The sequence below is a fragment of the Adiantum capillus-veneris genome, chromosome 28 (genome assembly GCF_014529385.1).
Source record: "Adiantum capillus-veneris isolate H3 chromosome 28, ASM1452938v2, whole genome shotgun sequence".
NCBI lineage: Eukaryota > Viridiplantae > Streptophyta > Polypodiopsida > Polypodiales > Pteridaceae > Adiantum > Adiantum capillus-veneris.
In genome coordinates, this window is record NC_140958.1 from 73371420 (window position 1) to 73443508 (window position 72089).

Genomic DNA, 72089 nt, shown 5'->3' on the forward strand with positions numbered 1-72089 from the left:
TTAATGTAGTCATGAATAATTCTCTACATTCTAGGCCATTATACACCAAGTGTCATTAATCTTTGAAATGTTTGCATAATTCCATTATACATTTCCATGTTTTGCACATGAGCTGGTGTCAAGTATACGTCTCTTTCAGTTGGCTCTATCCATAGATAGCCTCAACATACCATCATTTCCTTGTTTGTATAGCCTTCCACCTACTAGCTTAAGTGTTTGAGTTTCCTCAATGATTGATGGTTTCCTTTTAAGTTGTAGTGATCCAATGGTTCAAGCAATATAATGAACCATCAAACAATACATCCTGTATTGGAGGTTTTTTTCACCAGACATAAGATGATTTACAAAAAATACAAACTTGTTCGCAAGAAGGTAATGTCTGAACTTCTTTACGGCATAGACCATTCCTAGCCCTTCTCTCTCTCTCTCTCTCTCTCTCTCTCTCTCTCTCTCTCTCTTTGTGGTCACATAATTCTTTTCTGCACTATTCAACTATTATCTTGAGTAACTGATGAGAAAATTCAGGTTGTTCTCTCTAGGTTGCACTAAAATGCATCCTATAGCATAAATTGATGCATCGACAAGGATATGGAAGATCTTTGTTCAATCAGGAGCTTTAAGAATTGGAGCAAAAATCAAATTTTGCTTCAATAATTGGAATGCTTCTTTGCATTCATCGATCCACTCAAATTTTATGATAAGAGTAGAGAGGTTTAGTAATGATTGCATACATATAGATGAATCTTCTATAGTAATCACAATGGCTCATGAAGGCTTATACCTCCCTAAATTTTTTCAGTCTTGGTAGAGAAACAATCACTTGAATCTTCTCAAGATCAGTGGGAATGCTGTTCTTGGACACAATGTGCCCTTGAATTTTTTCTTGTCTTACCATTTCTCTGGGTTCAAGTAGATGCGATAGGTTTTTCATTTCTCAAAGATCTTTAAGTGTTCTATGTGCTGATTTCTCAAGAGAGAATGCACGCATAAGTTGTCCATGTAGATTTATAAGAATTGTCTTAGATATTCCTTAAATGCATGACTCATCAACCTTTGGAATGTGAAAAGCGCATTAGTTAAGACAAATGGCATCACTCTTTAAGCAAATATACCCCATTCTATAACAAAGGCTATTTTATGCTAATCCTCTATCTTTATAGCAAGGTGGTTGTAGCCTAAAAAGCCATCAAGAGAAAGCTATAAGCTTCCTTATTTGCAACTCTCTCTATTACATGATGAGTAATTGGTAAGGCATAGTTGTCTCCGATAGCGGTCTTGTTTACCTGTTTGAGATTCACACATACACGTAATTTCCCGTTCTTCTTGGGCGCTCCCACAATCGGTGAAACCCAATCCGTGTGCTCGAGGCTTTGGATTACCACTTAAAGTAAATGGGAAGAAAGAGTCAGAGACTCAAAATGAAATAGTAGGTCCTATTTGTAGCCTTTGACTAGTATCTTGCTGATTGTGTACTGTCAATTACTGTGGTAACTATCTCTGGATTAGTGCTTCTAGAAGCCTTTGGTGTAGTTACCCACCAAAATCGCCTGCTAAGGGATGTTCCCACCTTCTACAATTATGCTTTGCCCATAGTAGATCTTCAAGGTTAGCACCAAAGCTGGACAATAGATGAAGAGACAAATAAGCTCAACTCCAAAGCTGAGAAATGCGTTTCAAAAACCTCAAGTCATGCAAATATGTACAAGAAATCAACAACTATCGTCATAAATCACAAAGGACCAAATTCAAAAAAGTTTGACATCAGAGGCTCATCTCAATGTCATCTATCATGCTACATCATCAGAATTAGCATAGTTTTTAGAACATGGATCTCGGCCCATGTACCTCCATACACTGGTAGGAGGAAAAGAGGTGAGCAACAACTAGGTCAAGTGATGTTGTATGCTACAACTATGACACCAGAGGCTCATCTCAATGTCATCTATTAGGATATATCATCAAAATTAGAACAATGGTCAGAACATGGATCTCTATCCATGTACGTGCATACAGTGGCAAGAGGAAAAGAGGTTAGCAACTACATGAAGTGATGTTGTATGCAGCTCATAAGTATTTTACTATAAATATCTATGATTGAGGCAATAGCCACAAACCTAAGGGCGAGTGACCATAAACTAGACTGACAAAAATGACCTAACTCCACAACTTGTGGAAGTTTAGTTCCAAAATGTCCAACGTAACATGGTACATGCATGGTATGAACCTAGAAACAAAATACCAAAAACGATGGATCGTGATCCATCATCCGTTGAAAACATGACAAAGTAACCCAAAAACTAGCAGGAAGTGAAAAAACAAGCAAAGGAGATAGAAAAAACTTTGAAGACCATCAAAACACTAACATTGAGCTAACAATTGCTTCAAAGTTGGTGATAACTCAGAGAGCCTAAATCAACAGCAAATGAAGTCAAACTGTAATGGAATTAAACTACTAACTATCTCACAAGGTCATCTACACAAAGAAGCTAGGTGCTCAGAGGAACAAGCATCGCATATAGTCTTTGTCACCTCTAGAAAGGGCCAAGAGAGGAGACATGGCCAAAAAACACAAAGTCATGGTCATAAAGCCAAATTGCAACTGACTTGTGTTCTTTTGATCTATATTTGCATTGAACTTCATTAAAATACAAGTCTCAAACCCAAAATTCAATGATGGATCATGATCCATGTTCCTAAACCATTGCAAAATTTGACCTCACACCACTAATGTAGAGTGTCAAAACAAGCAAACCATATAATCTTTTCATGTTTGGAAGCCAAAACCCTAACCGAAAGTCAATTCTTGACATAAAGCTCTAAAAATTACAAAATATCACCTAAAATCCAAACCAGTGATCCAAATTGCAAAAGGTCTTGCCTAAATGACTTAGTAATCATAAAGATCCAAACCCAGCTTTCAAAAGTTGATCTGACAAAAAATGATGGAGCTAATATTCATGTCCTAGTTTGTCCATTTATTCCTAAAATTAGTCTAACTCAACATTTAGATTAACATCTCTTAATTTAGGTTCAATATTTCTTTATGGTCAAGATACGATCAATGAAGCAAAATGCAAATTTTAGTCACTTGATCTGCAACTAGTTTTATGAGATCTTATAGGATGCCTTGACAACATAAGCTCAGATCACCTAACAATTCATGTGCATCATCAAAGGCATATGAACATCCAACTTATGTGGAGAACATTGAGAATGTCTCGACCAACAATAACACACCAAGGAAAAAGTCACTTAAGGAAGGGATGAAAAAACTCCCTCAAGGAAGGTATGGCAGATCCCAAATCATGTCCTAAAAAGGAGTTTTAAGCTCCTCACCTAAAGATAACCATCTCAAAGACTAGTATGCATATGATTGTGTCAAGGCACGACAAGAGCTAAGAAGGGGAAAGTGTTTGTCCAGCTATGGGTACCTTGTCTAGCTAATTTTCCATTCAAGTTTTCATTTGTAATCATATTTTAACTCTACAAATTGTAGATTCATCTAAGGTATCCTTTTGATGTTGGTGCACCTTTGAGTAATTTAACCAAGAAAGGGGTTGAATTTATTTGGGATCTAGTACAAGAGAGAGCATTTTAGATTTCGAAGAAAATGTTGGTGGTTCCACCTATTCTTCAACCTCCAAATTGGAGTTATCCTTTTGTTAGTAGCTAGCTAACTCACATATCATTTTTTGGAGCTTTCATTGTAAAAACATTTATTATTTTGATGAATCGGGAATATTGTAACTCCTACTTTCCAGATAAACATTGTAATTGATGAGCCAGAGCTACAAGCTTCCAAATTGTATCAACCTGTCTTTAGTTAGAGCTCCCAGATTATTAGTTTTGACCACCAAAAACCTTGGCTAAGGTATAAAAGCCAATTTTTGTAAGTTTTTTGATAAGTTTTGGATAATAGAAACATAGCGGGAGCTAACGACGCTCATTTCTCTCCTTCTCGCGCTTCCCACTCCCTTCTCGGTTGTCACATCGTAGTGCCATCTGTTGCGTTGCAACCGCAGGTAAGAGCTCTACTCATTGACGTAAGCATTTCATGGTAATCCGTAGCTTTTGGCGTCGCCGACATGCGGACTATAATTTCATCATAAGTAGGAATTTAAGCTTGAAATTCATAAACTAAGTATAGGCGGGGTATTGGGACATCATGCTAAGCATTTAGATGCATTCCGGGTCGAAAACGACCAGGTCAAAAACTCACTGCTGTTAATAATTGTGATTTTTGCACTTGACCTAAAGTGAGATTTGAGACTATAAGCATGTGTGCTTAGGTCTTATAAACATGTCTTGGAAGTTTCGTAACGTTTGGATGTCGTTTGATGCTATAACGGTTGTGATTTGTTTGCCGATGAGCGACTAGCTTTTGGTGATTTTTGTCATTTGAGTGTAGCTTGAGTTAGATGTGAGTTGTTTGTTGTTTTCCAAGAGATTGACAACCTCTTGTAGCCTCTATGCACTAGTCGAGTCAGCTTCATCCCATGGATTGACAATTATATCCGTGGTTCTTGCTATGTCTGCAATAAGATAGGAGTGAGGTTAAACACCCGCCCCACATTTGGCGCCGTTGCTGGGGATCGAAGAGACCTAAACTAGGGAAAAACACAAGCGTATTTTGAAGTTATCCTTTAACTTCATCTAAGATCACCTAGAGTCAAAACTTCTTTTTAAAACCGCATAGCTTAAGATTGTCGTCTTTTGCTGTGTAGAGGTGGCTTGGAAGTAGGTTGTACTTGCTAAGTACCTTTTAGGATTATAGGATTAGATTAGGATTTTGAGAATGATTGATGGACGAGACAAGTCTTGAGATCAAGGCTCAAAAAACCATAAAAAACAAGAAAACGAGTGTTTGTGGACACTTTCCACAACCCCATAGGGTAAGTAGAATCCGAGGTGGATTTCAGAACATTGCTCTGTCCAAAAGAATCAATTGGGAGTGCTTATGTGAAGTTGGAGAATTTCAGGTCTACGGCTAGAAATAGCACCAAAAGGCTGTCAACCACTGAATCCGGGGGAGATTATGCTTTAAAAGTTGTATGAACCAGTGGGTAAGCTTGAGGATGGATTGAGGTAAACATTTCAAGAGTTTGTAAAAACTCACATTATTTACTTTTTCTTAACATTTTAGGCTAAATTAAGTTTTGACTTGACTTAGAGGCTTAAAATAGCTCATGAAAAGAATGTCCAGGAAAAAAGTTAAAAAAAGTGCTCATTTTAGGCCTAAAGTAAATAATCGCAATTATTTACTTTCAGCTCAAAAGTGACCAAGATTGATACCAGAGACTCTATGCATGTGTACAAACATCTTTTGTAAAGACCCATAGAATTTGGATCACCAAACTAACCAAAAACTTGGTAGAAACTGAATTCTGTGTACTTGAGTGTAAATTGGGAAATTTTTGTTCAAACAAAGTGAAACTTGACTCATAGTCTTATATTGATGTGATAAACAAGTGTACATGCTCATTTGACCAAAAAGATGCAAACATTTAACAAAACTAAATAATTATAATTATTTACTTTTGTTCGATTTTTGAACTTTTTTGACCAAACCAGCATACCATTAGTTTTACCATGTTATACTAAACCCACAAATCAAATTTGGTAAGATTTGGATCATTGAAGTGAAAATTGTGGCCAAGTTTGCAAAGTTAGTCTGCAGACACAAAACTGTTGGACCATTTGAACATGGATTATCCAAACTTGATGGAACTTGGTTAGGGAGCTTAAGTTAAGCTGCTTAACAGATTTGTATCAAGATTGTGGCAAAAACTTGCATAAAAATAGCAGAAATAAATAAATGCGATTATTTATATCTGCTACAAAATTGGATATTTTTGTACATTTGAGTATACCACAAGGTCAAGCATATCAAGTAAACCACATAAATCAATTTTGGTGAAATTTGGACCACAAAAATGAGACAAAAGTCAGATTCTTGAAAACTGAGTCTACGGACACGAAACAGTTGCTAACTGGAACAAATTTTGTTCAAACTTAGTGAAACTTGTCCACAGACCTTAACAAGTTGTATACTTGGAAAATCAAGCCAAAAAATGCAAAAAATGGATAAAAGTAAATAATCAGAATTTTTTACTACTGATACACAGAGAGAGACATTTTGACTTTTGAACTTGTACAATGTTAGACCAATATAATACAAGGCCACCGGGAAATTTTGGGTTCAATCGGATCCAAATTGGTACATGTTCACTTAGTTTCCAAGTTGCAAATTAGTCTTTGGCTTTTTGCAAAAGTAGAGTCTGAAAGTCTTGTTGGGGTATAAAGCCCAATGTGGTCGCCCAGGTAAGTGGGCGGGCCGCCAGGTATGTACACATATACTTTTGTAAAAACCTAATAAGAACTCACTATGCTCTACACATTACAGTAGAGCGAGTTCACCATATCGTCGTGCTCTTCTTCTCGCACTCTCTCTCGCGTCGCACTTCCGCTCGTACTCCTTCAACTGGTATCAGAGCTCAAATCGAGGCTCGGGGCAGCACTGCAGGAGGCTAGAGTCACCAGCTCAGATTGGAGTGAAATTCGACAGGCAAAGACACGGCCCCAAATCTTGTGGGAATGGCCGTAGGGCTTGGTGTGCTCAGAATTTCATTCTGAGGTCATCTCGGTCACCGTTCGGCTTCGACAAAGTTCTGCGCAGGTCATTTTCGACTACGTGATCTCAACGGGTGCAGATCCGACTCTACAAATTTGGGGTTTTCGGCCTACGACTGCAGGTGCTCAGGATATCGACACTCCCAGAGTGTTGATTTGTGGCTGTCTACACATCGAAGGACGGCTCACAGTTCTTGGAGGCGTGTCACATACGACACAGACGCATCTACACACAGACTGTAGGCGACATCCACTAGTTCATCAGGTAGCTTCTGTTTGCTGCTTGATATTCCAGATTTCATCCTGACATTGCAGGTACTTCCACATGGGATGTATTGTCAGAGATGATGTATGTTTGTTGAGGGTTTGCTGGCTGTGAGTCACGCAGCAAACAACCGCCGCAGCGGTTACAGCATATAGTGGGAAATTTGTGGATGTATGACTTTGTGGGAAGTCTATGTACTGTCAAATTTACTGCAGCCTTTGTTGAGGGTCGAGTGAGGTTTTATTGAGCTGGGGGATTCTCGAATGTTGAGATCCTTTCGGTGATACAGGTCTTGGAGCGATCCCTCGAGCACCCTTAGATAGGCAGCTAGGATGTATTGACTGTGAGTTAGACAGTTGGGATTGCATCTTTGCTTTACTGCCGTTGAGGCATTGTCACAGTCTATGCTTACAAGACAGTGACAGGATAGTGAGAGACAGTACAGGTGCAGGACAGGTTTACCCGCAGCTTACAGTGTCAGAGAGACAGTGTTTTTTTTTTTGAGCTGTTTTTTGGTCTGTTTTTAGTACACCAGAGCCATTTTACAAAGGAGACTCTGCCGAAATTTCTGCAGAATCTGAAGATTTCTTGGTTCATTTGACAAGTTGATATTGGTTCAGAGGTCAGTTTACAAGGGAAACTCTGTCGAATTTTTCCCAGGAAAGTAAACTACTGTGAAGCGTACCTATGGCTGGATCACAGGACACTGCTCTTTACAATATCAAGAAGCTGGATGGAACCAATTTCCCATTGTGGAAGAAGCAGATTTGGCACGTGTTGGTACAAAAGAAGCAGATAAAACCTATAAAGCTCAAGGGGATAAAACCAGAAGATATGGACGAAGATGAATGGAACGAAATGGATGAATTGGCACTTTCTACCATTATGCTGACTTTGGCAGAAAGCGTTTACTTCAATGTAGCAGAGGAGATGTCGGCTTATCAAGCATGGTTAAAGCTGAGTGATCTTTATGAGAAGCAGAGTGCAGCTTCACAGGTATACTGGCTTAAGAAGCTTGTTGACTTGAAGATGAAAGAAGGGACACCTATGTCTAATCATCTGAATGAATTCAACACAATCTATAGTCAGCTGTCAGCTCAAGGTGTCAAGTTTGATGAACCTGTTAGAGCTATGTTCCTGTTGATCACATTGCTGGAAAGTTGGGACACTTTTCGCACAGCTTTGAGTAATTCTGCACCTCCAGATGGTTTGAACATAGCAGGTGTAGAAGGAAGTCTGCTTACTGAAGAAATCAATAGAAAGACAATGGACAAAGGCAAAGGAACAACCTTAGTTGTCAGGGGAAGGACCAAAGAAAAGTACAAAGGTGGAAAGAGGAATCAGTCTCGTAGCAAGTCCCGCAGTGCTAAAGGCAAGAGTGACATAGAATGCTACCATTGTGGCAAGAAGGGTCACATGAAAAGAGACAACAGAGAATGGAAAGCAGAAAAAGGCAAAGAGAAAGCTGAAGACCATGGTGAGAAGAACAAGTCCTCAGTGAAGATTCAAGAAATAAATGTGACAAACACTGTTGCAGACGATGACAGTCTACTGTCAGGAGACATCTACTTCTTGAAGAATACAATGGACTCAGCTCTTCTTACAACATCTGATGGAAATGTACTGAGTGACTGGATTATAGACTCAGGGGCATCACTTCATGTGTCTCCAAACAAGGAGTGGCTTACCTCTTATGTGACCACTAAAGATCATGTTCGGCTAGGCAATGGGCAGACATGTGAGATCTTAGGTGTTGGAGATGTTCAATTGAAGTTTCAGAATGGCTCTTCTTTCACGCTGAAGAATGTGAGACATGTTTCCCGCAATTACAAAGAGCTTGATCAGCACATGTTTACTTGATGATGCTGGCTACGTCACCACTTTTGGACAGAACATGTGGAAGATATCCAAGGGTTCTATGACAATAGCACATGGAGTAAAGTCTGGAGGACTTTACATGATTTATGTATCAAATGTCTCTAAAAATGTAATCAATGTAACCGAGCAGCTGAACGTTTCTTTGTGGCATAGCCGGTTAGGACATATGTCCAAGAAGGTAATGGAAATCTTGTCTCGTTCTGGTTATTTGCCTGGCTTTTCATTTAATGATTTTGAATTCTGTGAACATTGTCTGTATGGTAAGCAAACACAGCAGCCACATAAGCATAGAAGTAGTAGAAGAGATACACAGTTGGCACTTGTTCATAGTGATTTGTGTGGACCTATGCCTAACCTATCTCTAGGGGGAGCTTCTTACTTTATGACATTTATAGATGATTACTCGAGGAAAGTATGGGTTTACTTTCTCAAGCACAAGGATGAAGCGTTTAGTGTTTTCAAAACGTTTGTGACACTTGTGGAGAATCAGAGTGGCAAGAAGCTTAAATGCTTACGCACTGACAATGGTGGAGAGTATGTTTCAAAGGCCTTTCAGGACTTTTGTGAGTCAAAAGGTATAAAACGTGAACTTACTGCTCCTTACAATCCTCCTCAAAATGGTGTTGCTGAGAGGATGAATAGGACCATACAAGAGAAGGTCAGAAGTATGTTGTCTAATGCACAGCTGCCAAATGGGTTTTGGGCTGAAGCTGTATCAACAGCTGTTCATCTTGTAAATAGATCTCCTAGCAAGGTTTTGCAGAAGGATTCAGTGCCAGAGATGGTATGGTCAGGCAAAATGCCCTCATACAAGCATCTCAGAGTCTTTGGCTGTGAGGCAAATACTCACGTTCCAAAGGAATTTAGGAACAAACTTGAGCCAAAGAGTAGAAAGTGCATCTTTCTAGGCTATGGTAATTCTGGTGAGATAGGGTACAGACTTTGGGATCCCGAATCCAGAAAGGTTGTCCGCAGCAATGATGTTCACTTTAATGAATCCAAATATCATTCTAAACTAGAGAGGGTTGAGGAGATTAGAAGAGTTGTCTTCCAAGAAGATGGATCTGCACGTGCAAGACAAATTGTCAGGGCTCAAGAGGAGCAAGGACAGGATAGAGTGGAACCACAGGTTGTGGCTGAGCCTGAGCCACCTATTGTGCGTAGATCTGGACGTGTTACGCGACCTCCTGATAGGTTTGTTCCATCTATGAACTATGTCATGTTGACTGATTGCAATGAGCCTTCATGTTACAAGGAAGCAATGCAAATGAAGAACTCCGGGAATTGGCAATTGGCCATGCAGTCAGAGATGACATCTCTGCATAAAAACAAGACATGGAAGCTAGTTAAATTACCACAGGGCAAAAAGGCTCTACCTTGTAAATGGGTTTACAGGTATAAGATCACCACTCATGATAGTCAGCCAAAGTACAAAGCAAGGCTTGTTGCCAAGGGCTTTAAGCAAGAACAAGGCATTGACTTTGATGAAGTCTTCTCTCCGGTGGTCAAGATGACTACATTGAGATGCTTTCTTGCATTGGTTTCCATATTAGATTTGGTGTTGCACCAAAAGGATGTCAAGACAGTGTTCTTGCATGGTGATTTAGATGTAGAAATTTACATGCAGCATTCATGGCCTTGCTCCCCGCACTTGAAATAGAGGTTATCTTTACGATAAAACTCTAGCTCTTTAGGAGAGAGTTTATTTTTGCCTTTCTTGTTGGCATTGCCTATAGGAGACTTTTAGAAAGTGTCCTTCCCCTTAAGCTCGTTATTACGGTCCTTGTTCTCTGTGGGCTTAAGATTTCTCTTAGCCCCTTGTTGGAAATTGATTCATGAAGCCACCATGGTATGGTGTATGATCGCAGATATGGTGCGTGGCCTTTGGGAGTTAACATACTCCGCCATATCTTCAGTTAGACCCGCACAAAATTGTTGTTTTTGCCCTCCAAAATCCATTTTTTTGCAGATAGTGGCTTTGAGATGTAAGTCCGAAAACTTGTCTACATATTTGTGAATAGATTCTTAGGGAGAGAGCTTCAAGCTTCGCCATTCGGGGAGTACTTTTCCTTTGGCATCGGTAGCTAAAAACTGCTTCACGATGGAAGCTCTTAAAGCTTTCCATGTTCGTGGAGCTTCACCATTTTCCCATAGGCTAGACCACCATTGCCTGATGGACTTTTGAAAATGCATAGCTACATGGCGTAGCTTAGAGGACTCCTGAAGCCCTCATCTCCAAGCACCGCATTGAATTGTTGGATGAAGGTCAAGACTTTGTCCGTAGCACCAAAGGTGCCATCATAGGTAAGGAAAGAGATGCTCTTTCCTCCCTCTTTGAACTTTTTGAGCTTGGACAACCTCTTCCATGTGGCATAGAATTTCCTATGGCCTCTTCTTTTTGGTGGTTCAAAAGCAGTTGCACCATCACTTTCTTCAGAAGAGGAAGAATTTGAGGAGGATGGAGAAGAGGGTGACCTCTTTCTCGCCTTTTTCTTCCCTTGTTCCTCCTTGTCTGCACCATCACTTTATTCATAAGAGGAAGAGGATGAAGAAGATGAAGAAGAGGGTGACCTCTTTCTTGCCTTTTTCTTCTCTTGTTTTTTGTCGTCCGTCTTTGAATTATGGTGTGGAGAAGTGTGCGATGGTCTTCTCTGCTTAGGGGGTGTTGGAGAGCGTTTTGCCCGCTGTCTTCGTGGAGCCATCTCGATCGAGGTGGCAACTCACTTCTTTCTCATTCTTTTGGTGGGGGCTCTACCATTGAAACTTGAGTTCTCCTTTGAGAAGGAGATGCGTCGTCCAGTAGTAGGTTTTTGATCCCTTCGTACGGATCCTCTTCTTCTTTCCCTTATCGAAGAGAGGCCTCCTTTGGAAGTCTCACAAGGAGGCTTCCTAGGTACTCTCTCTTCTTGGTGGGGACTTTGGAGAATCCCATGAGCACGTAGCTGCCGTTGCACTTCACTTTGGAGGGATGGATTGCCCATGGCTTGTTGAAGCCTAGAAACAAGGTAATTAACAAGCATAGAGGCATCATTAGTAGCCTCTTCATTAGCAAAATCAAAGCTATCAACATTAATTCACTCTCTTTACTATTGTCAGCCATTCTAACAACTTTTAAGTGTAAATTTTTCTTAGGTGTACTTTGGCACTTCAAGCCCTAGTTGCTACTCCTCTTAACCCCTTTAGAAAAGCACTCAAGCTCCTGTACTCGTGGCTCGAATATCATTAATTGCAAGGAATAGAAGAGGGGGTCTTTCACCACCAAAACAATACCGGCTCTTGTCAAGCTTCTAATAGCTCAATAGTGGTTAAGCTGTAGGCAAGCCCCATAGGAATTCAATATTAAAACCATAGCTCTCGATGGTCCAGTTATCTGCACGAAGCAGGCGCACTGCAAGGCTGAAAAATCCCTATTCTACTTACTCAATTGCAAATTATAATACCAGCCATTTATAATTAGCTTGAGGACCTTTCTTCTTGAGCAAGAAAAGAGAAACCTTGTGCTCTGATACCAATGTAACTTTTAATGGTCTAGTAACTTGTGTGTAGCGGAAAATAACATAGACATAGTGAGCATTTCATTAAAATAGATTCCTAATGAGCATAGCACGAGTGCTTGGATGGAGAGAGCAACAAAAGCATAACACCTAGTTAGATAGGCATGAAAAATACTTCAAAAAGAGAGAGAAATTAAGCTATTGACAACAGTTGAGGACCGGATTTACATGGACCCGGTCCCCCATCCAAAAGGCTTTGTATTATAGGTTTCCCCCATCAAGGGAGACATTTTACTATACAATACTTTGTGTTCCTTCAATAACTTGTTGGTGCAATGAAGATGGGAGTTTCAAGCACCAAGCTCACAGTTGTAAAACACAACATCAATTCGCTCACGCTCTCAGACCCAAGACCTCACACACCTTCGAAGATGGTGAGAGCTAGCGGGGTACGAGAGTAGATTGAGAGGAAGAAGGAGTATTCTTACGAGAAAGGAGTATGTCTCCTCACATAATCACTCATAATAGCTTAGCATAGCTTAGTAATTAGCATGGTAGAGGAGATGAGCAGGCATTGGAGCTTGGCTCTTGGTTGAATATTGTGAGGTCCCTGTCCCTTTTTGAGAGGAGCGGAGTACCTTTGATAGGTCTCCAATTCTGAAAAAGAAAAACCAACGGACATTGCCTTAGCTACTACGTAGCCACGGGCATGAACCGTTAGTGAAGAATTGGTCCTATCTCGCTATGGCGGAGCGTGACCACCATAACCCTATCTAAAAAATATCTATAATCAATTATACCTAAAAGTATAAATCTTAGAGTGAACAACCTGTGCGCTTTTTTCCCCATATTTCATAAGCACAGCCGCCAAGGTTTGTCTCTTTTAGGATCTATGACTAATAAAAAAAAATTCTAGCGTTGGAAAGTTACCCGACTCATCGGGTCCACCCGTCCATAGAATGATACCGTTGGGGTATCATTCTCCCACTTTCCACACCACACTCACCCTTCTTTTGTTATCTAATTACTACCACACTGTTTAAACATACATGTTCCTTTACTTTATTTATGATACTGGTTCGTTAAAACAACCCTTCAAACAGTATTACAAACAATAGTCAAATAAGATATTGTCCAATTTTAAAACAACAACCCTTGGATTAGGTTCACTTAAGAATCTCTACTGGCGCTATTATGTCCGATCGGTATATACATTATTTATAAAAACCCTTGTCCTCATGAGCGTCCCATACCACTCGACAAGTACTCGTTGTGCTAATCTCAACGTACTCCCACCACAGCAGCAACGGTGCCAATCTGGGCGTCATCCTCATGCCACGGCAAAACAAAACTACAGTATCCAACTGTGCTAATCTAGGTGTACTCCCACCACAGCATCAGCGGTGCCATCCTGGGCGTCATCTCACGCCTCGACAACTGTCACATAATGCCAATGCTAATAAGTAGAGAGACTTGAGAGAAACCATACCGAATGTTTTGGACAAACATTCTTTCCTATGCAACCAGTTTAACCAGATAATCTTTCCTACTTGTAAAACATATGCCGAGTTTCTTGGGGTTAAGCCCCGTGGTTTCGGTCCATGTTTTCTTGTCATAAGGTAAATATTATATTTCTATGGTCTCGCATATACAATGATGCATAACTTGAAACTGCAATACTAACCTGTACCATAGCTCCGATTGATCGGATTGGTGGAGACATAGCATGTTCCGCAGGAGTTCCCCCGTTACTTGTACCGGCTTCATGATCATTAGCGCCTTGGGTTCGAGCAAGCTTTGGAGCCATTTTTTTGTACTACACTTATGTTATACACTTAGAACTTTAAATTGGTCAATTTCCCTAGTAGTCTCCTTGTTTCCAAAGAGAGTCTGTAATTTGAACCCTCGCCAACTCGGATTCACACTTAGTGTTGTTGTTCTACATCTAATTTCTATACATCAAATATTTGCTAATCTTGATTGATGAAAAATTGTGTGTAAACTATGAGTGAAAGTTTAGGAATGCATTTCTTTTATGCTTCACATTTCTAATCCAATTCTAACTTCAATTTCTATACTTCAACTAAATCAATTTTTAGTATTATTCAAAATTCTACTTAATCTAATTGACAATAAAATTGGTGAATGAGAATTTCATCATGTATAATAAGAATATGATGAGTTCTCTTATGTATTAACTTTCAAATAACTATGCATAAGTTAATAGTGAAGATGTATTAACTAGAGAGAGTAGGTGTACTTAGAGAGAATTAGAGTAAGAGAAAACATACACACACATTTTTTCTAAAGTTAATTGAATCTTACTAATCCATTAGAAAGATTAGAGTAAAAGAGAACACACACATCCTTTTCTAAAGCTAATTGAATCTCACCAATCTATTAGAGAGATTAGAGTAAGAGATAGCACACACACACACACATATCCTTCTTAAAACTAATTGAATCTTACTAATCTATTAGAGAAATTAGAGTAAGAGATAGCACACACACACACACACACACACACATATGCTTCTTAAAACTAATTGAATCTTACTAATTTATTAGAGAAATTAGAGTAAGAGATAGCACACACACACACATATCCTTCTTAAAACTAATTGAATCTTACTAATCTATTAGAGAGATTAGAGAAAAAGATAGCACACACACACACATATCCTTCTTAAAACTAATTGAATCTTACTAATCTATTAGAGAGATTAGAGTAAGAGATAGCACACACATACACACATAGCTAATTGAATCTTACTAATCTATTAGAGAGATTAGAGTAAGAGATAGCACACATACATCATTCCTAAAGTTAATTGAATGCTTAATTAATACGTACCTTATTAGTCCACTAGAGTTTTTGCTCTCTTAATGGTTTGTGGACGCCTTCTCCCTAAGAGAAATGGCAGCACTTTGTGAGCGCTATAGAGGCAATCTCTATGTCTAAAGTGTGAGCATGGATGCTCTATTTATAGCAGAAAAGAAAACGTCCAATTTTTTTTCCAAAAAAAATAATAATTTTTTTAATAAAAAATTCTTCAAAAATCATACCCGCGTATTTGATACCCTTGTGGTACCCATCAGCTTGACCACTTTGTCATTATCATCAAAAGATAAGGCTACACAGCCCCCCCTCATTAAGATTAGTGAAGACTAGCCTCTCCTTTTCATGTGAGAGAGTGTCCCACTTTGTCCCTCCTATGTGAGTCCAGGTGAGTCCATGTGCCTTCATTTGTCATCCCTATGTATTCTTTTGTGTTTATAATTATTTTATTTATTTCCTTAATGATAATGTACTTTACATTTTTAAGTTAAACTTTACAGTCTTATATTAACTTTACAGTAGTAAAAGAAAATTCTACAATCAGTTACTAAGTCTTACAATAAGTTAATTAGTGATTCATATAGCTAAACATGTCAAAATTTTGTAGCGTAAATTTTAAATTCTAGGTTTTCTCAGCCTACGATTCATAATTTGAACTCGAATATCTTAAATAATGAGTGATGGTTTAAAGAAATTCAAATGCGTAATAGAACTTGTGTGAAATTTGAAAGTAGAGACCTTACAATCTCCGCAACTTAGAATTTGAGATGCTCTCATCTCAAGAATAGTGAAGGGTAATCCTTAAGAAGGGATGTCTCATTTTCCCAAGTAGCATCTTCTATAGGGAAATCCTTTCATAAGATAAGATGTTCTTTGATAGATCTATTGCTAAGCGTTCTCTCCCGAGTTTTTAGGATAGTATCAGGTTGGAGTTGTAGAACATTTTAGCAGGTAAAATGATTTGCTCATCATCAAAGACATGGTCAGGGTTATATACATAAGGTTTTAACAGACTTACATGAAATACATCATGCACTTTGAGATGACAAGGGAGTTTCAGTCTATAGGCTTGATCACTTACAACCTTGATTATTTCGTAAGGTCCACAGTATCGGTAGCTAAGCTTCTTATACCTTCCGAGAGACAGATTGCTCTTTTTGGGCTTTACTCGTAAGAAAACTTTGTCACCTTCTTTGAAAATCCGATCAAATCTTTTTAAGTCGGCCTACTTCTTTTGTCGATCTTGAGCCGCTTGAATATCCCTTTGAATAGCTTTGGTTTGAGCTTCCATTTCTTCAAGCATTTTCTTTGAGGCTTCTACCCTTATAGTGGGGTCAGAAAAGTTAAGAGGTGATAAACATTCTTGACCATAAAGAGCATTAAAAGGTGTCATTCCAATACTTCTATGAGTAGAGGGATTGTATGCATACTCTACCACAGGTAGGTATTGAATCCACTTGCGAAGTTCTCTATTGCAATAGGCTCTGAGGATGTCTTCAATTACTTGATTAACTCTTTCAGTTTGGCCATCAGTTTGAGGATGATAAGCAGTACTAAAACATAACTGAGTTCCAATAGCTTGAAACAATGATACCCAAAACTTTGAAGTAAACTTGGCATCACGATCGCTGACAATCCTCTTCGGTAAACCATGAATTATGAAAACCTCCTTCACAAACAGATGAGCAATATCTAAAGCTGTAAAGGTTGTCTTGACTGGGATTAAGTGAGCCACTTTAGTAAGCAAGTCGACTATGACCATGATTGAATCATAGCCAGCTTGAACAGAAGGAAATCCGATGATAAAGTCCATGCTAATACATTCCCATTTCATTTGGGGAATATCTAAAGGATGTAATTTACCTGGCATCTTTAGTCTCTCTCCCTTAATCCTTTGACAAGACAAACACTGCTTGACATAGCGAAGGACATCACCCTTCATACCTTGCCAATAGTAACTTATGTGAATTGCATTGATGGTTTTGGCATAACCTGGATGTCCTGAAGTTGGGCCATCATGTGCTTCATATAGGATAGCATTCCTTAGGGTAGAATCCTTAGGTATGCATAGTCGATTCCTATAGTAAATTTTCCCATCTTCTAAGGTGTAATGTAGAGGTTTAGGTTGATTTGATGATACCCTCTCTTCACGTAGGATACTAGCAAGCATCTGGTAATCTGCATCTCTGACAACAGCATCTGAGACCTTGTCTAAAATAGGGTTGTTAGCCATGGAAATTGCCCCTAGAAAAGCTTTACGGCTTAGGGCATCTGCCACAACATTATCCTTACCTGGTCTAAATTTAATATCAAAATCATATTCGTGCATGAGATCTATCCATCTCCTCTGTCTCATATTAAGGTTAGGTTGCGTAAAATTCCACTTAAGGCTCTTGTGATCTGTTACCAACTGGAATTTTCGTCCCAATAGATAATATCTCCATAGCTTGAGAGCGTGAATAACTGCTAGCAATTCTAAATCATGTGTAGCATAATTCACTTCATGAATCCTAAGCTTCCGAGAAGGTAAAGATATAGGCCTTCCTTCTTGAGTAAGGACTCCTCCTAATGCAAGGTTACTAGCATCTGTGATCACCTCGAATTCTTGGGTGAAGTCTGGAAGTTTTAAGAGAGGTTCTGAATCAAGATACTCCTTAAGCTGTTTGAAGCAAGATTCATGTTTTTCTTCCCAAAGTATCGTAGCTCTTTTCTTTAGCAAGTCGGTTAGTGGTGCAACTTTAAGAGCATAGTCCTTTACAAAGATCCTGTACCACCCTGTGATACCTAAGAACCCTATGACTTTGGTTTGTGAAGTGGGTTGAGGCCATTCCACAATATCCTTGACTTTGTCAGGGTCAACAGAGACTCCTTCTGGTGAAATGATAAACCCTAATTAACAGACCTTAGGGGTAAAGAAGGCACATTTGCTTTTCTTTGCATATAGCTTATTTCGGCGTAAAAGCTCTAACACTTTCCTAACATGTCCTTCATGCTCTTCCTCTGATTTGGAATAAATTAAGATATCGTCAAAGAATACTAGGACAAAATCGTCCAAGAATTCTCTAAAGATATCGTGCATCAAACGATTGAAAGTTGCAGGAGCATTCGTAAGTCCGAAAGCCATCACTGTAAATTCGTAATGACCATAACGAGTGTTAAAAGCTGTTTTGGAGATATTAGCCTCCTGGATTCGAATTTGATGATAGCCAGATCGAAGATCAATCTTTGTGAATATTTTGGCTCCATGTAATTTGTCCAGCATCTCATCAATACGAGGAATTGGATATTTATTCTTGATGGTAACCTGATTTAAGCCCCTATAATCTATGCGAAGTCGAAGAGAGCCATCCTTTTTCTTTTGGAAGAGAACATGTGCACCCCATGGAGATATACTAGGTCGGATAAACCCTTGCTCAATCAACTGCTTGAGCTGCTCCTTGAGTTCTATAGCCTCTGGAAGTGACATCTTGTACGGCGCTCTTGAGACTGGTTCACTACCTGGAAAAATTTTGATTTGATGGTCTACCTCCCTAGGGGGTGGTAGTTCAGAAAGTTCAGTAGGGAAAACATCCAAAAATTCTTCTAGCCACATTGGTTCAGGGTTGGAAGAAGATTTTTCTACTTTGTTTAGCTTGACTACAAAAATATGTTGACCCTTGCGTAACCCTTTCAAAAGACGATTAGCTTTGACCAAGTAAGCTTTTGGTCGTCCATTCTGGCCTTGAATAGTGACTTCTTGACCTTGGTTGTCCATAAAAGTAACACTTCCTTGGGCACAATGGATATTGGCATTATGACTGGCTAACCAATCCATTCCAAGAATTCCGTCATAGATTCCTATGGGTAAGGTTCGAAAAGTAGCAGAAGTAGAGTATTCTCCCAACTTGAAATCTATTTTTCCCACAATGTACTGAGATAACACCTCCTTTCCATTGGCTAATTCAACTCTCATCTTTCTTGCAGGGTGTTGATTAAGTCCTAACCTCCTTAAACATTTAGGTGACAAGAAAGAATGAGTACTGCCACAATCAATAAGAAGCTCAAATTTTTCACCTTGGTGATTTGCAGGTGTTTGAATGACAACATATTGTTTTCTTGCTCTTGGGTTATCAATTGCAGCATGTAGAGTTGCTCTTTCCTCTTGTTCTTCTCCCAATGTTGGTTCTCCTATGATAGCATTGACTCTGGCAGCCATTCCGCGCCCTCGACCTCGTCCTCCATTTCTTCCTCCACGATTTATTATTTGGTCTCGTCCTCTAGCTCGATTAGGTGTATTTGTTGCGGAGACTCGCCTATGACATACATTCCTGAAATGTCCTAGCTCGTTGCATTCATAGCATCTAAGATCTGCATTTTGAGCTCCATTTGCTGAAGCTGCAACTATTGGATGAGTTTGGTGAACTAGGTGAACTTGCCTTTGGTTCCACATCATAGGCCGTTTCTCTTCTTCCAACATTCCTTGTATTTCCATTTCGTACCCTTTGAGAGTTTGACATCTCTTTAGCTAAGGGTTTAGCTCTTAAAAGAGCATCTTGCAAATTTACAGGTCTCATGGCTTCTAGACGTGTATTTAAAGGAGCATTTAGCCCTTGGCAGAAACGGGCTACTTGTTGATCTGCGGTCATTGGCAGAGCATAGTGCCTAAGAGTTACAAATTTGGAGTAGTATTCTTCCATTGTAAGATGAAACTGACGTAAGTTGAAGAATTCATTCATCTTAAGGGATTCGTGTGCAGGTGGAAGATAACGTCCTTTGACAGCATACTTAATGTCTTCCCAAGTTTGAGTGTTTTGAGCTACTTGATTATCTTTGCAGTGTTGTTTCCACCAAAGCTTTGCATCCCCCGTGAGACGAAACATAGCCAACATTGCTTGGTTATCGGTAGTAGTACCAGCAGCAGCAAAATAATCCTCTATCTCTTCGAGCCACACTTCTGCATTGCGCTCAACTAGGGCTCCTTCCCCTTTGAAAGAGGGAAGTTTAGCTTGCTTGAGAAGTAGCTTTTTCTCTTGAAGAGATGTGTACACCGCACTCTGTGCAATATAGATTAAGTGAAACTTTATTGGATACTCTAACTTTAATCCACTTTAAGGCAATACTTGATCAGACAATAATACAAACAAAAGGTAATATTAATCCAAACTTTATTTATATACACATTATTTGCTACCAAGGTTGGTAGTCTTTAGATACAAGGATTGTAATGTCTCTATATTTTGAGTTTAGTGACTACAAAAGGATAGGCTAAAGGATCAAAATAAAAAGTTTCCTTTGACCCTTGAAAGCTACGAGATACACATATGGGTCGAATCTTACCACCATGGATAACTTTTGTAACTTGGTTATAGACCCATTGAGTCTGAGATATCTTTTCTCCTCCCAAGGTAATGGTAGCATCCGGATTCTTAGTACCAATGAAAAGATAAACTTCGATGACTTTTAAATCCTCTGTCCATTGAAGTTTCTTGAGGTTGGTATCCATGCACCATATCTTGTCAGCATCGATGGTATAGATTCCTCCAGATGGACTCCAATTGATGCCCCATCCTCTATGCACCCTTGGGATAGGTGGTGCAAACACCCTATCCAAAATCATCATCACCCTTTTTCGAAACTGATAATTTGGTGATTGGCATGCATTTTCAAACATGATGGTGAACACCTGGAATTTCTGGTAGGCTGAATGAACATTTTTCTGTACCAGGAAAGTTCAGTCTTCAATACCATATAAAAACTCAAAACAATTTTTCTAGGTTCTTCTATTATTTCAAACATTCGCATCCTTCAATATCCAAACATCAATCTAAAAATCTCCCCAAGCTTTAACCTAGGCTCTGATACCAGTGTGAGGTTCCTGCCCCTTTTTGAGAGGAGCGGAGTACCTTTGATAGGTCTCCAATCCTGAAAAAGAAAAACCAATGGACATTGCCTTAGCTACTACGTAGCCACGGGCATGAACCGTTAGTGAAGGATAACTCTATCTAAAAACTATCTATAATCAGTTATACCTAAAAGTATAAATCTTAGAGTGACCAACCTATGCGCTTTTTTCTCCATGTTTCAGAAGCACAACCGCCAAGGTTTGTCTCTTTTAAGATTTATAACTAATAAAAAAAACTTCTAGCGTTGAAAAGTTACCCGACTCATCGGGTCCACCCGTCCATAGAATGATATCGTCGGGGTATCATTCTCCCACTTTTCACACCACACTCACCCTTCTTTTGTTATCTAATTACTACCACACTGTTTAAACATACATGTTCTTTTACTTTATTTATGATACTGGTTCGTTAAAACAGCCCTTCAAACAGTATTACAAACAATAGTCAAACAAGAAGTCGTCCAATTTTAAACCAACAACCCTTGGATTAGGTTCACTTAAGTATCTCTACTGGCGCTATTATGTCCGATCGGTATATACATTATTTATAAAAACCCTTGTCCTCATGAGCGTCCCATACCGCTCGACAAGTACTCATTGTGCTAATCTGGACGTACTCCTGCCACAGCAACAACGGTGCCAATATGGGCGTCATCCTCACGCCACGACAAAACAAAACTACAGTATCCAACTGTGCTAATCTAGGTGTACTCCCACCACAGCATCAGCGGTGCCATCCTGGGCGTCATCTCACGCCTCGACAACTGTCACATAATGCCAATGCTAATAAGTAGAGAGACTTGAGAGAAACCATACCGAATGTTTTGGACAAACATTCTTTCCTATGCAACCAGTTTAACCAGATAATCTTTCCTACTTGTAAAACATATGCCGAGTTTCTTGGGGTTAAGCCCCGTGGTTTCGGTCCATGTTTTCTTGTCATAAGGTAAATATTATATTTCTATGGTCTCGCATATACAATGATGCATAACTTGAAACTGCAATACTAACCTGTACCATAGCTCCGATTGATCTGATTGGTGGAGACATAGCATGTTCCGCAGGAGTTCCCCCGTTACTTGTACCGGCTTCATGATCATTAGCGCCTTGGGTTCGAGCAAGCTTTGGAGCCATTTTTTTGTACTACACTTATGTTATACACTTAGAACTTTAAATTGGTCAATTTCCCTAGTAGTCTCCTTGTTTCCAAAGAGAGTCTGTAATTTGAACCCTCGCCAACTCGGATTCACACTTAGTGTTGTTGTTCTACATTTAATTTCTATACATCAAATATTTACTAATCATGATTAATAAAAAATTAAGTGTGTAAACTATGAGTGAAAGTTTAGGAATGCATTACTTTTATGCTTCACATTTCTAATCCAATTCTAACTTCAATTTCTATACTTCAACTAAATCAATTTTTAGTATTATTCAAAATTCTACTTAATCTAATTGACAATAAAATTGGTGAATGAGAATTTCATCATGTATAATAAGAATATGATGAGTTCTCTTATGTATTAACTTTCAAATAACTATGCATAAGTTAATAGTGAAGATGTACTAACTAGAGAGAGTAGGTGTACTTAGAGAGAATTAGAGTAAGAGAAAACATACACACACATTTTTTCTAAAGTTGATTGAATTTTACTAATCCATTAGAAAGATTAGAGTAAAAGAGAACACACACACATCTTTTTCTAAAGCTAATTGAATCTCACCAATCTATTAGAGAGATTAGAGTAAGAGATAGCACACACACACACACTCACATATCCTTCTTAAAACTAATTGAATCTTACTAATCTATTAGAGAAATTAGAGTAAGAGATAAGCACACACACACACACACACATATCCTTCTTAAAACTAATTGAATCTTACTAATCTATTAGAGAAATTAGAGTAAGAGATAGCACACACACACACACACACACACACACACATATCCTTCTTAAAACTAATTGAATCTTACTAATCTATTAGAGAGATTATAGTAAAAGATAGCACACACACACACACACACACACACATATCCTTCTTAAAACTAATTGAATCTTATTAATCTATTAGAGAGATTAGAGTAAGAGATAGCACACACACACACACATAGCTAATTGAATCTTACTAATCTATTAGAGAGATTAGAGTAAGAGATAGCACACATACATCATTCCTAAAGTTAATTGAATGCTTAATTAATACGCACCTTATTAGTCCACTAGAGTTTTTGCTCTCTTAGTGGTTTGTGGACGCCTTCTCTCTAAGAGAAGTGGCAGCACTTCGTGAGCGCTATAGAGGCAATCTCTATGTTTAAAGTGTGAGCATGGATGCTCTATTTATAGAAGAAAAGAAAACGTCTATTTTTTTAAAAATATAAAATTTTTAATTTTTTTAATAAAAAAATAATTTTTTAATTTTTTTTTCTCAAAAATCATACCCACGTTTTTGATACCCTTGTGGTACCCATCAGCTTGACCACTTGTCATTATCACAAAAGATAAGGCCACACCGCCCTCCCTCATTAAGATTAGTCAAGACTAGCCTCTCCTTTTCATGTGAGAGAGTGTCCCACTTTGTCCCCTCCTATGTGAGTCCAGGTGAGTCCATGTGCCTTCATTTGTCATCCCTGTGTATTCTTTTGTCTTTATAATTTAGTTTATTTATTTTCTTAATGATAATTTACTTTACATTTTTAAGTTAAACTTTACAGTCTTATATTAACTTTACAGTAGTAAAACAAAATTTATAATCAGTAACTAAGTCTTACAATAAGTTAATTAGTGATTCATATAGCTAAACATGTCAAATTTTGTAGCGTAAATTTTAAATTCTAGGTTTTCTCAGCCTACGATTCATAATTTGAATTCGAATATCTTAAATAATGAGTGATGGTTAAAAAAAATTCAAATGTGTAATAGAACTTGTGTGAAATTTAAAAGTAGAAACCTTACAGATTTGCATCAGAAAGCCAAGAGTTGTTGGTGTAGGCCTCCCTTCTCACAAGCTTGGATTAGATGATGAGCTTTCCATTAAAGCTTGAGAAGGAGAGATAGTCTTCTTTGCTTCACACATGAGCTTGTGTGAGTGTGTGTGTGATAATGCTTTGCAAAAAACAGCCCCCTCTCTCTCTTGGTTGACCCCTCTTGCTAAGTGTACATGCTGGCATCCTATTGCAAAGCTTAGCCAATGATAATTAAGAAGCATAAGTGATAGCTATGTGACATGTGTCCCCCTTTCCCCTTTTGTGAGAGCTTTATGTATTTAAATAATGCAATTAAACTCTCATTGGACCTCTTTGTCTTCTGACCAATAGGAACCCAAGCAAGCCATTGGGCTGCTGAATGCTCATTGGACCCCTTGGGAGACTTTCCAATAGTCTTCTAGAGAGCTTAATTTCTATTGGTTATTTTATCAAGTGTTTTTAAATGAATTAAACTAAATTTACTCTAGCCTAATTCTCATTGGTCCACCTCTATGGCCATCCAATAGGATTTGAATGCACCTTGGGGGCAACTGGGCTAGGGAGCTGACATGTGTCCACTATGCCCTTTGTGTAAAGGGAGATTGCAAGAGTGTGTGTGTGTGTTTCTCTCTCATCCCCTACATAAAAGGCTTGCCCCCTCCTAAATAGGGATGTGGGAAGACTTTTGAGTCTTCCCACAAGCATCCAATTTACCCTAAGCTTGACCATTGGACATAACCTTTGAATTTTGGAACCTTAGCATTTTGGAAATCTTAATGGGCTGAACCTTAGGGTCTTTGAAGCCCATTGATGCACATTGCTCTTTTGCATATGGGACCCCCCTTTGAATCCCTATTTTCCCTCCTTTGGATCCCTACTGTGACCGGTTTGCCAGCCTAACCAATATTCTAGTTTTTTCTCCCCTGGTACTTCCCCATATTAAATGATCAATTTAACATGAGAAAATCATTTAAGAGAATTAGATATTAGTTATTATGACAGAGAGGGTGCAACAACGAGGAATCAACTAAGGTCACTCACTTGCACTTGGAGTGGAATCGATGATCCACACACACACACACACACACACACACACACACACACAATGTGTCGCCATATACTTAGGCTGGATTCACATCAGGCGGCGGAAGGAAAGCTGAAATGCCGCGCACGAATGAGCTCATGCCAAATGGACAAGGTTGTTCACATTAGGCGGAGGCAAGCTCACTTTTCATTGCCACATAGTGTAAGAAATTGGCTCCCCCCCCCCGCCCCCGCTCGCCCGCCCTCCCTCCCTCCTTTCTTTCACCCATGCCCTCTTCCACCCTCCACATCAGCACGAAAATATCACTTTCCTATATCATGTGATATTTTTCAAATAAATAGAAAGTTTATTTTTGTCCTTTACTTGCACTTCTGCCTTTCCACTATGTTCACATCAGACGGCGGAAGAAAACTCCGATTCCCTCTTCCAACCTCTTCTGTGTGAACAAATGGATGGTGGAAGAGTGCAAACCACCTCTCCTCCACCCGGAAGTTGGCATTTTACTTCCTTTCTTCTGCCTCCCCACTGCGAACCCAGCCTTAGAGGTAAGTAGCAAAAACATATTGCAAATAGTCGGATATAGATATATAGCTCACATGGTGAGAGCCGCCTCTGCCCGCCCGAGCCAATGTTGAGGTAGCCTATGGGCTCGCGTGTGAAATGACATTTCACAAGTTTAGAACGTTGGAGGAGATTTAAAATGAAGAAGAAAGAGATGCTGTCTGCTCCTCCATTGTTGCTGCGTTCTGATCCTCAGCTCGGGGCCCCGTCATCGTCTGCATCTTCTTTCCTGCGCGCAGCGGATGCCTCAGAGAGCGGCATGGAAGACGTGGAAGTCGGCATCCACAACAATGTTTTCGCTTCGTTGATGCCCAATCTCTTCAACCGCTTGAAGCACTGTGACGACACCTTCAGCGAACAAGAGTTTCAAGAAATTCATCGCCTTCTTAACCTAGCTGTAAGCTGATTCTAATCCTAAATCTCTTGCATTCCGTCATGACACCCCCCCTCTCTCAAAATCTGTCAAGAATTTCTCTATTTGTGCTGCACATCTCTGAGGTTAGAGTGTTCAGCTTTGCCAAAATGAGTTGAGTCGCAATGAATAGAAATCAATGGTTCTTTCGATATGGGGTGCATTTCATATACAGAATTCTCTTAAGCAAGCCCTACGACTAGGTTTGACTTTCACGTTCAACACCTGTCTTACATTTGCAGAGATCAGAAGATGACGTGATCAAAGGGAATTCACTCATCAGCCAGACTTCTGATAAGAAACCACAGGAAGAGCTGAACCATAGGCCAGTCCATTCGCAAGGGGATGACAAAGCAAATGAAGGGATGAAAAAGACTCCTTCCTTGCGGATCCAAGCGGATCATGCTAACGAAAAGGAAAATGTTTCCCCAAATAACCCTCCACAAAGAAAGAAACTGTCAAGACGTGAACGAAGCTCCAGAGTTACTACGCATCGGAAACCTTTTGTGGTGGATCTAAGGTGAAAAAAGATGTTGAAGCTGAATATTTATGTTTTGGGACAGCCACTTGAGTCTTCAGAAATTCCAAATTCTTAGGTAATAATTAATGTCAATTACATAACATCTTCTTATGATGCTGAACTGCTACTTTATTTGCAGAAGCTTCGGATCAATACTCAACAACAATGCACTTGGGAAATGTGAGAAGCCACAAGATGTGCATGCATTTTGGGAAGCTGCTGATGAGCGAGATGGTAAACGTCCTTTCTTACTGATTGACATCTTTAGTTACAAAAACATGCTGCAATGAGACACTTTCTTTAGTGAGTCGGAGTTCCTTCACAAGGTGCATTTTGAGTAAACACACGTAGAATTTTCTAGTAAGGTAAAGGGGCCTTTAGGTGGACAGGACAAGGATTCTTTAATTAGCTCTTATTAATGTAGAAGTAAAAGGGGTAACAAGGACGATCTTTAATTAGCTCTACATTATTTTCAAAATGTTGAGGATTCATGATGGGGTAAGCATTGGATATGTTCAAAGTTTGGTAAGTGTTTTCTTTTCATGTCAATTTCATCAAAATCATTACTTGTTATGAAAGATTGGAGCACTAAGAGTTGAATTTTCTTCTATTGGCCCCTACATTTTAAGTGTCTCTATGTTGGCCCTCTACCCTACACATGGCTTGTTTGAATATCTTATTGATGCTTGTGCTTTTCGCAAATAGCTGAATTTTCATTTTATCACTACAGCTTCGGAAGCTATTATGAATAAACTGAGGGGAAGATGTGAGCAGAAGGAAGGAAGTGGCACTACAAGCTTGCGAAGGCTAGGGGTGAGGCGCAAAAATAGTCAAAGGTGAGTAAAAGGATATCCGTGGATTTGCTTGTTCTGGTTAAGTTTCTTAGCACAGTGTTGTGACACGTGCAGGACAACAACTCGTTTAAAGCGCTTTGCTGTGGAGCTTCCATCATGTGCTGAGCAGGTTCAGTCACTGGATCAAGAGCGACTTGAAGAAGAAGACGATGCAACAGAAGAGTCTTCCTTCACATTTCTTTCTAACCCAGAGTTCAGGATACTGAATGAAACAATTAAGCAGAAAGATGAAAAAGCGCAAACCCATGGATCTCAACTGTCAAGTTGTATAAATGCAACTGCAAAAGACATGGAAATTACCCACCTGGATCAAGTGAGAGATCAGCTCGACGATCTTGACATTCTGTCAGATGGAAAATCTCCAGCATTAAATGTAACTGAGAATGGCCAATTTGATGATGGTGCGCCAGATAGTACTGCTTTGAAAGGGGAGGTGCCTGAATGCAATCAAGCTTCTGAAATGGTGGACATTGATAAACCTAAAATTGTTTCAGATTTTGTGAATAATCTGGCATCTCTTAATCTGGATAGAGTGGTGGTAGAAAACAATGATGTTGCAAGTGTGTCTGAGATGAAGGCAACACCATACAACAGAAACTTGGCAATGAAAAGGACCCCCTTTACCTCCCCAACCCCACCATCAAATCCGCTTGCAGCATTTGGGTTGAAAAAGGAAACTGTAGTGGAAGATATGAGCAAACGGAGACTTGATTTTGATGACTCCATTGATCTTGCAGCTTTAGATGTGGATTTGCCTGCTCACTTGACTCAGAATACAACTTCAGCTGAGGTGATTTTGATTGCACATCGTGCTTGTGCATGTCTATCTGCAAAACCTTGGGCCAGTTACCACAAGAGGAGACCAGTCTCTTGTCAACTAATTCTGAGGGAATGTAGTGAGTTTATTTCTTGCTTTGGTTTGCACTTACTGGGCATTTTTGGTGACAGGGAGAAAACGTAGAGCCAGCAAAAGAATTACTTTCAGAACCACCAGTTTTCTCAGAGGTGATTTTGATTGCACATTGTGCTTGTGCATGTCTTTCTGCTAGACCTTGGGTCCAATTACCACAAGAGGACACCAGTTTCTTGTCAGCTAATTCTGAGGGAATGTAGTGATTTCATTTCTTGCTTTGGTTTGCACTTACTGGGCAGTTTTGGTGATAGGGAGAAAATGTAGAGTCAACAAAAGCAATACTTTCAGAACCACCAGTTTTTTCAGAGGCAACGAACTGCTTTGAACAGATTGCAGTGAAGCCTCCTAAGGTCACTACGAAGAGGAAAATGCATGTCGACATTCGAAGAAACAGCCTTGAAGGTTGGATGATTTCTTGATCTGATGCTTGGTGTCTACTGTTGCTGGCAACATAAGCGGAGTATGCCATGAAGTTTTTCTTGTGTAACCTTTTCTATCAGTACTAGTGCTGGGTTTACGAGTATTAACATCTGCTTTCAGTCTCACTTTCAGTTTTTTTGTTACATGGTACATTTATTGAACTTCCTACCAATCTGAAGGTTTACAAAGTACTAAAGGTTCGTGTTATAACATGTCTCACTGAGTTGATAGGTGCTGGTACCACTTGGGAGGAAGGACATAGGCGTAGCACCAGAATAAGATCAAGGCCACTTCAATGGTGGAGGGGTGAACGCTTCTTAAAGGGGCGTGTGCATAAGAGTATGCTTTCTGTTCTTGTTTGTTTTTCCACTTCAATTTTAGTTTTCCTCAGTATGCTGTACAATCAGCGCTTTCTTTTTCCATTAAGTCCTAGTGGGTAGCCAGTTATGGATTATTAAGTCCTAGTGGGTAGCCAGTTATGGATTGTACTCCTGGAATGTTTAGGGTAACATGTGGCGATACATATGATTTCGTCTCGAAGGATTGTCAACCTGCTAGTGTGTTTCAAGTTTCTCTTCTTCTGTATCAGAACACGCCACTTGTCACATCAACTGTTCTTGGTTGCTACCTGTTAAAAATGGTGATGAGGAGGTAGCAGTTTGACAGTAATATGCAACGAAGTATAGTTTTCTGTGTTTGTTGATTCGACAACAGATGAGATGATTAAAACAGTCAACCAAATTTAGCTAAGCCCATGCTCAGATAAGACATGGGGACCACTTATTTAGCCTTGGGAAGGGGCTCTGGTGCATTACGCAACCTTAAAATACCATTAGTTATCATTTAGAAGTCTCTGGCTAATTATCTTACTACTCATCAACAACCTCCAGGCAAAGTTAAATTGGCAAAAGAAATGTTTTGTTATTGTGACCTGGAAAAAATGCGACGGCATCTAGCACCTTGTCTGCCCTTTTTTGCCTATACAACAATCTTTTCAGGTCTGGGAACGTTATAACCCAGCTAATTTCAGTGTTTTGAGCCAGTAATTGAAAGAGGCCTATAGGTGACTGTACATGCTACATGTGATTTTTTACAAAGAAAGTGCTGTAGTAGCTTCTGAAACTTTCTATTTGAAATATCGTGGCAAGCTTTGAAGTCTAAGCTAAGCCGATTCCCATTGAGCCAAGTCCTTTTCTTTTGTCGATGCAGGCTTAGCAACAGTGATTGGTATCAAATATTTAGCATCAACTCCATACGGGCCCAAGCGTGGCACAAGATCACCCAAGTTCAAAGTGGAGTCCTATGTTTCGGAAGAGTATGCAAAGAAAGTACAGTTTGCGGCTCTCTATTGAATGGCAGCTCCTCCATCCTCCTCCTACCTCCCGAGGTGGTGTTGTTCTTTGTGTACAAACCTTTCGATGGACTTTGAATTTGAAAATGATGACGCTCTTGAAAATGTCCAATTGACATATTCACGATCCCAGTCTCGTTTCCAAACATTCAAACGTTGTTTCAAGAAACAGTACAAAGAAGGTTTTTGATGGGGTTTAATTAAGCGAGAACTTGTTAGCATATGAAGTTCAAAAGGTCTGGTTTGTGGTTGTGCCAATTTCTGGAGTTACTATTGAAGGAACTCTCTGTAATTCTCTCTCTCTCTCTCTCTCTCTCTTTCTTTTACGACATTAAAATTCTCTTCTTCTTCTTCTTCTTCTTCTTCTTCTTCTTCTCTCTCTTCTCGTCTGATAGACCTTTAAGTAAGGATGGCCTTGCAAAGACAACTTCAACCCTTGATTTATTTTCTCAATATTTTTTAATCAACTCGTACTATGTGTTGAGCGTATTTCTATGAGAGGTTTTTTTTTGTTTAGATAGCTATTGAATTATTTTTTACAAAGGCCTCTTAAAGCCACAAATGTGGTTGTTGTTTTATAGGACTATAGGACTAGTGCAAAGGTCTCATGTTTCTTCTCTCTCTCTCTCTCTCTCTCTCTCTCATAGTGCCTCCCTCGCACTGCCCCTGCAGCCTTGCCCTCCCTCGCGCTTCCCTTGTAGCCTCGCTCCCCATGTGCGTGTTGCCCTCTTGTTGAAGAAGCTGCGTGTTGACTCGCTACTGTACTTGCATGCAACCCTCCTGTGATAACTGCACGTTGTCCACATAGACAACCCTCTCCCCCACTTGCGTTGCCCCCTGTAGCCCTCCCCCTCGGCCCTTGCCTTGTGCTGAACCCTCTTGCAGCCCTGCTCTCCTCCCCACCCTTCCACCAGCAGCAACAGACAGTCCAGCAACAACAAACAGTCCGCCAAAAATTAGAAATCGCAGGCCTTCGAAATTTTGTCTTTTTTTCAAAAAATTACAGAATTTAGGAAATTCAGTACCTGCAAAAATTCAAAAATTGCAGTATTGGTAGAAAATTGTAGAAATTACATAAAACGGGTCGTATTTTGCAGAAATTGTAAGAAATGTGCCATGTATGCTTAGTGTGGAACATGTATGCATAATGTGGAAGCACTTGTGTGTGTCATTTTTTTCTCGTTTTTGGCATCGTCAAACATGAGGAAGCAAAATGATAAGGCAGACCTCTTAGAAGATGCAGTTCAAAAGTGCAAAGAAGAAATGACTGAAACCATTAACAAGATCATTAACAAGATCAACCGCCATCTATTAGGGACAATAAAAATGATCGAAGATCGTGTTTGAGTCCAAGAAAGCAAGATCGCGGCGGCAATGGGAGATCGGATGACAGCCCAAGACGAAGAGATTGCGTCACTCAAGAAGGAGCTCGTTGAGGCACGATCGCAAAACACACTTGAAGAGGGAGAATTGCAACCAAAAGACCAACTCTTAAGAAGACGGGCATCCTTCTTGGGGATGACCTTACCCTCTCACATGTTGCCCACATGCAGGAAGTAATGCCAGAGATTAGAGCGGCAAGGGAAAAAGGTAAGATCGTTTTTTACCGAGATGGAAGAGTGGTGATATTGGAGCCACGCCCCACATGACAGTGTGAGGCCTATGGGACCACACTCAAAGTTGCTACCTGGAATTGTAATGGATCTATGCGTCTTGATGTGGGTGCTTTTGAGGAGAGTTTTACCGAGAGAGACATCATTTTCTACTCTGAGACGCATCACGCTCCTTGGCAGTCTATGCCTCCTCACATTAGTGGTTACAGATGGGAGACCGTTTGTAGACAGGAGACACGATTAGAGCACAGAGGGCAGCGCTCAGGACGAGTGGCAGTGTTATTCAAAGAGGAGTTACAGCCATTGATACATATAGCTCGTAGGGACGAACAAGCTAGGTGAGATTGAGAGCAGAGACTGTTAGGTTTAATGGCCATGTGGCCGACCGCCCATTACTAACTGCCACTAACCCTAAGTGTATAGCTATACACTTGTGTGAGCCACTAACATTAAGCACAATGTATATTGTGCCTTAGTGCATAAGATAAGAGAAGAAAGAAAGGGGGCATACAGTACGTTGGCTCTTCCCTTTCAACCTGTGTGTGGCTATGGTGGTGTGTGTGTGAGTGTGTGCGTGCGTATTCTTCTTCCGTTGTGCTCCTAGCTCCTCCCCATTATCTGGTATCAGAGCGGTTTCATTCTCGAAATCGTTTCCGCACGAGCACGCACTTTCAAGAGTGCAAACAGGGTTTCGATTTTGCCATTGGCAAGTTCAGCTTCCCGAGAGCGTTTCCAACAGGTGTCCTGCAGTTTTACCCTTCTTTCGGAGCCATTCGAGCCACCAGAAACCCCATTTGAGCTATGGTTCATGAGCTTAACTTTTCAGCCCTCTTGTGGTAGTTTGTGCTGCAGTGCTTCCATAGCCAGTTTTACAGGTACCATTGTTGCAGTCTCTTCCATCTACGAGAGCCCACGGCTCATTCGGGAGTGTGTAGCCTCTTTCGGGGTGGCCTCATACACACAGGTACAGGTACAAGTACAGGCTACAGGTTTCAGTGCTTGCGATATTATGGTTCCAGTGGGAGCAGTTGTTTATGCGTACATGCATATGTCGACACTTTTGACAGTGTTTGAGCTCTTTTGAGAGCGGATTGACTCTCCGCAGGGATGTTTAGTTGTAGGCACATGCTTTTGACGCCTGTTTGAGCGTCTTGACAGACTTGTACGTCTTTGTGGATACTACCATTGTATGCTTTTGTGGAGCCATCTTTTGTCTAGTGCTTCAAAGGGTAGATCAAAGTTTCCTGGCCGTCACAATGTTCAATGCCATTATTGTGATAAGTTTGGTCACATAAAGAAGGATTGTTATGCTTGGAAGCGTGACAAAGGTAAAGGCAAAGACAAAGACAATGATGATAAAGAGGAGAAACCAAAGAATTCGGTTAAGATTGAAGAACTGAACATAGTGCAAGATGATTGTGATGCACAAGACATCAATATGTTGACCGAAAATAATGATGCATTTTATGATGCACAAGAAACTCTATCTTTGCAGAGTTCTATGCCAACAGAGCTACTTGTTAGTGGTGAAGTGTCCCATACATGGATTCTTGATTCGGGCGCTTCGTTGCATGTCACACCTCATAGGCATTGGTTTACTACATATGAGGAAACCATTGGCACTGTTACACTAGGTGACAACTACTCTTGTGACATTGTGGGCATAGGTGATATTGCTATGGTTATGGCAAATGGGGTGAGGTTTACCATACATAATGTGCGTCGTGTTCCAGCTTTGACACAAAATTTGATTTCGGTTGGACGTCTTGATGACTCGGGTTACAAAGTCACTTCTCATCAACAGTCTTTGCGTATTGCGAAAGGTCATCTTATTTTAGCCCATGGTTCTAAAGTTGATACACTTTATCCTCTTTATGTATCTGACAAGAACAGTGTTCTTTCTGTAACCAAGCTGCCAACTGTTGCTTTGTGGCATAGCCGGTTAGGTCATATGCCAAAGAAGGGAATGGAAACTCTTTCTCGTTTGGGCTACTTACCGTCTTTATCATTTTTCGATTTTCCCTTTTGTGAACACTGTGAATATGGTAAGCAAACACGAACACATTGTACACAGTCTTTTGACAAAGAAAGAAAGCCCTTAGAGCTTGTGCATAGTGATTTATGTGGGCCTATGCTTTATAAATCCCATGGTGGCGTGTCTTATTATGTTACGTTCATTGACGATGCAACACGACATGTTTGGGTTTATGCCATGAAGTCTAAAGATGAGACTTTTTCTTGTTTCAAAAAGTTCTTATATAGTGTGGAAACTCAGTCTGAACATAAGTTGAAAGCTTTATGCTCAGACAATGGTGGAGAATATGTCTCCAAAGAGTTTGCAGACTTCTGTTCAAGTAGGGGAATTAAGCGCGCGTTTACAGCTCCTTATACCCCTGCACAAAATGGTGTTGCCGAACGAATGAATAGGACCATCCAAGAGAGAATTATGTCTATGCTATCACAAGCTAATTTACTGCAAGCGTTTTGGGTTGAAGCATTATACACTGCTGTGTATTTGATCAATAGATCACCACATGCTTCATTACAGTTTCGTGTACCTTTGGAGTTATGGTCAGGACATAAGTTGTCTTATGAAAAACTCCGTACATTTGGCTGCTAAGCTTGACCCTAAGTCCAGGAAATGCATATTTATTGGCTATGGTGTAGGTGGTCAATTTGGCTATCGTTTATGGGATCCGGAAAGTCGATCAGTAACCCGTAGTAGCAGTGATGTTGTCTTCAATGAGACCAAGATGCATAGGCAGCCAACGAAAGAGGTTGAATTTTGAAAAGTGACGTTTTCCGATGTATCACCTGCTGCACAGATAACTCCTGAGCCAATTACTACACAGGCTAGTACAAGCTCTGATCAACCGAGGAAATCTCAAAGAGTCTCACATCTGCCAGAACGGTTTGTTCCAGGCATGGACTTTGTGTTGCTGCCACATAGTGGTGAGCCTTCTTGTTACAAAGAGGCTATGCTAGCCAATGATAAGGTTCATTGGGAAAATGCTATGAAGAGGGAGCTATCCAGTATTGTAAAGAACAAAACATGGGAACTTGTTCCACTGCCAAAATGTAGGAAAGCTTTGCCTTGTAAATGGGTTCACAAGAAGAAGATTGCATCCAATGTTGAGAATTACAAAGCTCGTTTAGTGGCCAAAGGTTTCAAGCAAGAATATGGTGTAGATTTCCAGGAAATCTTTTCTCCAGTGGTCAAGATGACGACACTAAGAATGTTGCTTGCTTTGGTTGCCACTGAAGATATGGAGCTTGATCAAATGGATGTCATTACAGCTTTCTTACATGGTGATCTTAAGGAAGAGATTTATATGCAGCAACCTGAAGGGTTTGTGCTCAAGGGCAAGGAACATTTGGTCTGTAAGCTTCTGAAGAGTCTCTATGGCTTGAAGCAATCGTCCAGACAATGGTATCAAAAGTTTGATGCATTTATGCGTTTCCTAGGGTATAAGCGCAGTAATGAGGATCCATGTCTTTACATGAAAAGACAACCAAATGGACAACTTATTATGCTTATCCTTTATGTAGATGACATGCTTATTGCTGGTCATTCTAAGAAGGACATTGCTGACTTGAAAACCAAGTTGAAAAGTCAATTCGACATGAAAGATTTGGGTGAAGCCAATCACATTTTGGGTATGCACATTACTCGTGATCGTAAGAAGAGGTTGTTGTACCTTTCTCAAAAAGAGTATGTGCACAAGGTTCTTGATTGTTTCAACATGCAGAAGGGGAAGGCCTTGAATACTCCATTGCCTGCATATTTGAAACTTAGCAAGAAGGATTGTCCCAAATCTGATGAGAAAAAAGCTGCGATGGCTAAAATTCCTTATGCTTCAGCTTGTGGTAGTCTCATGTATGCCATGGTGGCTACAAGACCTGACATTGCACATACAGTGGGAGTTGTCAGCAGATTTATGTCTAACCCTGGTAAAAAGCATTGGGATGCTGTCAAGTCGATTCTCAGATACTTGAGTGGCACTGCAGATAGACAGTTATGCTATGGTCGTGGAGAGTCATCCATTCAGGGATTTGTAGACAGTGACTATGCTGGCTATGTTGACAGTCGTAAATCAACAATAGGTTGGATTTACACAATTGATGGTTCTGCTATTTCTTGGAGGAGGCAGAGTATGTTGCATTGAGTGAAGCATACAAAGAAGCTATTTGGCTTGCTCGCCTAGTGAAAGATCTTGGATTGGAGCAGTGTACACCAGTTTTTCATTGTGACAGTCAAAGTGCTATTGCCTTGGCTAACAATCCACTGTTTCACTCCAGAACGAAACACATTGATGTGCGCTATCACTTCAGTCGTGAATGCCTGGCAAACAAGAGCCTTGATTTAGTGAAGATTCCTACGTCAGAGAACATAGCGGATGCACTCACTAAGAGTCTCTCCAGCCATCAGTTTCAACACTGTCGTGAGTTGATGGGCATTGTGTGATGTTAGCAGCGGCTAACGGCTACACCAATTATGCACCAAGCTGTGGATGTGCCATAGTGCACAATATTTACTTTTCATTGTATAGGGCTTGGGCTCATTTTGGAGTTCCAAAGTTGTATGAGTCTAGGCTAGAGAGCTCACTTTATCCCATAGTTGAAGGGTTTGAGGCCCAAAGCTATAAAAGAGCCCTATGCTTAATAAGAGGTCATTCTTGAGTGGTCCTTTTGAGAACTCTCTCCCTAGAGGAGGTCTTGATGGCCTAGCTTTTGAGCTTAATGCCCATGCTTAGAAGGCTAGTGCTAATCACATGTAATTAATGTTATCCTCTCTTAATTACTCTAGTCTTCATTATGTTGTCAATCATGTTTCTCTACTTTCCTTCATTGTTTTGAAGTGTTGATCTTCTCTAATCTAACTCTTACTTATGCTAAGCTACTCCGATTAGTGTCCTTGTCTAACTCTCTCGATTAAGCGGAGTGGGCGTACTCGTGAATTGAGGGATTAGAGTTGTCCTCTAATGGTGTGCTTGTGTGTGTGTAGGTTTAGGAAGCCTTGAGCTTAATTTGATTATGTGTGAGTTGATTTGGACACCATGATTGACATGGTTGGGGTGGCCGATTTGAATGTGATCTTGTGTTCTTAATCGTCAATGCATGTAATTAGGGTTGTGCTTGAGAGACTCCAAGATTAGTGTGTTTCACTTCGTTGCTTGATGTGTGTAGATGATTGCTTGAATTGATGCTTGATGTGCGATTAGCATTAGTTGTTTGGGGATGATTTCTATTTGCATTGGAGGATGCACCCTCTTGAATCCTCTCAATCTTTGCATCCGATGACACTCTCGCACATTCTTTGTGTGATGCCTCCAAGCCCTAGCCGGGTCATGCTCTCTCTCTCTCTCTCTCTCCGGATTGATAGATTTTGTGGGAGATTGCCTATGCTATGGCGAGCCTCCAACATTGTGGTGGCTTCGCCCGGGCATGTATATTGCTTAATTGATTGTAAGATGAAATGAGAAATGAAACACAAAGGGGATTGACTTCGACAATGTTTGCATAAAGTATAATTATCGTAAGATTTTTTTGTTAATTGGTGCATCCCCAAATCATCTCCTGTCTTTACCTCCACTACAATATCATGCAAATATCCTTTCTCACACACTTGTTGACCATGGTTGTTTGCAAAACCCTCAAAAACTTTTTCTAATGGGACCATGCCCTTAAGCAAATTTTCAAAAACACTATAATTTCAAATGTTATTATTTGCTGGCTGACGACCCTGACCCTTCATTGTGTTGATAAGGCCAAAACTCACACACTCACACACACCCTTTTTCCACAAGAAGCCAAGCAAAGGCTTGCTACCCAGTGGCGCATCAAGCCTCACACACACACACACACACACACACACACACACACACACACACACACACACACACACACACACACACACACACACACACACACACACACACACACACACACACACGTCGCAACTCGGCCTGATCTGCTGCCGATATTTTCTCCAGAACTCTCTCTCTCTCTCTCACTAACACACACGCAAGGTCAGGTTGCAAACACACACACACTCCCAATTCCAAACCCGCTGCATGGATTTGCGCTGTAGACTTGCTCGCTACCCCGCCTTGGCCTGCCTGGCTTGGCCCACACCATCACACACACTCCTACCTTTTCGGGCCTGCAAACTACAACACACACACACACACACACACTCGTTTTTGCCAATATCTGGCTGCGCACAAACAGTGGAATTCCCCTGGGCACTTCGCCTCTTTTGCTAGCATGAGACTCCACCTACCCAATGGCCAGTGTCCCCACCCACAAACTGAGCTTGAATCCGCAGCTCTTGCTGAGTTCCCGCCACAGATGGCGCAACACACACACACACCTCATTGGATCTATTAAACGCACGGCTATACCAGCCGTTGTTGACGTTCTTGTTGACCCCCCTGCCCATGCCCTGCCTGCTCGGAATTTGTGCCCACGTGCCCTGCCAACGCGCTGCTGCTAACTTAGATCCGACCCCACCAATGTGCTGGCCACAGTACACGACAACACACACTATCAGACACACACAATGCTTGTGGGCTCGCAGCTTTGCACAGAGCACAGCGCGCGCACACACACACTCGTACACACACAAACACACACACACACACTCCTCTCTCCCACACTCTCCCTGTCGACCCCGCGTAGCTGCAGCCATCGCTCACTGAGTTTTTTTAAAACGTTTTTTTAAATGTAAAAATTAAAAATTAAAAGAATAATGTGTTCCCACCCCCACTCTCACCTTAAGTTCGTGGGTAGCTCCGAGAGCTTGTTTCAAATTGAAGCATTCTTTTGTGACAACATTCATGGGTTGTAGGAACAATATTGCATTAATGACATTAAAAAATGGAGACTCGTGAATTGCTTTGATGCTTGAGGTTTGACGACGATGATATCGAAATTCACTAGGCATACGAGACATTCCCGTTGCTATAGATTGCAAAATTTGGCTATTCAAGAGTCGTGCATTTTCTTCATGTATGCTCTAATTGTGTTAGCACTTCTATGCACATATGAACTTTCATCGCACCAAAATTTTGTCTTGTGCATGGTAGTGCTTGAATTGAGTGAAGTTATCATTGCACTAAATGAAAAAAATTCCTTGTGACATGCATGGGGCTTGGGAGCTACATTGGATAAAAAACTGATGCTTGGTCAAAGAGTGTGCATTCAACTTGGGCTTGGCACTGCTCGATACTCTTTTAGTGCTTAAATTGAATAAAAAATCATTTCATAGCACTAATTGGGCTTCTTGAATGACCATGAGAGGGCAGTAAAACTTTTGGGCTTGTGATTGAATATGACATTTTTAGTGCTCGTGTTAAATAATCATATGATTGCAAAGCACTAACATTTGAGTTGTTTTGAAGGGTTGTGTGGCAGGTGTGTGATTTCAAATGATCCAAGAATGGGTTATCAATGCAATATTGCAAAATTTGGCTAATTAGAGCCATTCCAAATGTGTGGATTAAAGTTGTAATGCTAGCTCATAGCTTGGTCTATTCATTTGAGCTAGTGTTTAGCCAACTTTTTGAGCTTTTAAAGTACAAATGTGGCTATCGAGAGCCACTCACTTTCATTTCATCAAGTTGCAGTCATCTCTAGCTCATAGCGTGTGCTCTAAAATTGTAAAATTTATTGAGCTAGTTGTTAGCCAGCTTTTTGAAAAGCTTAAATTGTAAAATTTGGCTATTGAGGGCCACTTCACTTCATTCAAAAGTTGCATTAGTTTCAGCTCTTGTCTTGTTTAAATTCCATATCTCATTGAGCTAGAAATTAATCGACTTTTGAATCATGCATGAGAGATGGTAAAAATTGCAAAATTTGCTTATGTGGAAGCATTTTATCTCTCTCATGGTTGTTATGTATGCATAAATTTGCTACATTAGAGCATCATGTGCATAACCAAAGGCATTTTTTTTCCCTTGGGTTTTTCCCTCTTTTGTAGCTTGTGTTTACACTTAGCTTCAAATCAGCTTCTTCCTTTGCAAATAAAAAGATCAAGAGGCTTCTCTACACAAAGGATGCTTGCTCACGGATGCTCAAAGAGCATGAATAGGTGTAATCCTTCCATGAGTTGGCTCTTTGTTCATCTCTCCATTCTCTTGCTTGGTTTAAGTGAAATTTTGCTTCTAAGCTATGGTTTTTTCATGTTAGAAAGACTAAGCAGTTTAAAGTTTCAACACTGTGCTTTGTGAAAATTAAACTCATAAAAAAATAAGGTTTTATGTATGTTAATCATAGGTAATTGGCCTTGACCTTAGGTTAATGTAGGTTCATTTCTTGCTAGTTCTAGATTCATAGTGATAAGTCTTAATATTCCATTCATTTTTGTCATGACCTAGGGCTATGATTAGGCTTTAATCTTTTTTAGTCCAATTGCCATAAACATCTCATAAAAGAAGCAATAAAAATGTGCTAAAAAATGAACCATGAAGCAAAGAAGTGTCCAAAAAGGTAGCAAAAATGCTACTAAGGCACACGAAAATAAAAATTCTATGTTATGATGTGTCTTTGTGAGGCCTAGTGCCTTATTGGCACTTGGCAGGCAAGGGGAATCACCTTGGCTAGCTTGGTCAAGGCCCTAAACCGATGCCCTGGGCTGATAGGGGTTAGCCGTCGCCTTGGTAAGCTAGTAGGCTTTTGGAACACCTTCTTGAGGGTTCAATGAGCTGAGAGTCGCACCTAGACTTGCCTTGGGGTGGTAGCCTTGTGATTGTGCTTTAATTTTTCAATGAATGACTAAATCAAAACTTCCATGAGCTTCAAAAACTTTGACAATGTACTAATAGATTAGGAGCTTTTTTATAGCCTGTAGACATGATAGACTTGAATGATTTATTAAGATTGTTCACATAGTTTTTAGGCTAGTAGGTTTATGAACTTGCATTAGCCTAGGGTCATAATTGATTGCTTGTGTTTCATGCATAAAATTGAAATTTCAAGTGGTTTAATCTTCACAATAGTTTGAGTATTTTTTTGCTTTATGTTGTCTAGTTTTTGACTATGATTGACCCATCTTTTAGAAGCAAAAAATCACTTTGCATGATTGTTCATTTATGCTTCATCTTTTATTCATTTTTGGTGGCCTTTGATGCTCATTACTTGTTCTTATGTTTTGCAGCTCAACATTTCTTCCTTGGACTTTCTTTCTAACATGTCACCGTGTCTTGCTTCACCGGCACACGAGGACGTGCGCCAAATTAGGAAGGGGGGAGAGTTAGCAGCGGCTAACGGCTACACCAATTATGCACCAAGCTGTGGATGTGCTATAGTGCACAATATTTACTTTTCATTGTATAGGGCTTGGGCTCATTTTGGAGTTCCAAAGTTGTATGAGTCTAGGCTAGAGAGCTCACTTTATCCCATAGTTGAAGGGTTTGAGGCCCAAAGCTATAAAAGAGCCCTATGTTTAATGAGAGGTCATTCTTGAGTGATCCTTTTGAGAACTCTCTCCCTAGAGGAGGTCTTGATGGCCTAGCCTTTGAGATTAATGCCCATGCTTAGAAGGCTAGTGCTAATCATATGTAATTAGTGTAATCCTCTCTTAATTACTCTAGTCTTCATTATGTTGTCAATCATGTTTCTCTACTTTCCTTCATTGTTTTGAAGTGTTGATCTTCTCTAATCTAACTCTTACTTATGCTAAGCTACTCCGATTAGTGTCCTTATCTAACTCTCTCGATTAAACGGAGTGGGCGTACTCGTGATTGAGGGATTAGAGTTGTCCTCTAATGGTATGCTTGTGTGTGTGTAGGTTTAGGAAGCCTTGATTTGGCCTTGATTTGGACACCATGATTGGCATGGTTGGGGTGGCCGACTTGAATGTGATCTTGTGTGCTTAATCGTCAATGCATGTAATTAGGGTTGTGCTTGAGAGACTCCAAGATTAGTGTGTTTCACTTCGTTGCTTGATGTGTGTAAATGATTGCTTGAATTGATGCTTTATGTGCGATTAGCATTAGTTGTTTGGGGATGATTTCTATTTGCATTGGAGGATGCACACTCTTGAATCCTCTCAACCTTTGCATCCGATGACGCTCTCGCACATTCTTTGTGTGATGCCTCCAAGCCCTAGCCGGGTCATGCTCTCTCTCTCCGGATTAGATTTTGTGGGAGATTGCCTATGCTATGGCGAGCCTCCAATAGGTGAAGAGTGGTGCTCTTCCATTTTTATAGTCTCCCACATTGGCCATCAAGTGGGAGAATGTTAGGTTTAATGGCCATGTGGCCGACCGCCCATTACTAACTGCCACTAACCCTAAGTGTACAGTTATACACTTGTGTGAGCCACTAACACTAAGTAGAATGTATATTGTGCCTTAGTGCATAAGATAAGAGAAGAAAGAAAGGGGGCATACAGTACGTTGGCTCTCTCCCTTCAACCTGTGTGTGGCTATGGTGGTGTGTGTGTGAGTGTGTGCGTGCGTATTCTTCTTCCCTTGTGCTCCCAACTCCTCCCCATCAGAGACTGGGAGACCCAGAGGACAATCCCCCTTCTCTATTTTGGATACTAACATATGGGAATTCTCTAGAGATAGCGACATTATCATTCTAGGGGACTTCAATGCTAGGATTGCCCATCATTAGACGATATTTTATAATACCTCAGAGGAGATGGTGAGAGAGCTGGATATTGCAGAGATGGGCCTTTCCAGAATATCAGAGGATGGGGAACATACTGAGTATGGACGACACATGGATTGGCCATCTTGAATGGCGTACAAAGATTTCCCGCTGTGGGAGGCTTCACATGCTTTGCACACAGACATGGAGCCAACACGGTGGATTATCATGGCACAGTCGAGCGTCATATCTAGTATACATGATCTCACAGTTGGGCCTAGACCTGTTGGGGTGGCAGTGGATCATGCTATTGTGTCGCCGACCATCTCTTTCCAATTCAATGTAGCACACATTCCACGGGTAGCAGCCCCTACTCGCTACACCTTCACGCGGGTTACATATTCTGTATACATAGACGGGATGTATAGACCCCTATCCACTGAGGAGCCGAAGCGAACTTTGGAGGAGCTTTCTACTATACTGACACAGACATTACACGATGCTGTAGTAGAGGCATACCCACACACACAGCCTGAGCAGAGATGTCGTTCTGGGAGCATGACTTAGAAAAGCTGGTATAATGAGGAATGCCGTCAGACTAGAGCTAGACTTCAGAGGGAAGTGCTTTTAGGGGACATCACTCACAGACAGTCACATATTGACTTTCGACGCTAGTGCGGTGGAAGAAGAGGGCATTTTGGCTTGACTAGAGCAGGATCTATACCAGCTATTCTTGAGTTAGGACTCACGTGAGGCATGGCGGCTCTTTCATGAGAAGTGTCCCCCCCCCCCGCCATTACCTCTACAGAGACCTGGGGTTAGTACGCATCATCTTTGTACATAGTTTCTAGACAGCACACCCTTCCCGACCCCCCCGATCCATGCCCACACACATGTGCTTTTTTCACCGCCCGCTGAGATGGTGAAGAAGGCCATTGAACAGGATGAGGAGTGGGAGAGCATATGATCATGATGGCTTAGTGGCTGAGCATTTCATGCATGCCAGAGATCTACTAGCAGAGCTTCTAGCAGTTATGTTTAACCGTGCCATGTGTGAGGGCTTGCCTGATACTTGGAGCCTATCTATGATTGTACCTATCTTCAAGTCGGGAGACCCTATGGAGCCTGGGAATTATTGCACTATCATAATTGGACACACATTGTCACGGTTGTTCGCATCCATTCTTGATCAACAACTGAGTAGATGGGCAGAGAGGGAGCATGCGTGCTGTTGGGCAGGCGGGAGAGGTTTTTCTATTCTTGACCATATCTTGACACTCAGGGCCATCATCGAGGAGGGCAGATCCCATGGGAGACGGATCTATTGTAGCTTTGTGGACTTTCGCAAAGCATTTAACACAATACCCAAAGCTAGATTGATGCGCAGATTATAGGAGATGGGATCCTGGCCATATGTGAATGCGGGCACTGACCTCCTGATCCACTATGGGGTGGTATTAAATACCATGACCTTGGTTTTACCAAGGTTGACAGACAAGCCACTTTCATGGGCAAACATATGCAAAGCATCCAAGTGATGTTGCATCCCCTCCGGAGAGTCGGTGATCCACACAATATCATCAGCATATAACAATAGCGGAATCCATGTCCCTGCCAGTGGTGCACCTCTATCACCATCTCTCTCAATGAAGTCAGAAACCTCGTTCACATTCATACCAAATAGAGCAGGAGAGAGCGGACAACCCTGCTTCACTCCAATAGTGGAGTGAACCGGTGTAGATAGACCCTCTGAGGTGCGTGCATACCCTACCACTGATCTGTACAATGCCATGATCCCCCAAATGAGCTCTGTGGAATATACAGATGCTTACACTTACCTTGGACTTTTTTTTAGTGGACCAGCATTTTCTTTGAGGAGAGCAGCAGAGACTAGAGACCAGAGCCCATTCAGCATTGGGGAGACTGGAGAGGATGTCGTCACAGGTTCAGTTTCAGGAGCCTTGGACGAAGCTCTGGCTCTTTGACACTTTGGTGGCTTCTGTATTGCTCTATGGAGCTGAGATATGGGGCCCTTCATTGGATCATCACGAGAGAACATGTCGCACTGATCGATGGGGGGACATGGAGAAGCCTCTGGTCTCTATGATCTCGCGGCTCATTAGAGCCAAGGCTTCATTACCACGTGCCATTATCCGAGCAGAGCTAGTTGCCCCTCCACTAGTAGTTGAGGATCTGTTTCCTTCATACACCGCTTTTGGGAACTTCCCAAAGACAGATACGCCCACCTTGCACTTGAGTCCTCTCGATAGTTAGTCAGGCAGGGAGACACAACATGTTGGTATGGGGAGATGATGTCATGGTTCTAGAAACATGGGTTTAGTATAGACAGATTGCACCCCTTCCAATACTCACTGGATGCACCCTCTTTGACTCTTACACAGTCCGAGACCACCAGGCTCATCCGCCAGAACCTGACTCAGCTAGACACCAAGAGAACATGGGTACAACCAACACATGAGCTGGACACGAAGATGGCTTTCTACAGAGAGCATCTTCGCTAGCTTACGGCGGACGGTTTTGTGACGAGGCCTAGATACATGGACACCCACTTGTCTCATGGGATACGGTGTGCTATTGACCAGATACGCACATCTTCACACTAGCTGTGGATCGAGACTGGGAGATACAATGGAGTGCCAACAGAGGCCATGATATGCACCTTGTGTGACATTGAGCCTGAGACAGAGTTACACTACACATACCATTGCCCCGTCTACTATGAGATACGAGGCTGCTTCCACTGCTTGTTCAGAGAGGCTTTGGACGACTCTCCAGATTCATGAGGTACGAGGATTGGAGATGCCTGGGTTTGTTTCTTCTCGAGCTACGCAGACACAGAGAGAGCTTGAGGAGAGGAGAGGCTAGCTAGTCTCAGAGACACATCACAGACTTCCTTAGAGCAGACACTGGACACCTAGAGGAGCTACTACCACAACAGAACTTGTCGCCTCACAAAAGAGGCACACTGATCGATCGAGCGGCGGAGCTGGGGAGATCCAGACGCCCATGACTGCGAAGGACTACACATCACCGACGGAGGCTACATCAGAGGATTCAGATCACTTTGGCTCGACCTGCACGACGCCCGGTCAGACTACTATCCATGGAGGAGATTGATGAGATCCGCCAACGACCGATGCTGGATTTCTTGTGACTTGTGATTTAGCTATCACAGCTAGCTGCTTAGTTCACACCTATCAGTTTAAGATGCCAAAGTACTTTTATTTTATCATTTTGTTATGCTGACTTTGTATCAGATTCACCAGATTGTAACGCTGTGGTCTCATAGGTCATTTTGCCCTTTTGAAGACGTTAACATTTCATTTCATTTCTCTATCCTCTATCCTCGGAGGAGCGCCAATGAGGCCTCCAAAGCCGCTTTTCTCTCTCTCTCTCTCTCTCTCTCTCTCTCTCTCTCTCTGTGCAGGCCGGAGCACGCAAACCCCCTGTCTCGCTCCCTCTCTCTGTGCGCAGGGTGTGTTTGAAAGGGCAGTCCCTTTTGTAAACCACTTTCGATTAGCTGCCACAATCGTACGACCAACTCTTTTCGTTGCCTAGCTTTTCAGATCTCTGCTGTTATAATCGCTTTTCAGAGCCAGATGCCTGCAAATTTGCAATCGTATTTTTTATAGCCTGCATGCAAAGACAACAATAATGAATGCTCCTGCCATGCCAAATTTGGTCATCTCAACAAGCACAAAGAGTGGATGAAGAGCTGCTTGTCAAGGACGTCGTCTCTTGGATTGGATTGATTATGGAACATGAACAGGGGCAAGCCTAGAAAGCTGTTTTCAGCATATAGGGTCTTTGCTTGCGTGCGACACTACACAAGATGCTTATAAGGGCAATAAAATTTAGGATGGTATTGGTAGGTAGTGGTGGTTGAAAAAGAAAATTGTGCTTGGCATTGCCTTGGTCTACATTTATGCTAAATATGGTCTACTTCAGCAAGCACAAAGAGTGCTTTACGAGGAGTCTTACCATATGCCGAGCGAACTTTACCGAGCGATTGGTAAAACCGAGCGAGACCCACCATAAAGACATGACACTTGAAGCAATTGAACACTAATTTTAGATGAGATATACTCCCTTCTATCCATGTTGAGGGTCTGGACCCATGGTTGTAACACATTATATGCCTTAGAGGTGCCTGATAGGTGCATTATTATAATTAGATGACTTTTGTTCAAACTCTATCATATGAGCTGACAATAGGTCACTCTAAATGGAGGTGGAAATCTTGCTAGCCCAAGTGTAAGCACACCCTTGATCACCACTCTCTCTTCTTGATTTTTTGTGGAGCTGTGATGGTCAGAATAGTGAGAAACATCACATACATTCCCTATGACTCTCCTACAAGGCTCAACTGCCTAATGAGACAATCCCATATCTATACAAAGGCTCAAAATGCACTCTATACCACATGAAGACTATCATGCAACTTGTTTAGATGTATCTACCACTATTGGATACTAGAAATTTTCGAAAAAATAATCTTTAAGATATTATCACTAGCTTAAAACTAGAAAACCAAACTAGATTGAAGAAGAAAATCCGCTTAAAAAATGGATTAAATTAAAATTACACTCTCTTTCTCGATAACTAAAAAGTAGTCACACTACATGGTTGTGTACCAACCTAATGAGGCTTCCCCCTCTCTCTTCAAGGTTTCACAAATATGCCTACCTTTGGTGAATTTCTGAGGAGTCTATGTCATATTTCAAACTTGTCTTGACAAAAGAACTTGATAGAATTTTACGCAATAATGAAAATTAAAGATTCCTTCAAAATTTCGGTACAAGATGGATAAAATCTTGTTTGGGCTGCTGTCTACCAAAGTTTGTACATTTTTTGCGGGGCACTAGTCTCCAATTTTGTTTTATTTCTTATTAGGAGGAATAAACATGTATTCCACTGCCCACAAAATCTTTTAAAAATCTTTAACTTTTACTTTGTTGGAGACTAACAATTAGGATAGTTTTTACCATATTCAATCTAGGCCTATCATATGAAGACTAACAATTAGGATAGTTTTTACCATATTTAGTCTAGGCCTATCATATTCACTCTATACCACATGAAGACTATCATGCAACTTGTTTCGATGTATCTACCACTATTGGATACTAGAAATTTTTGAAAAAATAATCTTTAAGATATTATCACTAGCTTAAAACTAGAAAACCAAACTAGATTGAAGAAGAAAATCCGCTTAAAAAATGGATGAAATTAAAATTACACTCTCTTTCTCGAGAACTAAAAAGTAGTCACACTACATGGTTGTGTACCAACCCAATGAGGCTTCCCCCTCTCTCTTCAAGGTCTCACAAAAATGCCTACCTTTGGTGAATTTCTGAGGAGTCTATGTCATATTTCAAACTTGTCTTGACAAAAGAACTTGATAGAATTTTACGCAATAATGAAAATTAAAGATTCCTTCAAAATTTCGGTACAAGATGGATAAAATCTTGTTTGGGCTGCTGTCTACCAAAGTTTGTACATTTTTTGCGGGGCACTAGTCTCCAAATTTGTTTTATTCCTTATTAGGAGGAATAAACATGTATTCCACTGCCCACAAAATCTTTTAAAAATCTTTAACTTTTACTTTGTTGGAGACTAACAATTAGGATAGTTTTTACCATATTCAATCTAGGCCTATCATATGAAGACTAACAATTAGGATAGTTTTTACCATATTTAGTCTAGGCCTATCATATTCACTCTATACCACATGAAGACTATCATGCAACTTGTTTCGATGTATCTACCACTATTGGATACTAGAAATTTTTGAAAAAATAATCTTTAAGATATTATCACTAGCTTAAAACTAGAAAACCAAACTAGATTGAAGAAGAAAATCCGCTTAAAAAATGGATGAAATTAAAATTACACTCTCTTTCTCGATAACTAAAAAGTAGTCACACTACATGGTTGTGTACCAACCCAATGAGGCTTCCCCCTCTCTCTTCAAGGTCTCACAAAAATGCCTACCTTTGGTGAATTTCTGAGGAATCTATGTCATATTTCAAACTTGTCTTGACAAAAGAACTTGATAGAATTTTACGCAGTAATGAAAATTAAAGATTCCTTCAAAATTTCGGTACAAGATGGATAAAATCTTGTTTAGGCTGCTATCTACCAAAGTTTGTACATTTTTTGCTAGTCTCCAATTTTTTTAAATTCCTTATTAGGAGGAATAAACATGTATTCCACTGCCCACAAAATCTTTTAAAAATCTTTAACTTTTACTTTGTTGGAGACTAACAATTAGGATAGTTTTTACCATATTCAGTCTAGGCCTGTCAGACTGCAAGGAAGCAACCGAGAGGCGTCATCTCTCTCTCTCTCTCTCTCTCTCTCTCTCTCTCTCTCTCTCTCTCTCTCTCAGCCTTCATGCAACTTCATGAGTTGTTGGGCACAAGCGCAAGTAGTGAAAGCTGACGATTTGAAATCCCATGCGACACAAGCCTATGAAATCCAATTAGATTCATTATAAGGAATCTTGTGGAATTCCAAAGTTTGGCTATTAACCTAGCAACTTCCATAGAAAGGAATCCCATCATTAATAGAGACTTTTAGTAAAGAAAAATAGAATTACGTGCCTACAATTCTTGAATATAAATCATTGAAGAGAATTCGTAGAAATATCTCGCGATAACTTAAGGGAATATCGCAAATGGTGGGTGACGAGACAATGAGCGAATAGAGGAAGGTGAGAGTTGGTGGGGCAGGCAACTTGTCAAGGAGAAACACAATTCACGAGAGCGAATAGGCTAGTGCAAAACACGACGCCTGAGAGGGAGCAATAGTGTTGCTTGGAGCTGGGGGGGGAACAAGTTTTTTTAAGAGATGAAGTTTTCTCTTCAAGCACGAGTTGCTTGTGTGCAAGTTGGCTAGAGCAGAGTCTTTAAATCTCTCATGCGGGCTGAGGAGTTCAAAACTTGTGAGACATTCAAAGTTTTACCCAAGCAAGCAAGTAGAGGAATCTCCACTATAGCTATTAGAAATCTATGGAGATTATGGGCAATACAAGTTGAAAGTTATGTATGGGGTGCTTTAGAGAAGATTTGCACGCAGACCATGGCAGCCTAGTGTCATAATAATCAATATCTAATTCTCCTAAATGATTTTCTCATATTAAACTGATCATTTAATGTGGGGAAGTGCCAAGGGAGAAAAAGCTAGAATATTGGTTAAGTTAGCAGACCGGCCACAGTAGGGATCCAAAGGAGGGAAAATAGGGATCCAAAGGGGGGGGCCATCTGCAAAAGAGCCATGTGAAACAACGGGCTAAAAAGACCCTAAGGTTCAGCCCATTAAGACTTCCAAAATGCTAAGGTTCCAAAATTCAAAGGTTGTGTCCAAAGGTCAACCTTAGGGAAAATTGGATGCTTAGTGTGTGTGCCCAAAAAGTCTTTCTGCATCCCTACATGGGAGGGGGCGAGCCCCAAAGCTAGGGGATGAGAGAGAAAACCACACACACACACACATGCTCCCTTTACACAAAGGGAATGAGGGACACATGTCAGCTCCCTAGGCCAGATGCCCACAAGGTGTGCCCAATTCCTATTGGAAGACCCTTGAAGTGGACCAATGAGAATTAAGCTAGAGTAAATCTAGTTTAATTAATTTAAAAACATTTAATAAAAGAAACCAATAAGAATTAAGTGTCCTAGAAGACTATTGGGCAGTCTCCCAAGGGGTCCAATGAGCATTCAGGAGCCCCATGGCTTGCCTGATTCCTATTGGCCAGGAGGCAAAGGGGTCCAATGAGAGTTTAGTTTAATTATTTAATTACCTAAAGCTCTCACAAAAGGGGAAAGGGGGACACATGTCAGAAGGCTATCACTTATGCTGCTTAATCCCTATTGGCTTGACCTGGGGAGGTCCAATGAGGCAAAAGCCAGCCTAACTTAGCAGCTAGGGCTCGCCCAAGAGAGAGAGGGGGCTGATTTTTGCTTGGCATTCACACACACACTCTCACACTTGACCATGTGTGAAGGAAAAACACTCTATCTCCTCCCAAGCTTTAATGGAGAGCTCATCACCTACTCCAAGCTTGTGAGATAGAAGCCTACATCAACACTCTCTTGGCATGTGGATGCAAATCCAACCAAGAGCCAAGCTTCAATGCATGCTCATCTTCTCTACCAAGCTAATTACTAAGCTAAGCTATGCTAATATGAGTGATTATGTGAGGAGATGTACTTCTTTCTCGTAAGATACTTCTTTTTCCTCTCAATCTACTCTCATACCCTGCTAGCTCTCACCATCTTCGAAGGTGTGTGAGGTCTTGGGTCTGAGAACGGGGATAATTCAAGTTGTGTTTGATTAAGTGTTTTGCTTGGTGTATGAAGCTTCCATCTTCATTGCACTAGCTAGTCTTGAAGGAACACAAAGAATTGTATTGTACAATGTCTCTCTTGATGGGAGAAACCATAATACAAAGCCTTTTGGAGGGGGGACCGGCTCCATGCAAATCCGGTCCTCAACTGTTGTCAATAGTTTAATTGCTCTCTCTTTTGAAAGTATTGTCGATGCTATCTAACTAGGTGTTATGCTTTTTGTTGCTCTCTCCACCCAAGCACTCTTGTAATTATCATTAGGAATCTATTCTAATGAAATGCCCACTATGTTCATGCTAATTTCCGCTACAAATAAGATTTTAGACCATTAAATGTTACATTGGTATCAGAGCTCAAGGTTTCTCTTTTCTTGCTCAAGAAGGGAGGTCCTCAAGCTAGCTACAAATGGTTGGTATTATTAATTGCCTGTGAGTAAGTAGAATAGGGATTTTTCAGCCTTGCAGTGCGCCTGCCTTTGTGCAGTTAACGGGGCATCACCGTCGAGAGCTATGGTCTTAATAGTGGAGTCCTACGGGGCTTGCCTACGGCTTAACCACTATTGAGCTATTAGAAGCTTGACAGGAGCCGGTGCTGTTTTGGTGTCGAAAGACCCTCTCTTCTATTCCTTGCAATTAATGGTATTCGAGCCGCGGGTACAGTAGCTTGAGTGCTTTTTCTAAAGGGGTAAAGAGGAGTAGCAACTAGGGCTTGAAGTGCCAAAGTACACCTATAAAGTTTACACCTAAAAGTTGTTAGAATGGCTGACAATATTAAAGAGAGTGAAATTAATGTTGATAACTTTGATTTTGCTCATGAGCAAGCTACTAATGATGCTTCAATGCTTGTTAATTATCTTGTTTCTAGGCTTCAACAAGCCATGGGCAATCCATCTCTCCAAAGTGAAGTGCAACGGCAGCTCCGTGCTCACGGGATTCTCCAAGTTCATCACCATGACGAGAGAACACCTAGGAAGCCTCCTTGTGAGACTACCAAAAGAGGTCTCTCTCCGATTCGGGAAGAAGAAGAGAATCCATATGAAGGGCTCAAGAACTTACTTCTTGATGATGCATCTCCTTCCCAAAGGAGAACTCAAGAGCCTCCACCGAAGGAACGAGAAAGAAGCGAGTCTCCCGCCACCTCGGCGGAGATGGCTCCACGAAGACGGCGGGCTAAACGCTCTCCATCACCACCAAAGCGGAGAAGACCATCACACTCTTCTCCACGCCATAATTCAAAGAGGGATGATAAAAAGCAAGAGAAGAAAAAGGCGAGAAAGAGGACACCCTCTTCTCCATCTTCTTCATCCTCTTCCTCTTATGAAAGCTATGGTGAAGATGACAAAGATCAAGACAAGAAAAAGGCGAGAAAGAGGTCACCCTCTTCTCCATCTTCTTCAAATTCTTCATCTTCTGAAGAAAGTGATGGTGCAACTTTTGAACCATCAAAAAGAAGAGGCCATAGGAAATCCTATGCCGCATGGAAGAGGTCGTCCAAGCTGAAGAAATTCAAAGAGGGAGGGAAGAGCATCTCTTTCCTTACCTATGATGGCACCTTCGGTGCTACAGACAAAGTTTTGGCCTTTATCCAGCAATTCGATGCGGCGTTTGGAGATGAGGGCTTCACGGAGTCCTCTAAGCTACGCCATGTAGCTATGCACTTTCAAAAGTCCGCCAGACAATGGTGGTCTAGCCTACGAGCCAACGGTGAAGCTCCACGAACATGGAAGGCTTTAAGAGCTTCCATTATGAAGCAGTTTTTGGCCACCGATGCCAAAGACAAAGTACTCACCGAATGGCGAAGCTTAAAGCTCTCTCCCAATGAATCCATCCACAAATATGTAGACAAGTTTTGGGACCTACAACTCAAAGCCACTGTCTTCAAAAAGTTGGATTTTGGAGAGCAAAAGCAACAATTTTGTGCGGGCTTAACCGAAGAAATGGCGGAGTATGTCAACTCCCAAAGGCCACGTACCATATCGGCGGTAATACACCATACTATGGTGGCCTCGCGAATCAATTTCCAAACGGGGGGTAAAAGAAATAATAAGCCCCCGGAAAACAAGGGTTCCAATGAGCCTAAGGGGAAGGACAATGTCCAAAAGTCTCCTAAGGGCAATTCCAACAAAGCTAAAGAGAAGGGAGTTTACAAAGGAAAGAATAAACTCTCTCCTGAAGAGCTTGAGCGTTATCGTAAAGATAACCGGTGTTTCAAGTGCGGCGAACAAGGGCATGCATACCGCGCTTGTCCCCAAAAGAACAACCGCCAAGATCCTCCTAGAGCTTCTTTGGTTGAAATCCAAGAGGAGGAGATTCACCAAACTCATCACAAAGGATCTCCTCTATGCCATGCTTGGGGAAAGGTAAGAGAACATGATGCTTTTATTCTCTTTGACCCTGGTTCTACTCACAATTTCATATCTATGGAGTTAGCCACCAAGCTAGGCATACAATCCTACGAGATGGGAGATATCCTACCCGCAGACAGTGCCTTCAAGGGGCAAGAAGCTTCAGTCACTCCCTTAATCGGGAAATTGAGGCTTCATGTCCAAGGCTATGTGGACAAAGAGGATTTCTTTATCTCTCCTCTCAAGCATGAGGATGTAATCCTAGGGGCACCATGGTTTGACCGTCTGGCTGCCCATGTTAAATTTCCTGAAAGGAGAATCTCCTTTAAGTTCAGGGAAAAGGACATGTATATAGATGCTAGGGAGATGGGTAACACCATCCCCATTGTACATACACCAGCTTTCAACAAGTCAATAAAGAGCTCTATTTCCGTGTACATGATTTTTGTTAAAGATTCTCAAAATGAACCTAATGCTTTAGCAAAAGAAAATAAAAGCAACCAAAAGGAATTAGAGTTATCCAATTTTCTCAAGGGGTTTCAAGATGTCTTTATTGACGACATCCCTTGTGAGCTACCTCCTAAACGAGGTAATGACGACCATGCAATTGAACTTCTTCCAGGAAGTTCACCGCCTAACAAACCTCCTTATAGAGTTTCTCAAGCTCAACAAGAGGAGATTATGCGGCAAGTGCATGAGTTAATTGAGAAGGGCATGGTTAGGCCTAGCTCATCTCCATTTTGCTCACCTGTGCTATTAGTGCAAAAGAAAGACGGCACATATCGTATGTGTGTCGACTATAGAGCACTAAATAGGATCACTATCAAGAATAGGTTTCCCGTTCCACGGGTAGAAGACCTATTTGATAAGCTACAAGGATCGACCTACTTCAGTAGGATTGACCTAAAAAGTGGCTATCATCAAATAAGGATAGTTGATCAAGACATTGTAAAGACCGCATTTCGTACTACATTTGGTCTTTACGAATACATTGTCATGCCTTTTGGCTTGACTAATGCACCAGCCACATTTAACCGCTTGATGGAGAAGCTGTTCAGACCTCATCGAACCTTCACTGGAGTGTTCTTTGATGATATTATCATCTACTCTAATTCATTAGAGGAACACAAGCAACACCTCCAGGTAATATTTCAAGTTTTAAGAGAGAATAAACTTTATGTTAATCGAAAGAAAAGTGAATTTTTCTTGCAAGAGATTCAATATTTAGGTCACATTATCTCTCAAGATGGAATCCAAATGGATCCATCCAAGTTAGAGGTAATAAAAGGATGGCCTAAACCAAGGAATCTTCATGAACTAAGAAGCTTTATAGGTATGTGTGCATACTATAGACGCTTCATAGAAAAGTTCTCACAAATTGCGGGACCATTACATGACCTAACAAAGAAAAATGTTAGGTATACGTGGTCTGCTAAGGAGAACAATGCTTTCGAAAAGCTTAAAGAAAAGCTTATCTCTCAACCTGTGCTTACACTACCGGATCTCTCAAAACCATTTGAGGTCCAATGTGATGCTTGTGGTGATTGCCTTGGGGCTGTTTTGCTCCAAGAAGGGCACGCCATAGGCTATGAGAGTCGAAGGCTCGACCCTGTTGAGCAAGCTCTAGGCATATACGAAAAAGAACTCCTTGCAGTTCTACATGCCTTAGACTCATGGAAGCACTATTTATTGGGGACTCCTTTCATTCTGCGAACGGATCACCAAAGTCTTAAGTACTTCATGACGCAGACCAAGCTCTCCGACAAACAAATGAGGTGGGCAAATTTCCTTTCGCAATTTCATTTTCATATTGCTCACATTGCTGGCAAGCATAATCAAGTAGCCGATGCACTCTCAAGAAGACCGAGAGTGAATGCGGTTTCCATAGCAACTCACAATGATCTATCTTCAATGATAGATGAGTATGCTATTGATCCCGATTTTAGAGATGTGATTTCAGCCCTTGCATTAGGGAAGAAAGAAGAACCATTTACTTTACAAGATGGTTATCTTCTCTATGGCAATAGACTATGCGTTACTAACTCACTACGTGAGAAAGTAATGTATGAATCTCATGCTCCTCCATATGCGGGGCATAGAGGGATTCAGTCTACCCTAAAGGGAATTGAAACATATTTCTATTGGCCTACCATGAAAGTGAACATACATGAGTATGTTTCCAAATGTGTGGTATGTCAAAAGACAAAATTTGATAGAGGGAAGCAACTTGGATTGCTTCAACCCTTGCCAATCCCTAATTCACCGTGGGAGAGCATATCCATGGATTTTATCTTTGGATTGCCTAAGTCTATCCATGGGAATACGGGAATATGGACGATAGTAGACAGGTTTAGTAAACAAGCTCATTTTATACCTGTCAAAAAGACTATCAAAGCCCATCAAATGGCAACCCTCTTCATTTCACAAATTTTTAAGTACCATGGCTTGCCAATGTCCATAGTGTCGGATAGAGATCCTAGAATGACCAGTAATTTCTGGAAGGGTCTCTTTGAGAATTTAGGAACAAGGCTAAACTTCTCTTCGGCCTATCATCCACAAACTGATGGCCAAAGTGAAATAGCTAACCTAACTATTCTCGATCTACTAAAAGCCTATGTAACGGAAGTAGATCAAAGATCCCAATGGGAGAAGTACTTACCCTTAGTAGAGTATGCTTACAATAACACTGTACATACTTCTACAGGAAAAGCACCTTTCGAGGTAATTGAGGGAAGATCAAAAAGTCCCTTGCTACTTAAGGTACATGGGAAGATCTTCGCTGCAGATGAGTATAGCCGAGACCTACAAGAATCTTTCCAAAAGATTAAGGATGCTATCTCTATCTCACAGCAAAGGCAAAAGGCTGCTGCTGACAAGCAGAGAAGAGCCCAAGCCTTTAAAGAAAACGATTGGGTCTTGTTAAAGTTTCCCAAGGCTCGATTAAGGCACACGACGGGCAAGAATCCTACGGGCCACCAAAAGTACTATGCTAAACTAGCAAAAAGGTACTATGGTCCCTTCCAGATTCTTAGGCCAATCAATGAGATGGCCTATCAACTTAAGTTGCCCAATCATTGGCTCATACACAATGCTTTTCATGTGAGCCTTTTAAAGCCTTACAAAGGAGAGCCACCTCAAGAACCAACTATTGAAGACCCACCGGAAATCGAGGACCACGAGGAGGTGCTGCAGCCCGAGTCCATTCTCCGACATGAAGACAAGGTATTAAGAGGCGGTAAGACTATCAGACGATATCTTATTAAGTTTAAGAATTATCCTTTTGAAGATGCTAGATGGATGCAAGGCATACAATTAAAGGATAACCTAAACCTTGTCAATGCTTACAATGCTTCCCAAGAGTAAGCAAATGTACAAAATGTTAAAAATGAACAAAAATTTTTGTCTTATAAGACTCTCTTTTTCTTGATTTGTGCACAAAAATGAAGTAGTATGCATGCTTAGATCAAGTTTGTGGGGACGACGTCTCCCAAACACCAAGTAGAGCTTGTCACTCTACTATGGAAGACTGATAGGACTAATGTGCAGACATGCTTGCGGCAGCCTCAGGCTCTCAAGCGCCAAATGGACTAGTCATCCATTATGGAATGATGTCGTAGGGTAACATAGGGATCCTCTACCCGCTAAGAAAAGGACTCATGCATATGCTTTATCTTCTCTATACCATAGTCGAGGACGACTATGATTTCAAGAGAGAGGTAATGTCATAATAATCAATATCTAATTCTCCTAAATGATTTTCTCATATTAAACTGATCATTTAATGTGGGGAAGTGCCAAGGGAGAAAAAGCTAGAATATTGGTTAAGTTAGCAGACCGGCCACAGTAGGGATCCAAAGGAGGGAAAATAGGGATCCAAAGGGGGGGCCATCTGCAAAAGAGCCATGTGAAACAACGGGCTAAAAAGACCCTAAGGTTCAGCCCATTAAGACTTCCAAAATGCTAAGGTTCCAAAATTCAAAGGTTGTGTCCAAAGGTCAACCTTAGGGAAAATTGGATGCTTAGTGTGTGTGCCCAAAAAGTCTTTCTGCATCCCTACATGGGAGGGGGCGAGCCCCAAAGCTAGGGGATGAGAGAGAAAACCACACACACACACACAGGCTCCCTTTACACAAAGGGAATGAGGGACACATGTCAGCTCCCTAGGCCAGATGCCCACAAGGTGTGCCCAATTCCTATTGGAAGACCCTTGAAGTGGACCAATGAGAATTAAGCTAGAGTAAATCTAGTTTAATTAATTTAAAAACATTTAATAAAAGAAACCAATAAGAATTAAGTGTCCTAGAAGACTATTGGGCAGTCTCCCAAGGGGTCCAATGAGCATTCAGGAGCCCCATGGCTTGCCTGATTCCTATTGGCCAGGAGGCAAAGGGGTCCAATGAGAGTTTAGTTTAATTATTTAATTACCTAAAGCTCTCACAAAAGGGGAAAGGGGGACACATGTCAGAAGGCTATCACTTATGCTGCTTAATCCCTATTGGCTTGACCTGGGGAGGTCCAATGAGGCAAAAGCCAGCCTAACTTAGCAGCTAGGGCTCGCCCAAGAGAGAGAGGGGGCTGATTTTTGCTTGGCATTCACACACACACTCTCACACTTGACCATGTGTGAAGGAAAAACACTCTATCTCCTCCCAAGCTTTAATGGAGAGCTCATCACCTACTCCAAGCTTGTGAGATAGAAGCCTACATCAACACTCTCTTGGCATGTGGATGCAAATCCAACCAAGAGCCAAGCTTCAATGCATGCTCATCTTCTCTACCAAGCTAATTACTAAGCTAAGCTATGCTAATATGAGTGATTATGTGAGGAGATGTACTTCTTTCTCGTAAGATACTTCTTTTTCCTCTCAATCTACTCTCATACCCTGCTAGCTCTCACCATCTTCGAAGGTGTGTGAGGTCTTGGGTCTGAGAACGGGGATAATTCAAGTTGTGTTTGATTAAGTGTTTTGCTTGGTGTATGAAGCTTCCATCTTCATTGCACTAGCTAGTCTTGAAGGAACACAAAGAATTGTATTGTACAATGTCTCTCTTGATGGGAGAAACCATAATACAAAGCCTTTTGGAGGGGGGACCGGCTCCATGCAAATCCGGTCCTCAACTGTTGTCAATAGTTTAATTGCTCTCTCTTTTGAAAGTATTGTCGATGCTATCTAACTAGGTGTTATGCTTTTTGTTGCTCTCTCCACCCAAGCACTCTTGTAATTATCATTAGGAATCTATTCTAATGAAATGCCCACTATGTTCATGCTAATTTCCGCTACAAATAAGATTTTAGACCATTAAATGTTACACCTAGTAAGAACATTGCACGCAAGAGTTCAACTCTACCAAGTTTGGCAGAGTTTGTAAAACTATGCCCCTCTCCTCTCCCTACCTTCTCTCATCTTCCACGATGGAGTGAAGAAGAATAAGACAATGCAAAGACAACATTCGCAACAAAATCAATGGGAACACAACAAAACTGCGTGCATCAACAAAGCTATGTTGCCTTAGCATGGGAATACACTCCTATTCAACGGCATCTACATTCGAAGTGAAAGGGTAATCAAAAACATAAAAATAAAAGGAAAATTACCCGAATACCCTTTTAATTTGTGAAAATTCCCAAAATACTGCTCACATTGTATAAACTCCCAAACTACCCCCGGTTGTGAGACTAAATTTCTCCAAAAATAAAAAAATTTGTTGCTTTTCATAAGAAGATTGATTGTCTATCATACAATATGCTAAAACTAGAATTCGAGTTGGTTATGTAGGCTTTGGAGTTGAATTCCTTCATTAGTTTTAGACATAATTGCCTTTTTTGCTAGGTAATTTGTGACAAATTACATGCCAAGGACTAAAAAACGCATCTCAACTGTCGAAAAGAAATAAAGATGATAAAATCTTCAACAATCCAACCAAAATAGATAAAGGTATTTTGGGAATTTCCACGAATTAGAGCCTTTTAGAGGGGTATTTGCGAAGCGAGAGACGACAGTGGGCAACTGGTAAATAGCAAGCGAGGAGAGAAGCAAGAAAGGTTGGCGCTAGGCAAACGGTGGAGCCGTGCAGCATGCAAGGAAGAGGCGGGCCAAATGGAGACCAACGAAACGGCACAGAGAGCAGCATGCTTTTTTAGATATGGCAAGGGCTTGGAGAGGGGGTAGCCAGCAACATGCGATGAACAAGTCAGCTGAGTACAATCTTGGGAGAGATCAATATCCGACGCTATAGCCAAACAATGTCTCTCTCTCTCTCTCTCTCTCTCTCTCTCTCTCTCTCTCTCTCTCTCTGTATTGTGCACGCGTGCGCGCGCGTTTGGGCTTGAGGGAATGATCTGTCCGCACACAGGCTTGTTTTCGAACTTTCTCAGGCTAAGGTCTGGTTAGCAAGAGGAGGGATGACGGATAACAAAGCCGATGTTTTGCTTTTAGAGCCAGTATATAAGCATTTCAAAACTTCTCAAAATAGTCTGCAGCGCCGCGGACTGTTTTCACTAGTTTTTAGACCTTGAGTATGTATGTTTGCTTATAAGTTATAAGCATTTCAAAACTCCTAAAAAACAGTCCGCGGCGCCGCGTGCTGTTTTCAGGATCTCTCTGTGTGAGTGAGAGAGAGAGAGAGAGAGAGCGAGCGAGCGAGCCAATATGCCCGTGTGGGAGCTCGGAACGCGATGTAGCTGTTGCCATGCTCCGCTTGAAATTCGCTGAGAGTTGCATTAGGCTCAGTCAGCAGGTAGCCGTCATGGCGACTTTGAACCGCCTCCGTGTTTCTTCATCTTCTTGCTCATCCTATTCATCGTCTTCACTGGTTGAACCTCGTTTCTTTTCACGTAGAAGGCTCATTTTGCTAACATCCCAGTTACCACTTGTCAACTTGAACAGTACGAGGGTGTCACACCACCCCGTCGCCAACAGCTGTCACTAATGACGAAGAGTGGGACCTTCGAGATATCTCCTCAGACTCAACGTTTCAATCAGGTTCAGAGAACTTCGGGACTGCTGCTTTGGAGAAAGATGAAGGCGTAAGTCCATTGCCCAATCCTGATGAAGAGTGGTATAAGACTCAGGCTGAAGATGAGGAGTGGTTTCGGAGAGAGGAGGAGTTTTATGAAGCAAGGATCTCAGAGCAAGAAGACTGGAGCAAGCGACGTGGTGCTCGCCCAGCTGAGGCCCATGCTGATTACCTTGCACTTTCGGAGAGCTCTCTTTTCTTGCGTGTCCCATGGACACGTTTCAAGCTTCTGGCCCTGGTGGTCAGCACCGAAACAAAACTGACAGTGGAGTCCGCCTTACCCATCTTCCAACGGGCATAGTAGCTCTCAGGCTGTGGATAATCGCTCACATCATAAAAATCGAGTTGTTGCTATGAGTCGCCTACGGCTACTTATTGCTGCCAACGTTAGATGGCCTGTGAAGATTCAAGGCTACCAGGCTCCTCCAGGGCTCTTACATGGAGGAAAAGTAGTGGAGATAAAATTGGGGTTAATCATCCAGATTTTGCAAAGGGGATTCAGGCATTGTTAGACTTGTTATCTGCATTTTGTATGCGGCAGCAGTGCTTAGAGTGAATCCTAATGTACTCTCAAAAATTCTTACTATGGACAAGACCTGTTGCAAGCAACGAACGAGCTGTTGATTTCCAAGGGTCAAAAGCCTTTTAAATGAGGCACTTTGTCTTTTTGCTTTCAAGGTAGCTTAATCTCCATTAATACCGCTATACTGGCCTCACCACTCCATATGTTTCTCTCACATTTTGTTGCTCCGAAGGGTAGTACTCACTTTGGTTGCTATACCACATTGTAGATGGTACTGGCGTTGGTTTATTTGATGCTTCCATCATTGGCATGCATCTCATGTCTACCTGCATTCTAGCACCTTGCACCGGAGGTTGTTGTCCTAAGTTGTCCTAAGACAAGATGTGGCCTTAAAACTCCTACTGGTCCTGGCGCATTCCTCGTAATGTATCTAGGTGGAGTAGGTGCTTCTGGAACAGGTTGTGCATACCTCTCCCTAGCATTTTCCATGCTATAACAACACTCTTCCCCTGTATGGTTCTTCCATTTTCTCTCAATTTCACACCATTTCGGCTCTCCCGAATCAGACCTTACAAGAGGAATCAACCTCTTGACCAAGTCGTCGATAAGCTTTTCTTGATCAATAGGTGCCGTTGGCTTGGCAATGGACTCACTTACCTGTGAAACACTGTGCTGAGAGGATGTGTCATCTCCTTGACTCTTTAAGTCCGTTTATTTGTATGCCTCACAATTATCCACTAGATAAAGAGCTTTTTTGATCAACTCGTTTAGCGTCATCCTCCTTATCATATGCAGATCCTTCTGAAGGCCCTCATCTCTCATTCCCTGGATAAAGATCAGCATCAGTCGTGCTTGTGTAGAAAATTCCGCTCTCAGACAGAGCTTAACATATCTCTTGAGCCGTAATGATGCTTTGCGTACTGATTCATTCTCTTTCTGTTTGAATCTATGGATTTGCGAGACCGTGTTGTGAGCAATTCCTTTTGGCGAGAATTCTTCAATAAACTCCTCAAACAGCTCATCTATGGTCTCAAAATCTCATTTTTCCACCGAGTCGAACCATGTAGCTGCATCATCTTCTAGAGTCAATCCAAATCCCGCAAACTGTGTCGCAAAATCTGAAACTTCCTCTGCTCTAATCACTCTTCTAAAAGCCGCTACGTGATCTCTCGGATCTTTATCTCCGGAGTATTTTCTGTTTACCCATTTCTGGACTTGGGATGGTCTAACTTGTCGATTGTCTACAAGTCTAACCAGAGACTCTCCCAATCTTTCTCTCGTTATCGCTCTTGAAGGGAATCCTGGTGGATCTCTTCTTGGAATTCCTATAGAAAATCTTGTGTTTGGTGGAGGCATTTGTGGTCCTTCATTGACCAAATATCCACCTCTTTTTAGTACAGTCTGTGGATTTGTGTTTTCTACAACTCTGTATTCTGGTCCATACTTGTCGACAACTATAGATCTCCATTGACAGTCGACTCTGTATGTGTAGACATATAAGAGCTTGTAATCCGTTATCTCTTCTAGGTATGGATCTGAGCACCTATAAAGATTGACCTCATTGTCGTCAATGTATCTATATAGTCCTTCACCCTCATGAACAATCATCCAAACTCTCTCAACAAGATGGATCTTTCTCAATTGCAAGTTTGGAAGATCCATTATGGGAGGATATTCCTCTATCGTCGGGATCTCCAAGCTTGTGTAAGCTGCATTTGAATTTAGGATAGACATAATTTCTGGGCTTAAGAGCTTTTGCTTGGTTCAAGTAAACTTAGTCCACTGTGTTCAAGTGCTTTGGTTAGGGAAAAGTCGAAACTATGTCCAAAAGCGCAACCGTTTTGTCACAATTCTCATAAATTGTCTCTTTTAGACACCCCTGACTTCCGGATGAATTTTGAATTTTGAGTCTAAGATCTGTAGAGCCGCTCTCAGGCTACGTTTTGATATAAAAACTTTTCCGATCCGATACCGTTTGTGAAAGTTATGGCCAAAATAGTGAAATGCAGTTTAGACTGGTCAAAATGAGTCCAAATTCAATTTTGAAAAAAGATTTGGGATCTCTGTGACACTGTGAACACTTCTGTATGGTCAAAATTACAGTTGGACCCTAAAACTGGCCTAGAGATATCCTACACGTAGGATGTCTATATACTCAGTATTTAACAAAATTTGGTCTAGAGACTCCCCTTAAGTCTAGCAACACAATGGTATGCTCAGAATTTCATTTGGACCTAAAAATGGCCTTGAGACATCCTACACGTAGGATGTCTTTTTGCTCAGAATGACTTGAAATTTTCACCCCAGCTTCTCCTTGATGTGCTTATCACAGTGGTGTGCTTATAGGTTGGTTTGGAGTCCTAAATCAAGCTAAAGACATCCTACGCGTAGGATGTCTTTTTGCTCCGTTTCAGCTTAAACTTGCACTGTAGCTTCCCCTTGACGTGCTTAACTCACAGCTATTTTTACTTTTTGATTCTGACACCTATAGGTTGGTCAAATGATCAAGAATCTGTTCCAAAAGCTTGATGTCTGTTCTGATGAATTCCTAAGTCAAATCAACTCCAAATTGGACCAAATTTGACTAGGAGGCTTACCTAAGGCTATACAACACCCTGCTATGTCCACAGTTTGAATTTGGCCTCTAAATCATGCCTTAGACATCCTACGCGTAGGATGTCTAATGTCTAACTGCTCAGAAAACCCCCAAATTTGAACCACAGACTCTCCTTAAGGTGCTGATCATTGTGGTATGCTCAGAATTTTGTTTAGTGTCCAAAATCACACAGAAGACATCCTACGTGTAGGATGTCTTTTTGGCCTGTTTGACCCCAGACTTGTCCCACAGCTTCCCCTTGATGTCAGTAACCCGGTGGTATGCTTAGATTTTGGTTTGGATTTCAAAAGTCCCAATTTTTAGCTGTTCTTGCCTTTTTCAGTCAAAAGTGTTAAAGTCCGCTTTGAACCCAAGTTTCTCACCCAAATGAGCTGAAAACTCTCACATGCATTCAATACAACATTTAGAACATGCCTTTGGAGTCATCCTATGGCTTGGTCTCAAAAATTATGCCTTGGACACAATTTGGGTAGGATGTCTGGCAATTCTCGTCTTTTGGCTTTGATCTGTCAAAATTTGGTCAAATTTCCACTTTTCAGGTGAAAATAGGGTAAAACCTACCTTCTAAACACACTGGTAACCTCAGATTTTCAAAATTTCCACCAGATCACCCTGTAGACATCCTACACGTAGGATGTGTACTGCTGATTTTTTGAAACTGAAGTGTCCCTGATGCTTCCTTATGCTCTCAGCAAGTGCAAGTATGCTTCACAATTGCAAAAACATGCAAAAATCACTCAATTTAAGCCTTTTCTGAAATTTTACGTTTTCTAACTCCGCCTTTTGGCTTTTGGTCAACAAAAATAGGGAAAAACACCCAAGTCAATATGTTACTAGGGTAAAACCTACCCTCTGAACCCATTGGTGCAGTCAGAATTTTCAAATTTGGTCTCCAGAACCCCCTTGAGACATCCTACACGTAGGATTTCTATGTTTACAGAATTGCAGGTTTTCTTCACAGAACCCTTGCAAATGCTCTTTTATATGCACAGCATCAGTCAGTCATACAAAAATATCCACAAAAGCTTGTTTAATGCATTTTTACCCTCAAAAGCACACTTTTTCGTGATTTCAAATGCAATCAAGCACTTTAGCAAATAATTCAGTGATGAATAGCTCTAGATCACAATCGGATCACTTACCTAAAGCTACTTCTACAAATCATGTGGGGTTTTGCATCTATGAGTAGAAAAACGCTTCACTGCCACTAGTAAACGCTTTTATCACCTCACAAATCACTCGACCACCAACAACTACTCTAATCCACAGATCCTAACTAAACCTATCTAGTCGCAGACCCTCGGCAAGACACACGCTTCCTAGCTATCCACTTGATCGCGGAATATCCTCTTCCGGATCCACTTAAGAAAAACGCTTTCTTTAGCGGAAACTAAATCAAGCAACTATCACACGAGTGTTAGTAGGAAACCTACTTAGGTCCTTGTGTCCCCGGCAGCGGCGCCAATGTTGGACGGAAAGTGACTCACACACCCATGAAGTGCATGCAAACACTACCTAGATCAACATAATGTCAATCGAGGACACAGATGACACGATCGGCACACGGAGGAAATCTCTTAAGCTTGTCAGGCTGAGACCATCCTACACATACAACAGTCTGGAAGGCCAACTAAACCACAATCAAGAACCTCACTGCCCTCAACTGCCCCACCTAGCCACATACACACATACGAAAGGTAACTCACCTAATCATGCCAGATTCATACGAAACTTAAGGAACACCATCCCCTCACTAGGATACACCTGTCCCTAAGCTTCTACACTCAAAACCCTCACTCTAAACTCGTCTGCGGAAAACGCGTAGGATGATAGAGCCAAATTTTGAAAGTGCCTGAAACTGAAATTTATGAGTACATATGCGTAGCTTATGTTGCCACGATTCTATAGACTACTAGCACGCAGAAAACAGACATCGTTTGATACACTTACGACCACAAATAGCTCGTAGATGCGTCGGCGTGTGCGCTTCGTCTCGCGTGGAATGCTTGGTGTTGTCGCGTAGCTCTCCTCGAGCCTACAGCAATGGTGCAGTCAGATCTCCAATGCGTTGAGCGAGCCGGGCGTAGCGAGAGGATGAAGCTCACGCTCACTCTCTTTCTCTCTCACACACAGTAGACGGCAGCGCTAAAGTTTGATTATGATTAAAAGTTTTTCTTAAAAAATGACCTAGGTACCTTATATACTAAGGCTACCTTAGGTTTAACCAAAAAATGGGGTTGAAAGGGTCAAATGGCTTTGTATTTACAATCTGGAAGTGCCATTGCACCCCGGCTTCTGAAACTAGAATAACTGCTCATTACAAATGACGTTTATAGCCATAATCCGCAGCATTTCATAACTCGCAAAAGATAAGACTTTGGTACGAAACTTGAGTTATGTTGTGTTGTTGACCCAGCGGTCAACAAGGGGCAACAAATCTTTGTAGTAAAACTCAATAAGGCGGATGACTCAAAGGACAACACCACTCCAGAATGGCTTAAGGAATTTACGGATATATTTCCGGAAGATCTATCAAATTCACATTCCCCAAGGGACATAGACCACGAAATAGAAACCTTTCCAAGTAGTGAACCAATTTCAAAAAGACCCTACAAAATGTCCCTCCCTGAAGCTATTGATTAAAAGAACAGCTTCGTCAACTTATTGAACAAGGATTCATTAGACCAAGCATTTCACCCTGGCGAGCGCCTGTTCTATTCCAAAAGAAGAAGGATGGATATTTACGTCTCTGCATCGATTATAGGGGACTTATCCAGGTATCGGTGAAGAATAAGTATCCTATTCCTTGCATCGACGAATTACTTGTTGATAGATTACATGGAGCCAAGGTATTCACAAAAATTGATCTCATATTAGGTTACCATCAAATCCAGATTAAGGAAGCAGATACTTATAAAACTGCATTCAACACCCGGTATGGGCATTATGAGTTCATTGTGATGCATTTCGGTCTTACGAATGCTCAGGCTACTTTTAACCATCTCATGCAAGATATATTCAGAGAATATCTGGATGATTTTGTGTTGGTATTTTTTGACGATATCTTGGTATATTCCAAAGATGAAAAAGAGCATGAAGACCATGTACGTAGAGTACTTCATCTTCTACGCCAACATCAATTGTATGCCAAGATGAGTAAATGTGTGTTCTTCACGCCCGAAGTTAGCTATCTTGGATTTATAATAAACCCTGAAGGAATCTCTGTAGACCTTGCAAAGATTAAGGACATAATAGATTGGCCACAACCCAAGATGGTCAGTGAGATTCGAGGATTCTTGGGCATTACAGGATGGTATAGAATCTTCGTCAAAGATTATGCAGTCATCGCCGCACCCTTGATGCAGCTACTTAAAAAGACAACCAAACTTACATGGGAAAAAGAACAGGAAGAGTGTTTCCTCAAACTAAAACAAAATCTCACCTCAGTCCCTGTACTCAAATTCCCTGACTTCACTCAAGAGTTTATAGTAGTAACCGATACCAGCGGCCTTGCTATAGGAGGAGTCTTAAACCAAGAAGGCAGACCCAAACTTCTCGAAAATTAAGAATCCACGAGCTGAATTATCCAACGCATGATTTTCCCAAATTCGGTTGAGATGAGGACATCTCAATTCCTTAAGTTGGGATGATGGTAAGATTTCCAGTTTCTGAAACCTTAGAAACTGTACAAAGCCTGATCAAATTAACTTGGTTGTTAAGAAAACACTGTAGAATGATCCAACTATGGTAAATATTGGTATTTTTGGAACCGTAACTAGAGCTTTACTATGGTTAGAATTTTTCAAAACCGAATTCCGATAAAATCTGAAAAAGTTTCGGGCTCTAAACGGTTACACTATGAATTTAATTAGTTAAGTAAAATTGAATGGTTTCAGTAATTATTACTACTAAAGACTTTATATCATAAGGTTCTAGAAATTGCAGATATTTCCAAGTTTAATCATTAAAAGTTAGAAAAAATAGCAGAAATCGATTCTGGAAGCTGGGGGGGTTATGTGGAGCTGTGTGGAACCTATCCAGGACAGACTTAGTAGCAGGTGGTGCTAGATGGAAGTTGGGGGCTTGCTTGAGGTGCCAGGACCTACTAGAAACAGCCGAGGGACCCTGAAAAGCTATAAATAAACACCCTTCTTCACAAAAAATTAGACTCAAAGCCTTGGAAAATTCTATTTCATCTAGAGGGACCTCTTCTCAGAAATCACTAGAGAGCAAAGCTCTAGTTGGTTAATGAACAATAATTAGCACTAACCCTTTTTAATTAGTAGAACTATGTTAATCTATTTATATTTTTTAATTAATTGAATATTAAACCTATTTATACTCTAAAATTCTCTCCTAATTCTAAACTCTCTACTAATTATTGAGATTAAGCTTGGGAATACTAATCTAATTAATTATTTATTATATTAAGGCTAAAATTACTCATTTTAATTATAAATTAATGATAATTATACTAATTAAATTTAGATTAAGATGTGATAATTATCAAAGATTTTTGAAACTATCAATATGGTAGGAAAATTACATTTTAATATTTTGAGTAATTTTTGTAATTATTTAAGAAAAATTACACTATTTTTAAGGGAAAAATAAAGAGGAAAATGATTAAATTAATCCAAAAAGCTTAGAGATAATCATCAGAGGTAACATACATCTTAAGAAACTTGTGATAATTATATTAACCTCAAATATTTAATCTAACTAGTTATCTTACCAGAAAAACACAGTTTTTAAGAGAAAATAAAAGGGGAAAAATAGCAAACTAATCCAAAAATCTTTGAGATATTTATCAAAGGTAAAATACATCTTAAGAAACCTGTGATAGTTATCTTAACTTTAGATAATTAGTTTAACTAATTATCTCAGCAAAAAAACACTATTTTTAAGAAAAAATAAAAGGGGGAAAATAGCAAATTAATCCAAAAATCTTTGAGATAACTATCAGACATAAAAAACATTTTAAGGAACCGGTGATAATTATCTTAACCTCAAATAATTAGTTTAGCTAATTATGTTAACTAATAGTAACAGATTTTTTATATAAATCGGAAAAAGGAAATTAGTAAATGAATTTATATAATTACCCAATAATTATTAGAGGTCAAAAATAACTTTTGAAGGTTGGAAAAGTTACCTTAGCCCAAAAAAAATTAGTATAATAATTTATCGTCGAACAGTATTGCCTAAATTAGACCATAAATCTAGAAGGAAAAAGTTATAAATCAACTTTATGAGCTAGCCATAAAATTCTTGGAGATATAACATATCAAATTCGATCTAGGGTAAATAACCCACTAGCAGATAGGTAACTCATAATTTACTAAGTCCAAAATAGGATATTTTTGGAATATAAACTAAGGAGAAATTTAGTAAAATAGCTCCAATAATTATACGATAATTATGGGAGAATACTAATAACACCAGGAAGTTACCGGAGAAATATCTCATCCAATATTTAACAAGGATACCTATTTACTCCAAGAATCCTTATTTTTGAATAAAAAGAAGAAAATAATTATTCATTTAATTCTCTAATAGATTAAGTCCTTTTATAAAGGCTGCCAATATGGCTCCAAAAAGAACCAGAGGAAATCCTCTTTCCGATGAAGAGGATACAATCAACAAAAGAAATAGAGCAACACATGACCATGAGGCTGGGCCTAGTCATAGGCCTACGAAGGAAAGGCTGAAGGCGCCAGCGCAGCAGCAAATGGCTGACCAGTCCATAGGTGGATTTCCTTTTTGTTCACTTGAGTCTTTAATTAGATTAAAGTTCATTTATAAATTAACATTGCATACGTAAGTACTAGGAAGGATTAATGGGCCGTAAACGGAAGGTGACTTCGAAGAAACCAACGAGCAATGGTTGTAAATAGGAAAGAAATGATTAGGCTATGACTGATTGACCTAGGAAAGAAATGGATCATCCTTAAGACAACTTGTCCCAAGACACTTCTGATTCCTTGGAATATTTTACTCCAGGTAATGAGTAATGATGGCGACTCCGCCATGGATGAGTCGGTTTCCTCAGTGTGTGTGGAGTCTTTACCCCGTGCTTGTTTGTGCTTGTGGATATTACTTAGGATATCGAGTTTATCCTAAGGAACTGCCCGGTTGTATGGGAAACCGGTTGGGGTATGGGCGCTCGGACTATGGGTGATGGTTTTTTTCCACCCCGGTTCTTATAAATAAGGAATGGGTTTCGTTTTTTCACCCCTGCATAGGTGGTCTTGAGACAAGCCAGTAGTGGTCAGAGTTACTCCAAAATGACAGTACCTTGTCTTAAGTCTAAAGATGTTTGTTTGCTAAAAGAATGTTTTCAATACTATTTTAAAGGGTTGTTTTAAGGAAATTCAGTTATGAAAGTTAAAAGAAATCATTGTTTTAATTGTGACAAGAATGTGGTAGTAATTAAATAACAAAGAAACATGTGTGAGTGCGGGGTGGTAAGTGGGGATTGACTAAGATTGTCAATCATGGACGGGTGGACCTGATTAGTCAGGTAATTATCCATTCCTGCACACTGAAAACGTCTAGAAACTTCTCCACTTGGAAATGGAGTCCACCAGTGGCTGTGCCCTCACATATGTTAGGGGAAAAAAAGCGTGGCTAAGGAAACCTTAATCCGAATGATGGAAGTTATAGGGCCGGAATAGTTTTTTTTATTCAACAAGTTGTTCCATTTCCACTGCGAGACAGGACTAGGTCTCCTTCTAGGTCTATAAAACCTAAACCATTATTAATGGTAAGGGTGAATTCCCTGGATTCTTCTTGTTTAGGGACTCAGATTTTATTAGGCCTAGAGACCTGTCAAGGATCCCATTCTGCTTTTTGGTGTCGGCGGGATTGGGGACCTCACAGAATGCCTCTGATCAAAGCATTGCGTTGACATGTGTGTCGGCTCATATCTACCACTTCTATGCCAATCCACAATTGTTGTATCTCTTCCAGTAATGGACGAAGATACACATCCATATTCTTAACTTTATGCCGCACTGACACAATCAAGCTTAGAAACAGGTTCCCCTTCCAGAGAGGTCAACACGGGGGAATATTGTAGTTGATGATGACAATTGGCCATACATTGTAAGATGTTGACCTCTAACCAAATGGATTTACGCCATCCATAGCCAGGCCGAGGTGCAAATTTTGAGCTTCCCTGGCAATATCCGGCCATGTGTCGTCTATATGCTTCCAGGATGTGCAATCTGCAAGAATCCACAGCTCACCATCCGCAGATCTATTCTCGTAGTGCCATGATGCTAGGGCGGCCATGGACTTACATTCAAAGAAATATTTGATGCGAGGTAGCAGAGAAAAGTGTCGCAAAATCTTCTGCGGAATTTTTTGTCCGTGGAGATCTACTCAATATCTCTCGGAATCACATTTTGGACACTTCTCCATGTCTATGTATTCCCCTCTAAAAAGAATGCAATCGTTGGGATAAGCGTGAATAAAATTTTAATCCATCACCAAGTTTTGCAAGATCTTTCTTTTGGAATCTGGCATCACATTATTAGCTGGCAGTATGTTCTCTTTGAGTAATCTACATAGCAAAAAAAATGCGGTATACTTGTGTAAGTAATCTATCGGATCATTATACATTTAGAGGTTTTTATTGAAGTAAACACATTGTAATAGATCACCTGAAAAGTGTTGTGATGCTAGTGTCACTCCATCCAAACTTTTCCTGCATGTTGAAAAGAACCAGGAGCGCCTTCAATCTAGACACACGTGCTCCACCATACAATTGCATATCGATTTCACTTTTCGTGTCATCATAGATAAGCCTTTTTGAATCCATGATTGTCTCAATCATTTCATTGATCTCGGCCTCAAACATAGCCTTGTTGGGAATGTGGTTTGCATGATCACCCTTCGAGCTGTCAAAGGCTACATCTTGTGGCCTCACATATGTTGCTTGATCGAAGCACCTGTGCATACGTCTATTGGGTTGCAAGATTGCTGCTTGTTGGCCAGTTTCAAAGTCTGACGAGTTGTAATTGGCAACAACTCGATCTATAATAGATGGGTCAAACTCGTCAAATTTGAGAACATGCTGCAAAGAAATGCGTCTTGTCCATCGCAAAGCATGTTTGCATTGATTTTACAAGGACATATGTAACATTTAATGGTCTAGTAACTTGTGTGTAGTGGAAAATAGCATGAACATAGTGAGCATTTCATTAGAATAGATTCCTAATGAGAATAACAAGAGTGCTTGGGTGGAGAGAGCAACAAAAAGTTTAACACCTAGTTAGATAGCATGAACAATACTTCAAAAGAGAAAGAAATTAAGCAATTGACAAGAGTTGAAGACCGGATTTGCATGGAGCCGGTCCGCCCTCCAAAAGGCTTTGTATTATGGTTTCTCCCATCAAAAGAGACATTTTACAATACAATCATTTGTGTTCCTTCAATACTAGCTAGTGCTATGAAGATGGAAACTTCAAGCACTAAGCACAACACTTATTAAACACAACATCAATTCCCTCACGGTCTCAGACCCAAAACCTCACACACCTTTGAAGATGGTGAGAGCTAGCGGGGTATGAGAGTGGATTGAGAGGAAGAAGGAGTATTCTTACGAGAAAGATATACATCTCCTCACATAATCACTCTTATTAGCATATCTTAGCTTAGTAATTAGCATGGTAGAGGAGATGAGCATGCATTGAAGCTTGGCTCTTGGTTGGATTTGCATCACAAAGCCAAGAGTTGTTGGTGTAGGCCTCCCTTCTCAAAAGCTTGGAGTAGGTGGTAAGCTTTCCATTAAAGCTTGAGAAGGAGAGAGAGAGTTTTCTTGCTTCACACATTGATTGTGTGTGTGTGTAAGTGAATAATTCCTTGAGAAAATCAGCCCCCTCTCTCTCTTGGTCGACCCCCCTTGCTAATTGCTCATGCTACAGCCCTATTGGATCTCCCCAGGCCTAGCCAATGGAAATTAAGCAGCAT

General features: G+C 40.8%; 1 protein-coding gene and 1 pseudogene across 1 annotated transcript; both read left to right on the forward strand.

The window, feature by feature from the left end:
* The first annotated feature begins 25628 nt into the window (after positions 1–25628).
* CENP-C (centromere protein C) lies at positions 25629–30252 on the forward strand. Its single transcript, XM_086504961.1, has 9 exons — positions 25629–25958; positions 26216–26493; positions 26633–26727; positions 27224–27329; positions 27402–28137; positions 28296–28352; positions 28512–28662; positions 28912–29019; positions 29890–30252. The coding sequence occupies exons 1-9, from the start codon at positions 25701–25703 to the stop codon at positions 30030–30032; spliced, it is 1932 nt and encodes a 643-aa protein (XP_086361087.1). The 5' UTR covers positions 25629–25700; the 3' UTR covers positions 30033–30252.
* A 29354-nt stretch (positions 30253–59606) lies between these two features.
* LOC147420687 (uncharacterized) lies at positions 59607–60647 on the forward strand (annotated as a pseudogene).
* The last annotated feature ends 11442 nt before the right edge of the window (positions 60648–72089 follow it).

Excerpts from the sequence above, each read along its gene's own strand:
- CENP-C (XM_086504961.1), top strand. The coding sequence starts at position 25,701 with ATGAAGAAGAAAGAGATGCTGTCTGCTCCTCCATTGTTGCTGCGTTCT. Across the intron at positions 26,728-27,223 it reads AGCTGCTGATGAGCGAGATG|CTTCGGAAGCTATTATGAAT; the intron begins GTAAACGTCCTT and ends TTATCACTACAG. Across the intron at positions 29,020-29,889 it reads AAAGGGGCGTGTGCATAAGA|GCTTAGCAACAGTGATTGGT; the intron begins GTATGCTTTCTG and ends TTGTCGATGCAG.